Raw genomic sequence first — 72,089 nt, forward strand, 5'->3', positions numbered from 1 at the left:
TGTCTATTGAGTTGGTGATGCTATCCAACCATCTTATCCTCTGTCGTCCCCTTCTCCTCCTGCCTTCAATCTTTCCCAGCATCAGGGTCTTTTCCAATGAGTCAGTTCTTCACATCAGGCGGCCAAAGTATTGGAGTTTCAGCCTCAACATCAGTCCTTCCAATGAACACCCAGGACTGACCTCTTTTAGGATGGACTGGTTGGATTTCCTTGCAGTTCAAGGGACTATCAACAGTCTTCTCCAACACCACAGTTCCAGTACTCTTGCCTGGAAAATCCCATGGATGGAGGAGCCTGGTAGGTTGCAGTCCACAGGGTCGCTCAGAGTCGGGCATGATTGAGCGACTTCACTTTCACTTTTCCCTTTCATGCATTGGAGAAGGAAATGGCAACCCACTCCAGTATTCTTGCCTGGAGAATCCCAGGGACAGAGGAGCCTAGTGGGCTGCCGTCTATGGGGTCGCACAGAGTTGGACACGACTGAAGCGACTTAGCAGCAGCAGCAGCAGCAGCTTTCTTTAGTCCAACTCTCACATCCATACACAACTACTGGAAAAATCATAGCCTTGACTAGACAGACTTTTGTTGGCAAAGTAATGTCTCTGGTTTTTAACATGCTGTTTACACTGGTCATAACTTTTCTTCCAAGAAGTAAGCATCTTTTTATTTCATGGCTGCAGTTACCATCTGCAGTGATTCTGGAGCCCCCCAAAAAAAGTCTGACACTGTTTCCATTGTTTCCCCATCTATTTGCCATAAAGTGATGGGATCAGATGCCATGATCTTAGTTTTCTGAATGTTGAGCCTTAAGCCAACTTTTTCACTCTCCTCTTTCATCAAGAGGCTCTTTAGTTCTTCTTCACTTTCTGCCATAAGGGTGGTGTCATCTGCATATCTGAGCTCATTGATATTTCTCCCGGCAATCTTGATTCCAGCTTGTGCTTCTTCCAGCCCAGCATTTCTCATGATGTACTCTGCATATAAGTTAAATAAGCAGGGTGACAACATACAGCCTTGAGGTACTCCTTTTCCTATTTGGAACCAGTCTGTTGTTCCATGTCCAGTTCTAACTGTTGCTTCCTGACCTGCATATAGGTTTCTCAAGATGCAGGTCAGGTGGTCTGGTATTCCCATCTCTTGAAGAATTTTCCACAGTTTATTGTGATCCACACAATAGTAAAATTGTACACTTACAAATTGCACATAAATATTGGCAGTATTACCCTTTGTAGCTGCTTTTTTTTATTCAGAATTAAGGCAAAAGTAGCGGTTTTACTAAATGCCACTTTGCGTAGCTGAAAAGAACGGATGCAACACACATCAGAGGTACAACTTTCTAGAGAGGCTCTGTACACACAGCCACCTGAAGTCCCCCTGTCAGCAGCCCTGCTCTCTCTGACCCATTGCCCTTGAATGTATTAATTCTCTCCCCTTCCCTCCTTCCCACATGAAAAAGTCACCTGATGTACTCTCAATTTCTGCCTCAGTCTTTCTGGGGCAAAACATGCGAAGACATGGGCATTCATCCGAAGCAGAATAAATTGGGAGCTGGTAACTAGCTTCTGTAGATAGAGCTTCTCAAACTTTAATGCACTTGGAGGCACTTGGGGATCTTGTTGAAATGCAAATTCTGATTCAGTAGCACTGGGTGAGCCTGAGACCTCCTTGGTCTATGGAACTCCCTGATGTCTCGGTGCTGCTGGTCCCTGGGCCACATTTGGAGGAAAGAGGCCCTGGAAACCGAGTGATATATTCATCAAGGAGGGGGAGAGGAAAGGGCTGGTGGGGGCCTGCAACTACAATTCAGTGTTTTCCCTGTGTTCCTTGTCACACACACAAAACCTGCCACCCTGACCCCAGCAATAGCCATTGTGGCCTCTCGGACTCTGATTTTTATCACTTCCCTTGAAACTTATTTTCTATACTTGCAGGCTAAACCTAAGCATAATGTTGGGCTCTGTATCAAAGAGGGGACGGATGTTATCAGCAGAACATTTACAATATTAAACTCAGATTGTCAGAGGCTAGGTATTGTTTTCTGACATTTATGACCCTGCTTCTAAAAAGAGAAGAAATGAAAAGGTGAACATAATTGTATTAAGTACCATTTCCATTAGTAGTTTTGTGACAACTAACTGTCATTCATTTATAGACTAATTAAAATAATCAACAGTACTTGCTTCATCACTGTAGATTTGTTTTGTTTTTAATGGCCTTACTGCTTAGGAGAAAGCCAGACCCAGAAAAATGATTCACCTAGTGATTGAAGAATCCTCAGGGAACTTAATTCCTTCCCCATCCTCCTCATTTCTAATCCATTAAACTGCTATGACCTGAAGCTTCTGGCCATTTTTGTCTACTGAATGAAACTGCTGGGGTGACAGATTCTATTTCGCCCTAGAAGAGCTCTTAAACAATGACTGTTGTTTTATGTATGCGTAAACCCATATACAGAAACACTTAACATGGGCTGAACACCCCATTAATTCCTTTTAAAATGATTACTCCTCCTAATAATCCTAAAGTGTACATAATACTACGATCCCCGTTGTACAGATGAAAAAAACTAAGGCACAGAAGTGAGGAAACTCAACCAAGGTCACATGACTAGTGTCAGGCAGTGCTATTTCTAAAGTCCATATTCATACCCACTTCCATGGAATGAACTGTATTTCAGTTTGGGCTCCCTCAAAATTAGAGCCTGAGGCAAGTGCTTGAATGCAAGCTATTTATTCGGAGATGATTCCTAGTAATAAAATAAGAGAGAGAAGGGGGTAGGGGTAGTGAAATTGCAAAGGAAGACCCGATATAAATGCTGCTGCTGCTGCTAAGTCACTTCAGTCGTGTCCGACTCTGTGCGACCCCATAGACGGCAGCCCACCAGGCTCCCCCGTCCCTGGGATTCTCCAGGCAAGAACACCGGAGTGGGTTGCCATTTCCTTCTCCAATGCATGAAAGTGAAAAGCGAAAGTGAAGTCGCTCAGTCGTGTCTGACTCTTTGCGACCCCATGGACTGTAGCCCATCAGGCTCCTCCGTCTATGGGATTTTCCAGGCAAGAGTACTGGAGTGGGGTGCCATTGCCTTCTCCACGATATCAATGAGCATCATCCAAAGCCCTGAGAATCGCAGAGAAAGCCCCAGAAACATCCACCTGAAAGAGGGTAGGCTGCAACACAGACCCAGGGTCCACCTTCACATTGACTGAAGGTCAACCCCAGGGCAAACCCCTACTTCTGGGCTGCGTTTGCACAGTAAATGGCCTGGGAGAGGGTCATGAACAGACGTGGGAATACATGGGGGCACCAACGACCTCAAAGTGAGTCTGGTTTGGGCATGGCTGAAATCAGAGGTGGGCTGAGCTGATGCGACAGGGCTCCGGCAATACTGACACAGACAGCCCCTAGAAGCGGTGACAGGTGGTGGTGGAGGACTGTCCCTGGGAAATGCTGCTGAGCATGCAGGCTAGATGATCCCTTCATATAGGCAACTCTGTAATTGTCTAAATCAAAGTTCATAGGGACCTTCATACTTTGGCAATAATAAATATGGTATATCTTTGACATTATAATTATCAAGAGTCATGAGAAGTATAGGGACTTCCCCGGTAGTCCAGTGGCTAAGACTCCACGTTTCCAATGAAGCAGGCCTGAGTTCAAAACCTGGTCAGGGAACCAGATCCCAGATGCCACAACTAAGAGCTGGAAGTGAAGATCAAGATCCCATGTGCCAGAACTAAGACCCGGTGCAGACAAATAAATAAATAAAAATAGATATTAACAATGACAACAACAACAAAATGCAATGGAAGCATAATTTAAGGGAATACTGTCGATTGTAGCCAACTTCTTTTCATCCAAGTACTGTTTAGACGTGACCCCCTAATAGTAACACTTCCAATAGAAAAACAAGTCCTTTTGAAATATGTGTTAATGTACTCTAACTTTGGTAAGTTGGAGGGAGAAAACTTCCTGTAGACTCTCCACCAGAGGCCATTATGATTAAGAACATGAGATTTCCAATCTTCTAATGATCATTTCAGGTCAGGAATGTGTCACACAGGAATGTGCATATACGTTCTCTTGCTAAACAGAAACTCAGTTACCAAGGGAGGTTTTGAAAACTGGAAGTTGACTTCCTGTGCTCAGTGCAACACCATCCCTCCTACCCATATTATTGAATTCCTGAGTTCGTACGAAGGACTCTTGGTAAAGACTCGGTTTTGTCCACCGACTCACAGTTGTGCTTAAAGTTGAAGAAATTCTCTGTCTTCTGCCTCTGGGCCACAGGCTGTTTCTGAGTTCGGAGATTCTATTTGGTCACTTCAGGATGCTTCTGGGGAATCATGTGTTAGGACTGTGGGGAGTCGGGATCAGCTCAGGTCACATCAAAGTGCAGCTTAGCCCAGCCTATGCAGCTGGTCAGGGTTTGGCACCACTGGTGAAAGGATGGGCTGGAGGTCAGCTTTGCTGGTTTGACCCTTCAGTGGACCTGTCAGCTTGGGGCAATTCCCTGGCCACAGAGCCTAACCTCATTCCAAGCAGTGGTCTCCTTCAGGCCTCCCTCCTGGCTCATCCAGGAAACAAAAGAAAGGCTGTGGATGAGTCTCTGCACATTCATCATCTCTACTGGGTAAAACCACAAAACCTTTGGATGTTTTCCCAAAGGCCCACACAGAAAATTGGGAACCTGCGAAGGCAGCCAGCGCCTAGAGAGAGTGTCATTGTAGAACAAGACTGACACCATTTTCTCCGCACCCTTCCCTCTGTACGTTGACATCATCAATATGCATTTTCCCTTTGTTTTATTTTTGCTCACTAGTGAGTTTTTCCCTTTAGTGATATGATGATTATATTGTCTCCCTGCTCTTGACTGTCAACATACCCTTTCTTCTCAGGAAATGGAAGAGGAGGACATAACTAGACTTCAATGGGGGGACAGGCAGATAGAGTATAGAAGAATTATAGTCTCTAAGGGCAGCTGATTGTGTTGAGGGCTGGCCCTACTTTGCTATGCTGGAGTCTTGCTTCCTGTAGGAAGGGTCATTGAGAATACAAAAAGAAAAAAAGAGATAATTCTAGATTGCCACATGAGTCAGTCAAAAGAAAGCGTTGTGATTGTGAGGACTCGGGCCCTTGCAGAGGACGGAAACACAATTCAAATTAGCTTGAGCAAAAATGGGGATGTCTTTCTCACATCACTGAGAGTCAAAGGGTCAAACAGCTTTTGTGTTCAAGCGTGTGCAAGGACTTGAAAGAGGCTGACAGCATTCTTTCTCTTCATTCTGCTTGCATCCCACTGCCTTCCTTTTCAGAGAGACCCTCGCTTCATGTAGCACCAGGGCTGTAGGAAGTTTCAAGTTCAAAATATCTCAAAATGTACTATCGAGGCCAGAGAAAGTGAGAGGCAAAGTCTTTCCTGAGAGTTCTGAGAAGTCTCAGAACTCTTGTAGGATTGTGTATCAGTCAGCACAGGCTTGTGACTCTATGGTAATAATCAATCCCAAATCATAGGCTCAACGCCCAAGTTTATTTTTTATTCACACTACATATCCCATATGTGTCACTAGAGAATGGATACTCCACCATTTTGTAGCTGCACAACCTGGGATTAAAGATTTTTTATTGCAGCAGCAGAAGAAAAAGAACTAGAGATATGACGTGAGTTTTTCACTGCATCAGCTCAGAGGTAACCAACATCATGTCCTCTTCCTTTCTTTGGCCAGAAATATCCCCATGGTCCTGCCTAGGAAAGTGAGAGAGGACTTAGAATGTTCAACAAGCATCACTTCCCTACCACACCTAGCTTGGGTCATATACCTATTTTTAGGTCAAGACTGTGGTCAGAGAATTAAATGCTACCATTGCAGGGCCCATCCCAGGGACTGGTGAGGAGGCTCAGCACAAACCTTTGCAGAGATCCAGCAGCCCCAAGCCTAGGTCAGGGCTGGCACTTTAAACACTGATTGCTGTTAGCTGTTAACAATCAGCTAATGTTTAAAGCCCTAGAGAGCATATCTCAATCCATGTTTCCCCAAATTGAAATTTTCATCCAAGATAAAGTCTGGTGAACTGGTCACAAGATGATGGCTGAGAATAAAGAACTTATGTCATCTGAAAGAGAGAGAACACTGGGATCCCCAAAAGTTGATTCAGACTACGTGCCTGGGAAGACAGCCAAGGGAAGTGGATCACGAATGGTCACCAATGGCCAGGAGTGGGCAGTTCAGAGGGTGTGGCTGCTGGAAGCCCAGCCCCTGGCCAGGCCTACTTCTAGCAATGGCCCTGTGCACCCTCCACCTTGTAGAAAGAGAGACACATGGTTGGCAGAAAAATGCTCCCAAAGGTATCCTCAATCTTGTCCCCAGGTCCTAGGAATATGTAATGTTATGTGGTAAAGACGAATTAAGGTTGTAGATAAAATTAAGGTTGATGATCGGTTGACCTTGAGATGGGGAGATTCTCCTGCATTATCCAGGTGGGCACAACATAATCAGAAGGGTTTTTATAAACAGAAAGGGGAGATAGGGGAGAGAGAACTACAGAGATGGCAGCACGACCAGAGACTCGGCCAAACCTTGCTGGCTTTGAAGATGGAAGATGGGGACCATGAGCCAAGGAACATGGATGGCCTCCAGAAGCTGGAAAAACCAATGAAACAGATTCTTCCCTAGCACCTTCAGAAGGAAGGCAGCTTTGCCAAACCTTGATTTTAGCTCAGTGGACTTCTGATCTCCAGAACTGGAAAATGATATATTTGTGTTAGGTCATTAAGTTCATTTGAATCTGTCACAGCAGCAAGAGCCACACTGTGTCTCAGTGTTTAGCAGCCTCCCCCTAGAAAGTGCATAAGAGAGAGGAGTTTGGATATGACTGACACCGTCAGGTTCAGGACAGAGTAGGGTTACCTCCTAGGCTGGTCTCAGAAAGCGGTAAGGGTCACAGGCTGATGAGGAGGGCAGATACTATGGTTCCTATGATGGGGAAGTAGACCAAATTCAAAGAAGGTACCAGGGAACACGGCCCTTCTTGGTCCACCGTGTCCTTCCTGGTTTAAGGCAGTTCAGAGTTTGGCCATCATTTGACTACCATCTTTACCTGACATATGATCAAATTGGAATGTATAAAAATCAAACCCAAACAACTGGATATTTTTCCATCAAGATCAGGAGGGTGGAGCGCAGCAAGAACTCAAATTTTATAAGCCAGGAAGCTACAGCCAAACCCACAGACCTAGTAGTAAATGAGTCTGAGTTGACAGTCACAGACAACCTGGCCTTTGCTAATAATCCTCACATAAGTGTATCCTCACAGCATGCTCTACATCAGGGTCACACAGAAGGAGGTGATCGTGAAAGCAATATTCTTTTATGGTTACCTGGTGAGTTTGCACACATAGCCACACACACACAAGCACACAGAGAGAGCAAAAATTAGCTTGTCTGCCAAGAACTGAATGCTAGCAGGGAAGACTTGCCTCCTTTGAATCAATGGATTTTCCCCTCCTACCTTTGAGAATTGCTCCCGTGCGCAGGCAGGTAGACTTCAAGTAGGGCCAGAGGAACGAGGCTTCAACAGTGGGTAATGAGACTCAGGACTCATCGCTGCCCTGAGGGGAATACCAAGTGAGCCCTGCAATCATTTCACAGAGGCTCAGAGCCTGCATGCTGTGAGCTAATGGTCCCAGTCTTGTTCTTAGGCGAGAACGTGTTCGCATTAAGCTTGAACTTAAGTGCTCATCTATCAGTTAGCAGCATCCGAGTCATCCGGAGCAGACAAGCCACTCTAACATTTGGATCTCATTAGCACCCTTCCTGGCAATCACCCTTACACAGCAAAGGCAGGGAATCAAGCTGCTTACAGAAGCCAAAGTATTTTCAGAGTCCCCTTCCAGGAATGGCTCTGCTTCAGGACAGCCAAGGCCGAGAACTGTCGAGATACTCGGCCACCCGTAACGAGTACTCACTGTACCTGGTTTGGGGGCAGGAGAAGGCTTCTGAATTCTGGGCTTCAGTTACCAGATTTTATCAGGTAGACATTTGTCGATCTAACACGTGAGGGAGAGGAAATCAATGTCTCCAGAGCATTTCTTTGCCAGGCAGTCGTCTATAATCTCTTTTAATCGCCACAGCAACACCATGAAGCTAAGACTCTTATTCTCAATTCTGAACTTGGGGAACTAACAAGGTCAAGTAACTTGCCAAAGTAGCAGAGCCCAGGCCTTCTCGTGAGCTCCTTGGGCTGTCCTCGCCGCACACTAATAAAGTCTCCTTTGAAAAAAAATCCCACTCCGCTTGCTGAATTTCTGTATGATCTGAATAAACTTTCTTTCCATCCTGGGAATACAATTTCCTAATAAGTGATTATGAAAGAGAAGAGTGTGAGTATTTTCACTGAGCATTTCAGAGATGAATACATACATTTTAGAGTGGTCAAGGGGCATAATCTCTGAATTCGTTTTAGAAGGCAGGCACATGAGTCTGAGGGTAAACCATTTAATCGCACTAATCCTTATCAAAGCCATTTGTGAAGGGAAGAAAATAATATCTATCATCCATCACAGGACTGTTATGAGGATCAAATGAAATAATTGATATAAAACTCCTACTACTTGTGGGGTGTTTTGAGCTCACAGAAGAATATACACATTAAAGCTCTGTATTGTTATTTTCAAAATCAGGATGACCAGAAGTCTATACATACCTTTCATGTGATTTGGTTCATCCTCGGACACTCCATTAACCTGGGAAATGAGTTCTAGAGTAGTTATCATAATATTATCTACCATTTATTGAGATACCACTTTTACATTATTCCCATCCTCACAGCTCACTCCTTCAAGCAGATATTATTGTCCATAATTAAAATCTGAGAAGGACTTCCCTGGTGTTCAGTGGCTAAGACACCACACGTCTAATACAGAGGGCCTGGGTTTGATCCCTGGTCAGGGAACTAGACACCATATGCCACAACTAAGAGTTCACATGCCACAGCTAAAGATCCTGTGTGCCATCATGAAGACTGAAGATCCTGAGTGCCACAGTTAAGACCGGGCATGGCCAAATACGTTAATTAAAAATAAAATCTGAGAAACTAAGACCTAGAGGCTAAGTAACTCACTCAAACAGTGGCAGAAGCAGAATGGGCATTAGGTATGTCTAATACAAACTTGATGCTCTATGCCTTGAATTTTGTAGGGGAAACACTCCCATGATGTTATTAATTTATAATGCAATTTATTTATAAATTTACTAATTTACGTAGAATCCGTACATAGCTTGTGGGTCTGTCCTAAAGATTCTGCACTAATTCCTAATTCCTGGTGTATTTTCTGCTGACCCTTCATTTCTGCTTCCTCCCTTTTTTGACTTGAAGATGTGGACAAATGCTACACACAGGATAAAACAGGTCAGATTCTGCCAAAATCAACATATTCAACAAAACCAATAAACCAACATGAGGTGGTCTGAGCTCGTGTTCCCACTGCCCCTTGCCCTGGTTAGCCCTGGCAAGGGGCTGCCTGTGTTCCCTGAGGTCAGCCTGGTGAGCAGGGCAAAGGGCAAAGTTCATAGCAGATGGGCAAGCTCATCCAGCCCTGCACACAAATGCTCCAGCTCCCCTCCATCCCACTGGACTTCTTCCTTAGCTTTTATTTTAGTTCTTTGAAAGTAAATGTGCAAAGAAGCGGAAGATCGCAGCTATATCACAGGATGGAAGTGCAGTAACAGTGGGGGGTGGAATGTCTTTAAGTAGAAAGAAATCCCATGGATCTGCCTTGCTCCCCAATCCCAGACCTGTTTGATTTAGGAGGAGGATGGATGGTGTTGCTTGGATGGACTAGGTTGCTTGGAGGAACATTTCAACCCAGCCACTCTCGCGTTGGGTTGAGTCAAATGTCTGAACCTCTCTAGACCTGTTTTATCATCTCTACTGGGGGAATAACCCACAGCATTATTGTGAAGATTAACCCTACCCCCCTGAAAGGCCCAACACAGGGACTGACATGTAGGAAACAATAAATGGGTTGGGTGGGGAAGGAGGTGTGAATCTTCTCATGTAGACTGGAGAAAGCCTGGTGCATCTCCAGCTGTCCACTGTGACTCTGGGATGAACCAGAAGCATCATCTTCCCATAGAATGGTCCTAGTGTGACCCAGAAACGCCTTTCTGGATTGCCAGCTGCAGTGTGACCAGATTCCTTCAGAAACGGTACCAAATATCTGTTTAAAACAATGCTTTTTTCAAACTGTGGTGTGGGGACCATTTGAGTCACAGTTGTCTTGAGTGCCTTTCAAAATGCACATAACTGGGCTCCACCCAAATCTGTAGAACCAACACCTCTTGGGCAGGAATGGAGTAAGAATTTTCATCCTTGGTTCTCTCTCGGTCCAGAACCTGATGGAATAAGCCAAGCTGAGACTGGGCAAGAGGGGTGAGGGAGTAAGACTCCAAGAGGGGATAGAGCTAAACATTTCTCTGAGAAACCCTTCACCTCCCAAGCTCAGTAAAGCCCCTGTCACTGAATTCCCAAAGGGCAGAGTAGAGTCTGTGCTCTGCAAGTTTTCTTCTGTCTACCAAAGAGAATCCTGCAGGACATTTTATGATGGGAATTTCCAGGATTTTCCTAATGATTCTGGGTTATTCTAACTGTCATAATCAAATCCTTACTCTACAAGAAGCTCTGCTAGGAGCTGGAGCAATAGGAAAAATAAGACACATCCAGGGACTTCCTTGGTGGTCCGGGGCTAAGACTCTGTGCTCCCAAAGCAGGGGGCCTGTGGTTCAATCCCTGGTTAGGAACTGGATCCCACATGCCGCAACTAAGGATTCTGGGTGCCACAACGAAGACTGATGATCCCATGCGCTGCAAGTAAGATCTGGTGCAGCCAAATTTATATATATTTTTAAAGACACAACCTATACCTGGCATGCTGTGCACAGACAATCCATTGGCAAGACAAGGCAGACCTTGATGAAGTAATTTAGGAGAGAATAGATTGTGACAAAGTTGTGACTGGCTCAAAATGGCTCCAATGCAAGGTGTGACGCAGTCCCTCTCTTGTATGGCTCACCCTGCTACACACCAGGAATTCTGCTTCATTATCCCTGAAGCAAGGGAAGTGAATGTGGCTGCGCCAAGATGAAGTCCTGGGGTGACCAGGGGTATGTTAGGGGGAGAAATGCATTGTTAGAGGCCATGAGCTTAGCATAAATGGATTCTGGGCTTTTGGAGAATAGGGGGACGGTGGAAGAAAGAGGAAAGAGCATAGGGAAGGCTCACCATCAACCAGATGCATACACTCAGGACTCTCCTAGGAGAGGGGAAACAGATCTGAGAAAAGGCATCTCCCTTTCTTCTTTAACTCTAACGGGGCCAAAGTGGCACGGAGCACTGTGATGACAGACAAGACCCTGAAGTTTGAGTTTAACCCCAAATTCACTTCCAAACATGTACTTAATTTTGAAAAATGATCTCAGCCTTTCTGAGATCTTCATTTTTCTCATCTACAAAGTGCAGAAGATAATTTTTTACTACAGGTTGGCTGCAATAAATAACAAAATTTACATGATAGGGCTCTATAAATTTTAACGTGCCAGATATTTTTTTTCTATTATTTTTTTAGAATGCACAAGTCCTATGCCACGTCAGAGAGTACACATGGAGGTGTCACTTTCGCTGTTTCTCACAGCTCCTAACAGGATGTCATACCCAGAGCAGATCCTCAGAATATGTTACCAGCTGACATGGGTAATCCTCATGCTAACCCTTCGACAATGCAAAGAAACATCTCTGCTCTGGTAAATTCTTGGGTAGGAGCTTGGGGGTTAGGAATGCTTTGCCAAGAAGTAAACATTTCAGAATACCTGAAATCATTAAAAACAAGTCTTAATTGTCTACTTTTACTTTCTCCAGGCGACAGGAGCTCTATCTTGGAAGATGCAGGTCTGTGAGGCACAATGGTCAGAGCAGAGCAGAAGTGTGAGTATGGAGAGGGATATTTTCCTGCTAGTGACCCTGCCAGCTAAAAAAATCTCCCAAGGCCTCTAATTCAAACAGAGAAACCCACACTGGGACCCTAGTGATGAGGCCAGCCCTATGGTGCTTGGAGAGTGCAATTTTGCTGACTATGGGTCCTTAACCACTTGGCTAAACAGCCAAGCATCCCAGTGCAGTGGGTCTCCACCTGGCTTTGGACAGCCTCATACTCACCACTCATAGTCCTCAATGTGTGGGACCTAGAATAGAAGGCGTAGGGGCCTGTGACTGCTTCATCTAGGTCTCATGACCTCAGAAAGGCCATCCCGGGGCCGGGGGGATGGTGCAGGTCCATTGGACCACCTGATTGGTGGGTACAAGCTGCTCCTTTCTCAGATCCAGGACATCCTGGAGAAAAACCTTGCAGGGATGTTTCCCTTTATCAGGCAGCACCTAGTTGCCCAGCCTGAGCTAGAGATAACTTCTGGCAACAATGGAGGCTGATGAGTCACCAGAGAGGTTTCCAACCTATTCTTATACCATGAAGAGCAGTGGTTACTGATTTGCAACAGCATACCTCTATTTTGGGCAGGTCTTTCTCAGAGTTGGGTTTTCCTGCAATCTGCATTAAGCCCTCAGTCTCTCATGAGGTCCCCTCCTCCCAAATCTGGCATCTCCAGCCTGTTGAGTCACCTTGGCAACACAATGTCAGACAGAGGCGGGACTCACACACCAAGGTTTCCTGAATCACTTTCTTATTCAAGTTGCTCAGATTCTGATCAACTAAGATAATATAATTAGATGCTGGCAGCTTGGTCCCATGCTGAGGGCGTGATAGAGGCCTCAGCACTGGCAGTTCTACTTCCCTTCTCCTTTATGGAGGTGATGAGATGGGAAAATCCGTAAAGGCACATGTGTTTCTGTTCTCATATCTGTTGGCGGAAGCAGGCTGTTGTAAGATGGCATGCTCAGCTCTGATGAACAAAGCCCTTTGCTATTCAAGGTATGGACCATGCAACAGCACCGTCTCTTAGATGTGCAGAAATCATTAGCCCACCCCAGACTTCCTGAACCTGAATCTGCATTTTAACGAGATCTGGGTGATGTGTATGCATGTTACCTTTTGGGAAGCAGGAGTTAAACCACTATGCTGGGGATTGGGTGGAGTGATCACACAGCTCCAGAAAGAGTGACCTGGATTAGAGGGAGGAGTTATATCAGGTAAACTGGTAAAACGCTATCTCTCCAGGGTCCCACAGTGCAGGAAAGCAGGACCTCCCTCGGGCCACCTTCTCTCATTCATTAGCGACTTCAGACAAGTAATTTAATGCCGTATCACTTGACTGACAGCCTCTGCAAGTCTGTGGAATAAAATAATGACCCCCAGCCTTCTGCACGCAGTGGGCTGCCAGAGGAAGCAGATCGACAGCTCTTAGGCTAGAACTTGTCCTAAATCATCAGATGTCTAGCAGCCACGTTGTCATTTTCATGACACCTATGGAAACCACAGAGCTGTTTGAAACGGTATTCACTTGGCTCAGAAAATCTGAATGGGGGCCTAAGAAAGGATAAAGGGCGTGCATGGACCGGGAAGAAGGAAAACAGAAGAGGGTCTTAGGGGTGGCAGGCAAGATTGCCTCCCTGTTTTAAAAAGTAAAGATTCAATTTCCTTTTACATTTCAGTTTCCTTTCATTTGCAAGATATTTCTCCCATTTTCTCAATGGTTTTCCTAATTATCATTCAGCTCATAAGATGCTCGCTCACCCATGCACAGAAGCTTAGGGGCGTTGCGTGGGGGAGGGCGCAGACAGGCAGCCCTGCGGGGAAGGATGTGCTATTGTTCAGACACACTGAGACTCCCCAACTTCCTCTACCTGCCTACCTCATAAGAAACCCAAGAGCAGAGATTGTGTATCACGAAGCACTCTCTGCCCTCAGAAGAGAAGAGTGAAATATTAAAGAGTGTAACAATGTCATTGTAACAAGAGCAAGTCCTTTCTGGTAACCTAACTGTTGCCACATTATTCTGCCAACAAAGCTACATTTAGTCAAAGCTATGATTTTTCCAGCAGTCATGTATGGAGAGTTGGACTATAAAGAAAGCTGAGCACCGAAGAATTGATGCTTTTAAACTGTGGTGTTGGAGAAGACTCTTGAGAGTCCCCTGGACTGCAAGGAGATCCAACCAGTCCATCCTAAAGAAAATCAGTCCTGGATATTCTTTGGAAGGACTGATGCTGAAGCTGAAGCTCCAATACTTTGGCCACCTGCTGTGAAAAACTGACTCATTGGTAAAGACCCTGATACTAGGAAAGATTGAAGGTGGGAGGAGAAGGGGACGACCGAAGATGAGATGGTTGGATGGCATCATCAACTTGATGGAAATGAGTTTGAGTAAGCTACGGGAGTTCGTTGACGGACAGGAAAGTCTGGCATGCTGCAGTCCATGGGGTCACAAAGAGTTGGACATGAACTGTTGCCACAAGCATCCATCAGAGGCATCCAGGTGAGCCTCAGACTTCTGGCACACATGGTGAACTATAACTCATGCACACAGAGCAACAGCTTTGAGGGGTAGGGACAAAGAGGCCCCGATTCATCCTCCTGACCTTTATGAACAAAGGGGGAAATGCTCTTTTACAGGTGATTAGACAGGTTTACTGAATGACTTCCTCCTCTCATTATTATCATCATGACCATCATTGCCATCATGGACATCATGGACATGAGAGCTGACTGCGCAGATAGAATTTGCATCCTTGTGGAATTTATGTTACAGAGATCTGAATTAAAATCTTTCCTTGATTATTAAATCAGATTGGGCAAAATCCCCAAGGAAACAAATTCTGGTTTTTAAAAGATACAAAGTCTGTTCTCTGAGAATAGTTCGTGGCTGGGCCACTTTTGTTAATAACATTACAGATCTATTTGTATTCAGAGAGACCAAATTTTTGAGTTTTCTAAATTGGTCCAACTTGAGCAATGGGTCCTCTCCTGGCCCAATCCAACTACAGCCGGGGGGGGGGGTGGTGGAGTCACATAAAGAATGTGCCTGATCGAGGCTGGCTTCCCCCAAAAGAGTTATGTGGTAGGAAAGGGTGCAGCTGCCAAGAGATGGGAAATAGGAAGACACCCTAACTGCTACACAGAGACATCCAAGGGAAATGCTGCAAGGGGCTAGGATTGCCCTGTTCTTTTCTTTTTCTTCATGGTCAAACAACAGAACTTCACTATTCGCTACCTCCATTCTCTCATTTCTTTCTTTTTCTTTAAATCACAGACTTTGTTTTTAAGGCAGTTTTAGACTTACAGGAAAATTAGGCAGAAAGTAGAAAGTTTCCATAGATTCTTTATCCCCACCTCCAGACCCACTGCCCCTATTATTAACATCTTGCATTAGTGGGGCATACTTAGTGTAATTGATAAACCAGTATTGATACACTATTATTAACTAATGTCCATAGTTTATATTCGGAGAAGGCAATGGCACCCCACTCCAGTACTCTTGCCTGGAAAATCCCATGGACAGAGGAGCCTGGAGGGCTGCAGTCCATGGGGTTGCTAGGAGTCGGACACGACTGAGCGACTTCACTTTCACTTTTCACTTTCATGCCTTGGAGAAGGAAATGGCAACCCACTCCAGTGTTCTTGCCTGGAGAATCCCAGGAACGGGGGAACCTGGTGGGCTGCTGTCTCTGGGGTCGCACAGAGTCAGACACGACTGAAGCGACTTAGCAGCAGCAGCAGCAGCATAGTTTATATTAGGGCTTCCCTAGTGGCTCAGATAGTGAAGAATCTGCCTGCAATGCAGATGACCCGGGTTCGATCCCTGGGCTGGGAAGATCTCCTAGAGAAAGGAATGGCAATCGACTCCAGTGAAGACCGGCAAGCTACAGTCCATGGGGTTGAAAAGAGTCAGATATGACTGAGTGACTAAGCATGCACACACGTAATTTATATTAGGGTTCACACTTTGTGCTTTATTATTCTATGCCTCTGTGTCTGCTAAGTCACTTCAGTTGTGTCCAGCTCTTTGCGACCTTACAGACTGTAGCTGGCCAGGCTCCTCTGTCCATGGGATTCTCCAGGAAAGAATACTGCAGTGGGTTGTCATGCCCTCCTTCAGGGGATCTTCCCAACCCAGGGATTGAACTCGTACCTCCTGTGGATGGCTCCTGCATTGCAGGTGGATTCTTTACTACTGAGCCACCAGGAAAGCCTTTATTGTTCTATAGGTTTTGACCATTGTTTATCATGCCCCCATCATTATAGTATTATATTAAGTAGTTACATTGCCCTCAAGATACCCCTAAAGATTTCAGGGGCTCCCAAATCACTGCAGATGGTGACTGCAGCCATGAAATTAAAAGACTCTCACTCCTTGGAAGAAAAGCTATGACCAACCTATATAGCATATTAAAAAGCTGAGACATTACTTTGCCAATAAAGGTCCATCTAGTCAAGGCTATGGTTTTTTCCAGTAGCCATGTATGGACGTGAGAGTTGGACTGTGAAGAAAGCTGAGCACCGAAGAATTGATGCTTTTGAACTGTGGTTTTGGAAAAGACTCTTGAGAGTCCCTTGGACTGCAAGGTCAAACCAGTCAATCCTGAAGGAAATCAGTCCTGGATGTTCACTGGAAGGACTGATGCTGAAGCTCCAATACTTTGGCCACCTGATGCGAAGAGCTGACTCACTGGAAAAGACCCTGATGCTGACAAAGATTGAAGGCAGGAGGAGGAGGAGATGATAGAAGATGAGATGGTTGGATGGTATCACCGACTCAATAGACATGAGTTTGAGCATGCTCCAAGAGTTGGTGATGGACAGGGAGGCCTCAAGTGCTGCAGTCCATCGGGTCACAGAGAGTCAGACATGACTGAGCAACTAACCTGAAAGATCCCCCATGTTCCACCTATTCATTCTTTCTTGCCTCCAAATTCCTGGTAACCACTCATCTTTTCACTCTCTCTGTAATTTTGCCATTTCCAGAATGTCACAGAACTAGAAACATAGAGTATGTTTATAGAACAAACTACATACAGTAGCCTTTCCATAGTGACTTCTTTGACTTAGCAATATGAATTTAATATTCTTCCATGTCTTTTCTCAGCATGATAGCTCATTACTTTTTATTGCTAAGTAGTATTCCATTATATTGATATGCCAAACTTTGTTGAGCCATTCACTTATGGAAGGACACCATCATTTCCTTTCTACTTCTCTGTCCTTAGATTCCCACTTCATGTTTTTAATGGGTCACTATGAACTTCCTGCTCCTTGATATTAGCTCATGCAATTACTATGTCTCTATGAAAGTGACAGGACTTAGAGTGTCATTTTGGTTGGCAACTTGGGTACTGGTGGTATTTGAGTATGTACCTAAAGCCAGTGAAATGTGTGCTTAAGGTAGAATGCCAACATTTACACAATGAATTGGCTACTCAGGCTGCAAGTGACCTACTGGATATTCTAAAAAGCAGTGACACTTCAACAATTAGAATTTTAAGTTAGGAATTTTTAAGAATGAAGACACTATCTGTAAAATGGAAATAGGTCAAATAGTAACTAAGGAGGATATCGCCCAGCAACAAGCCAATGGTACTGGCTACACTGAGTTAGTGCCAAGAAAGGTTGAATAGGGTCAGTGATGTCAGGTTTAGGCAAAGTTAGACACACACACACACAGTTTATTTGATTTATCTTTAAATGTATAAAAATGGTTCTATTGAAGAATGGCATGAATATTATTTTGTTCCCTCATTCGCATGGCTGCTTCATGGGTATGTTTCAAACACAGTCTTCAGGTGAACCCATCCCCCTGGCTGCAGTTGTATTTGGTCCAAAAGAGGACATGGACTCTAGCTGGGCCAGCCGGGTACAAAGGAAAAACTCCATTTCTTTGAGTGTGGCTAGATTTCGAATAATTAGGCTTTCACGCTATTAGAGGTCATATTTTATGACTTGGACACTAAATTCTCTTTAGAATGAGAATGATACAGCTGTGTATGAGGAAGGATCACAGAATCTTGTTTTCTTTTTCCTTTTTGCTCCTGTTTCCAAAGACTTTTTTGAAAAAACCATTAAGGTTGTCTTAGTATGAGTTCTTCCTTCTTTTGTAACTGCCTCAGTCTTCACTTTGATATGCACAGCTACACCACATATACAGAGTCAAGTGCCTAGGCCTACGTTTATCACAATCCTAGTCTCTGGGCACAAGTGTTGGTCCAGAGTTTGAGGGGGCCACCACGTGGAGCCAACAAGACAGAAGAAGATAACTGTTGGGAGATTTAAGGAAAGAGGTTTCCTTACTCTTCTGGAAGAGACTTCCACGCCAGATGGGGGTGATGTTCTGGACTCAGTTTATGCGCCATCCCAGACGCACACACTTGCCTTGCTTACCGAGCAGCAAGACCCTAGCTACAGTCCACTGTTCCTGAGATGCTGGATCTGGGTCATTGTTAGAGGTGGAGAAGTCACATACCCAGGGCCATCTGGCAAAGAGAGATTGCTGGGTCTGTGCTCTAGCCCTACTGCGTCTGTGGGGACCATGGCTTTATCAGGAGCCACCTAGAGAAGCCTAGGGACAGAACTAGGAAGGGAGGGGGAGGTAGGTTCCATAAGAATGACTCTGATTGGTGGAAGATGTGGGCCAGGAAGCTGCTGATAAATTCTGCTCTCTTCCTGCACTCACACAGCTGGTCCTGAGATATGGCAGCTGCTGCATCCTTTCCGAAAATTTCCCTTCAAACCTGCTCTCTCCTCTTTCCCATCTCATCCCCGCTTTTCCTTCTCCTGCTTTCCCAAATCGCAGTCCAGTCTCAAATAAAGTGTCAACACATCAGTGTTTTCTGGGAACCCAGGCTAACACAGGAGGCTATAACCTCATGGACTGCTGGCAGTGCTGTTACGGGAACCAGTACATGGACTGAGGCCAGTAGTATGAAAGGCATGTGAGGAGCTGACAGAAACGTGATGACATCAATAACCAACCTGGAAGCTCTTCCTGTCTCTGGACCTCCAGTTACCTGAGTCAGGCAGAAGTCCATTATATCTAGTTTTCTGTGAAGAGCAGCTGAATACATTGTAACTGACAACCTTCTTTAGCTTCACCTATGGTGGGCTGCCGTCTATGGGGTCGCACAGAGTCAGACACGACTGAAGCGACTTAGCAGCAGCAGCAGCAGCAGCAGCAGCATATTTGCAGATTCTGGGAGGGCCTCCCTTGTATCATAGACTTACAATAAATTCCCCTTTTGATCTCAGTTAACATAAGCTGATTCTGGTACCTGCCAGCAATCAAATCCTGATATGCCTACCTCCCTTTTGATCCTGATGAAAAACTTTCAGAACTTTTAGAATTCCTTGTTGGAATTCTGGTCCTTTTCACCATTTAAGAAAGAAAAATCAGTTAAAATGTAAAGCACATCCATAGCCAGGCATAAAACACAGGTTCTTTCTGTTTTAATTAAAAACAAATCAGTTTTTTAAACAATTCTGGAAGTTCTCCCAAACAAAAGCAATCAATGCCCCCAAATAAGAATAGTTTAAGAATTAATCTCTGCCAAGTCAGCTTTCCCCCAGACGATGGATTTGTTAGTTAATCATTCTGAAGCCAGGATTAGAGCACAGTGAACAGTTTAATAAACCATTCATTTCCTACAGTGCCGAGTAGTTCCATGGGTTTTTTACTTGCATGCCATAAACAGGACTATAAATTGTATTAGTAATTGTTTTTGAAAAGGATGTGAGACTTCCGTTCTACGGTAAGATGGCGATTTGTGCAAGCATGTTTAACTACTCCCTTTCTTCCCCAGTTCCTATGGAAATAACCACAAACATATTTTAGAATATGGTTTAAAAGAAAAAACAACCAAGCATCTTTAGGCTGAAATACAATGAAAAGTGCTATGAACAGGTGGCCAACCCAGAGGAGTTGGGCAAAATAGCAGAGACAGAAACAGCTGAAGAACCAACTAGCCAGAGATTTGACCAAGAGCAAGGAAAAGCCCTCTTGCACTTGAGCAGGAATCTGGCAGAATCTCCTAGATTCGGATACTCCTGGAGTAGCCGGGGCAGGAAGTGGAGGCTGGGTATGGAGTACTTGGTGCCTGTAATGCAAGAACTTTGTTAAATTGGGCTCCCGACAGGGGTCATCTTATCCCTTAGAACGGAGATAATGGCCCAGCTAACCTCAGGTCACTACAACACACACAGGAAAAATAACAAAACAGGAAAAAGAAGAAAAGAACATCAGGACCTACAGAGACGCTGAGAGCCTGGCCTCTCAAACTGCATTCGTTTCTTGAGGTCAGTGTCAGAAACTGGAAAACACTTTCCAATCATGTGCCAGGGGCTGCTGGGCAATTTTCTTCCATCAGGAAGCAATTTGAGTTTTGCTGTTTATATGAAAAAAGCAGAGCCATACCGGATCTGAAAGTCATGGGAACAGAAAAGGTCCTTCTGCCATCCAAAGGTTAAGGTACTAGAAGCTAGGGAATGGATTGAAGTTTATTGATTTTCAATTGATGAAACATTGACAACAGCGTTGGGTGGTGAAATTACACCTCTCAGCTCAGAGAATATTGTTTCTCGACCCAGGCTGATTGTTGAAGTTGACAAGTAAATGGGTTTCTGGTAAACATTTATTCCATTTTTCAATCTAGACACCAAATTGATGTGTAGAATAATGTGAATGTAATTATAGGAATCTGAAGGACCTGAAGTCTTGCAAAAGCCTAAATGTTTTAGAAAGCAGGCTATTTCTTTTGCTATTGAGTTGGTATTAGATTGCTCAAGAGGAAAATGCACAGTGAAGAACTGCATTCAATTCCATTCAAAAACTACATATGCGGGTTTTCTGGGAGGCAAGGTACAGAGCTTAAGGTGGCACCGATGATGTTTTCTTTCTCATCCTCCTTCCATCCTCTCCTTTAAAGACCCTTTCATTAATTCTGTAAAATCCAGAGCGTTCTCTGTTCCCCAGGGCTTTCTCACCTTAGCTGAAAACAGCTCTTCACAGCAGATGATTAAATTTTATTTTCCCCTTGCTGAAGGAATTATTCCCGTAAACTAAGATTTCTCAACATTTCACATTGTCTTCCTCCTTCATATTCATGAGCCACTCTCCTCCCCCTTCATTTCTCATTAAGAATGTTCTACAGCAAAACTCTAACTAAAGTGTACCTTACTCAGGATGGGCTTCCCTGGTGGCTCAGATGGTAAAGAATCCACCTGCAATGCAGGAGATCATGGTTCAATCCCTGGCTTGGGAAGATCCCCTGGAGAAGGGAACGGCTACCCACTCCAGTATTCTGGCCTAGAGAAGTCTATGGACAGAGAAGCCTGGCCGGCTACAGTCCATGGGGTTGCAAAGAGTCGGACACGACTGAGCGACTTTCAAATAGTGACATGATTACAAAGGATAGTGAGGCTTAAACCTCTGAGGCCCAGTGTCCATATCTGTAGAATGGGGCTAATTAATTCATCCGTCATGCAATTCTGTGAAGAATTAATGAGATACTTTATATAAAAACATGTTCTAAAGCAAAAGTACCATAAGGGATACAGAGGTAGAGTGAAAATATAGGATGATTGAGAGCTCAGACCAGGAACCTGCCAGCCCCATTTAATGTGTGAATCTGAGTGAATTATTTAACCTTTCTGTTCCCTTAGCTTACCCATCTGTAAATGGGGATAGAAGTGCCCACGCCAGACAGTTTCTGTGAGAAGCAGTGAGTTACTGCTGGCAAGTTCTTAATGAATACAGTGGTGGTTTAGTCGCTAAGTCATGTCCGACTCTTGCCTGCCAGGCTCCTCTCTCCATGGGATTCTTCAGGCCAGAATAATGGAGTGGGTTGCCATTTCCTTCTCCAGGGGATCTCCCAACCCAGGGATCGAACTCAGATCTCCTGCACTGCAGGCAGATTCTTTACCAACTGAGCTACGAGGGAAGGCTAATACAAAAATAAAAGATATTGTTACAATTTCAGAATAGTCCTGTCATACTTAAGAGGTTTTCCATATCCTTCACAAAATAATTACTTTTCAAATATATATTCAATGGTCTGTCTGGGGTTGTGTGGTGTGTGGGAAAAAACAGATCTAGATGTAGAGTCAACCCTCTGCATTCAGCTGGGGTCTGAATTTTACATGGAGGTCAAGGGTACACTTCATGGAATGAAGGGGGAGGTATTTAAACAGGAGGATGGAAGTAACTGAGTCAGTGCACAGGCCCAAATCCATACAATGGAGAAGGGCAGGCCACTCACCTGCCCGTTCTGGGGCCTTTCCCGCCCTGAGCCCCTAGTGGTCCAAGTCCTCATCTCATATCTGGACAATTTTGGTGTCAAACTAAAATGGTGTTAACCCTAAACTGGGTTGAACTACTGAGATAACTACTAAAAGACTTTTAATTCTAGAGGTGTTGGCACCTCTTGACCAGGTTCTTAACCTGGTTCTTAACCAGGACTTCCTTGGTGGCCCAGGGGCTAAGACTCCTAGCTCCTAAGGCAGGGTCCTTGGTTCATTCCTTAGTCAGGGAGCTAGATCCCACATACTGCAACTCAGAGTTCACACGCACACCTAAAGATCCCATGGGCCATGACTAAGATCTGGCACAGTCAAATAAATACATATATTTTTTTAAGTTCTTAACCTTTCAAAGAGGGATCTGTATTTGTGGAATTTGAGGCACACGTATCATCCAAGGAGGCATTTTGCAGGAGATGGAGGGTGAAAGGTCCAGAAGAGCTGCAAAATTTCAGGGCCAGATCGACTGTCGGAGGCCCTAAACACTGATAACAGTTTGGTGATCATCGTATCCCATATAATTCACTAAACATTATACAAAATCATAAAACACAAATACCATGCCCACATGTACACTGAAAAAGAAACATGTTCATTCTAGATTTCCTGAGTTCAAAATTCTGGGTAAGTTCATCCAAGCTGAATCCATACGATCTCTTTTCTCTCTTTCTCTGGTCCTGCTTTCTTGCCATATCCTTAGGCTGCCTGTCGGGCACTCGTGCACTGCCATCTCCACATCCTTCTGCCGTGATCACCAGCCAGGCCACCTCCTTCAGCTCTCCAAGGAGGCTCCTCAGGAGTTCTTGCCAGGCTCTGCCACCAGGGCCATCCTATCCCCTCCCCATCACACAGAGTTTCCATGAAAGATTCTCCATTTTGCCTGTGAAGTTCACCTCCCTGCACTCTCACTTCAGAGAGCTGTGACCACCAACACCTTGTCATGTCTGGAGTGTCTTCTGTATTGGGGAAAACGAGTAGAAAGTGGGTTCCCAGGAATGGCTTTCCTGCCTCTTTGGGGACTGAGCCGGGGCCTCTTCCCACGGTAGGGGATATATAATCCCTGCAACACCAGTTTCTACAACAAAGATGGCGGACAGAACTGCATGTAGCGAAGAGCTTGGGCATTTAAATGAGTATGATGAGAGAGTTTGTTAAGAGTACTTACAATAATGTAAACTGGTGCCATGCCTGGCTCAGAGCAAGTGTGTAATACACGGGAGTTTTACTTACAGCAAGACCGGGTCCTATGACTCAGAGATGGTGGCAACTTGTCCTTTACATGTACCTATGATTCTCCTGTTCCTCTGGGTGAATCCTCTGGAGAAGCAGACTGGAGACTTGCTTCCACCATCAGAAAGGGCACCTCACACTCCACTTTATCGACCCTTTATTCATAACTTGTCACCAAGTCAAGGCTACTTTAGAAGACACACTTGGTCTAGGGATTAGGAGGAAATACCATCCCCAAGCTCCCAAAGACCACTTAGCTTTTTAGGGCCAGATAGTGGAAGAAAGAAAAACATCCTTAAGGCTTTCAAGCAGGATGTCTAAAGTGAATCCATTATGTATAAAGAATTGCCTGAACATTGAGAAAGGCTAATTTGATGGGCTGAGAGTAAAAATAAGGCTTCTGACAGTTTTCGTTCTGGGACTTTTAATAATTTTTTTTTAAGTATAAAACTCAGAGGAATTCCCTGGCAGTCTAGTGGCTAAGACTCCATACTCCCAATGCAGGGGGTCTGGATTTGAACCCAGGCCCAAGGGGTCAGGGAACTAGATCCTGCCTGCTGCAACTAAGGCCAGGTGCAGCAAAATAAATACATAAAATTTTTTTAAGTATAAAACTCAGGTAACTCTCATCAGCATTTAGATTTCCTTGCTTATAAAGTATGAGCTCTACAGTCAAGTGACTGCTTAAGGAATCTGTTAAAATGGATTCTAGAACACTCTGCCTCCCACCTAGGGACTAGTCTGGGTCTCACTTATTTTTTCCCTTGGGATCAAGGACACCACAACCTGACAAGCCCCAGTCAGGACCTGCTTCCTGGGCTCATGGCCTTGCAGTTTCACGGGGCCCAGTGCTTAGAACGGTCCTATAATTGGTTTGATGCTCTGCTGTCAGAACATCAAATTCTTAACAATTATTATTCAATTCTTAACAGTTTTTGAACAGGGAACCCTGCATTTTCTTTCTTTTTTTTTATTTTATTTTTTAACTTAATAATATTGTATTGGGTCGCCAATACAATATGAAATGAGTCGCCAGTCCAGGTTCGAGGAAGCCTGCATTTTCATTTTGCCCTGGGCTCTGCAAATTACGTAGCAGGTTCTGGCTGTGGTACCCAGCCAACTGTCTGTTGTGTAATAGATGCTTTTTCACTATCTGAAGAAAATTAATGATCAATAATGTAACATCTTCTCTAATTCTTCATTAGAGTATATTCAAGCTAAGGTCCATAGGCATTTGAAATCCTCCTATTTGTTATAACCTGCACAAAGGCCTCATTAAATCTAAAAATTATACTTGAAACTTAGAAACCTAATGTGATACATGAAATGCCAACTACCGTATGTTCCCTGCCAAACAGGAACAACCTACAAATCTCGCATTTTCCTGGTAGTGACAGCTTCTGTTATTGAAAATCTCAAAGGAATAATAGGTCAAAGTGCTGGCTATAGACTTCTGCCAATTCAATGTGCTAACGCTATGGAGGTGATGCTATTAAGTACCAAGAAGCAAATATTCAGATCTCAGTCAAACCAAGTTCTCAAGGGGAATTGTCCTTTATATAACAATTGATTTTTCTAAAGTAAATTACCAGTTATAGGACATTTACTCCAGTTTGTTGTTTAGGGACTTGGGGATGTGTCTGAATGACATTTAAGGAAAGAGAGCTGAAAAGCAGGGAAGAATTGTAATCAGGAGGTAGATGATAAAATCATTTAAAGAAAAAAGCAGAAGCCAGTCAAAAGACACAATCAAAAAACTGAGAAGTGAAATCCCCAAAGCATGACCATGGTGGGATTCTGAAGTTGAGAATGATGTAATACATTGAATTTCATCTTCCATTCCCAAGGATTCAATTTGCAAGGGCACCATCAGTGTAGGTTAAATAAAACACTCTTACTTGGAAACAAGTGGTGGTGAGCGAGGAGAGCTGTAACACCTTATAACAAAGTATAATGGGAACAGCATGTAACCTTCCTTCTCCACATCTCCTCTTGTGTCTCTCTATGGACCTTTATTGATATGTCTGAGCATTCTCTCTTAGACCCAGGCAGTCACTGAAGTTTCAGAGCAAGGGCAACAGCACAGGGAGTAATTACAGCATAAATACAACCAGCCACAGAGAAGGCCAAGTAGGAAAGGAAATGAGAGCACCAAGAGGCTAGATTTTACTAGCTAATTCAGGAATCATTTTGGAATACAGTGTGCCCTGTGCTCACAAGCCCTACATGAAGGGTTGTAGCCAGGAGAATATTTGATTGTGCTACACCAGAAGTATATAGCATATGTAACTCCTGAATGAGTCTTTTCCCACACGGATTTAACTTGGAGGCGGTTCTCAACCTCCCAAGCCAAAAGCCAAAGCACAGGATATAATTCCTCTCAGATGGAGAATGAACACCAGGAAGAGGAAAGAGCAAGAGGCAATTTCATACACAGGCAACATACTGCAATTTATGGAGCTTCAACTGTTGTGGATGGAAAGACAGTGTTCTCTATAATTGGGGTTAAAGCCTTACAACAAGGAAATTCCACACGACCAGAAAGAAAAAAAAGGGGACAGAAAAGAGGATCGGGTAATGAGAAAGAAGAAAGGAAAGGATGCAGGCCAGACAGGAACTGAGACAGTTTTTGAAGCCACAGCTCGCTTGTGGGCCTCACCAATTCCATGGTTAAGAGAGAGTGAGAGTTAACATCAGAAGCACATTATTTTATTTGTAGTTTACTGGTGGTACTCAGATTAACAGTTGAATAAACTATGTGTGTTTCTCAGTCCAGTATAGAAAACAACATAAAAATTATTATTAGACTTTGGTGTCTTAAAGTTCCTTGGCCACCCCTAGCACAGGCAAATTTACACTGCCAACTGCTTCCCTGCCCCCTGCCCCTCCTGCTCTCAAGTAGCTGACTTGACTCTCCCTTGACCCCCCGAATCCATCCACTCTTCCTATATTCATTTAAACCCCCTCCTACTGCTATGAGAGCTGCTAAAGGCCCAGTCCCACATTCCCTTGCTTTTTAAAGCAGTGGGACAGAACATGTCTTTGTGTAAATGTCTTCTATCTAGGTGATGCTGGGGGAAAGCCACAACTTTCAAAGTGCCACAAGCCCTTTCAAGTGCTTTTCTAAACCAAGGGTGAAGTCTTACTCTAAAAGGCATCCTACCCTGCTCTTTGACCAACAGTTCAAATTTCAAGGGGCTCTTTAAAAATAATTTCTCCTTTTTTCTTTACAAATTGCAATGTCACTAAATAGTCCTCTAAAATATTATTTTTAAATAGTGGCATACCATTCAGCCCATAGATGTGACACTTATAAAATACAATGCCTTGCTGTTGGATGTTTTAATTTATTTAAGTTGTTTAATATTGTGGCCAATATTTTGCTATTATACATAGGGCTAAAATAGTTCCTATGTGTATACTGTCATGCATACATGATTATTTCCTTATTGTAAATACATCAAAGTAGAATCATTACAAAATATCATAAATTTTCAGCAAATTATTCTATACTTTCTTTTATGTATTTTAAATGACATGCTGAAGGCTTTACAAATGTATAAAAGGCCTACATTATTGCACCCTTAGCCACTTAGAGAATAAATTTTAAAAAAGTTTAGAGCATTAGAATCATGAATGATTATCATAAAAATAAGTAAATTGCCAGGTAGTCAATAGTCATAAATAGTATCTGCTGCTTGAGGTTTAAAGAAATAAGAAAAATTAAAACTAGACAAAAGGAGTTTCAAAAAGCTTTTATGAATAATAAATCACTCCAGATTCACTTCTTGCTATTGATAACTATGACTGACATCCACCTCAAGGTAACTGTGATTTGACATATTTTATGAGTTAGATATAATAATCCAAAAGCTTTAAGAAGCAAAGGCTTTTAAAGGGTTTTATCATCAGAAAAGCTTCAGTTGAGCCAATAGTCCTATTCATTTGCATTAAGGCAAGATTATTTTGAAGAATTATGAGTCAATATTGCAAACATGTATTGGCATATACTATATTTTAAAAACATATTTTCCCTACTGCTTCCCTATATTTACTTTCAGCTCCAGTCAAGTTGGTCAGATCATGTTTACAAAATGTTTCCTTAATTTTACAAGAAATATATGAATACTTTCTTTTAGAGATAATAAATGTGACAGAAATCTTTCATTTCCAGTTATAAAGCAGCATATATCAGATTAAACCTATACTTAAGATCAATCTACTCTTCTAGAACATTTCAAGTATACAATACAGAACATTTAGTAAAATTGACTAATTTCTAGGGCACAATGCAAGCCTCAACAAATTTCAAAGGACTGAGGGGAAAAAAAGTATTTTCTGACTTTAGCAAAGTTAAGCTAGAAATTGATCATATATACAGAAATTTTAAAAAATCACTAAAAATGTTTTCAATGTTTGAAATTAAGTAATAAACTATTAAATATTTCATTGATCTAATTAATAAATCACAATGGAAATTATAAAATGTTTTAAACTAAATGATAATCATATCAACACTACTGGGTCAGGTTAGAACTTGTTTTAGCTAGCTTTTGACATGTAACAAACCCTCCCAAAATTCAGTGGCTTACAAACAACCACCATTTTATTTACGTCAAGATTCTATGGTTTGGTTGGGTGGTTCTTCTATTCCGGCTTAGCTGATATGTTGGACTGTCTTGAATCTATGATAAGATAAAGTCTGGGGAAGACGAAAGATCTAGAGTGACCTCTCTCACACGTCTGGAAGCTAGCAGGCTTTCAGACAGAACACCTTAGTTCTTCTCCATGTGACCTCTTTCCCTCCAGCAAGCTAGCCTGCTTTCATTCATGGAGTGTTTTCAAGGACAATAAGAAAAAAAAAGTTTTCCAAATCTCTGTTTTATATTTGCTAACATCTGCTGATTAAAATAAGTTACATAGCCAAATCTAGACTCAAGAGCAGAGACATTTGATGGAAAAAACTGAAAAATTATATTACAGTGGTCATGCAGACAGAGATAGAAACAAACCTGTGGTCACTTTCAGTCTACACACAGCTTATATAGTGCTGAGGGAAATTTATATCTTTAAATACAGATATGAGAAATTGAGAAAAATTTGAGTTTTTAATCTCAAGAAGTTACCAAAGGAAAAACAAACTAAATCCAAAGAAAACAGAATAAAGAATTGGTTTATAAAGAATAAAAACCAATGATAAAAAAAAAACCAATAGAGAAATTCAACAAAGCCAAAAGATTGTTCCCTAAAAATACTGATAAAATTGATCAATAGGAAAAAGTAAGAGAGAAAACACAAATTATCAATAAAAAGAATAAAATAGTAGCCATTATGACCGATTGTTCAGGTGTTACAAAGATGAGAATTCATAAACAATTATTTACCAATACATTTTAAAATTTAGGTAAAATGGAAAACTTGTTGGAAAATACAAGTTATCAAAATGGACACCATAAGAAATAGAAAACCTTATATTTATTACAGTAATTGTATTAAAAAAATCTTTCTGCAAAGAAAACTCAGGCCCACAAAAAGGATACTACAGGGAAGGAAAATTATGAGCCAATCTCTCTTATAAACACAAAAGCAAAAATTCTAAATAAAATATTAGCAAATTGAACCCATAAACCATTTAAGATCATTTAAGTTTAGAAAATGTAGGAAATCAATCAATAAAATCAGCCATGTTAATAAAATAAAGGAGGAAAACCATGTGATCATTATTTTGCCAAATGCAAAAAAAAAAAGAGAGAGAGATTTTGATAGAATTTAATAACCATTCATTTTTTTAAAAAAACTTTTCAGGGTGGGGAGCAACCCAGCAATAGCAGCGACTTCCATAATGTCCATAAAGGATGTATTTTTTTAAAGCCAACATAAAACTATATATAATGATAAAATTATTTAAAAGGCCTCCAGAGATTAGGAATAAGGCAAAAGGGATAATTTTTACTACTTATATTCAATGTTGTACTTGATGTTTGTCAGTGTAATAATTTTTTTAAAAATTGATAGGTATAAGTACTTAAAAGGAAGAAATAAAACTATTATTCACAATGATATAATTACGTATGTAGAAAATTCAAAGGATTAAATATCAGAATAAATAAGTGAATTTAGTAAGGTCCTGGATATAAGATCAATATAGAAAAGCTAATTATATTTCTGTATCTTAACAAGATATAATTAGAAGATAAAAATTTTAAATTACATAGTATAAAACAGCATAAAAACTTTAAACACCAAGGAATAAATCAAATAAAAAACGTGTACAACATCACCAAAGAAAACTACAAAACATTACTGAAAGAAATAAAAGAAGATCTGAATAAAAAGATACACCAGTTTTTGTACTGGACTACTGAACACTGTAAAATTGTTCATTTTTCCTAATAAATCTTTAAGTTCAACAAAATCCCAGTTGAAAACGCCAGAAGCCTTGTGTGTATGTGTGTGTAAATTGACAAGTAGATATTAAAATTTAAAATGGAAACACAAACGGCCAACGATAACAAAAGACAAACTTCGTTAAATAACAAGGTAGAGGATTTAAGCTACCAAATATCAACTTATTACAAAGCTGCAGTTATTAAAACAAGAACAAAACAAGCAAAACAATGATGTGACATTGTTTTACAATTCAAAACAATGTGAAAAATAAAGGAAGGAGCAGAGTCCCAAAATGGACTTACACATTTTACAATAAAGAAGTCACAACACTGTGGTAGGGACAAGGGGGTCATTTTCTCTTAAGTGATCCTTGATCAATTACATGTCTATACAGAAAGAGATGAATGTTGACCCCTCCCACACACAAAACTCAATTCCAGAAAGATTATAGATCTAAATGTGCAAGGTAAAATGATAAAACAGCTAGAAGGTAACACAGCAGTGTATCTTCATGACCTTGGCAGTAGAAATCAGACCACTTTTATTTAAGTATCTTTCTCAAATGTCTATGATATATCCAGTCTGCTCTATCCATTCTTTTCCATTCATTCTGGTTCACTCCGATTACCCTCTTTTCAGAGCTTCTATTTCCCTCTCTCAGTTTCTATCATATTATAAATTATCCCAACTTTTGTCATGTGCGTTGGTCTTGCAAACTTTACGATGGCAGAACTCATCATTCTCTTCTGTTTTCAATAGTGTGAGTTAGTGCCAGACTCTCAATTAATAACTTAGAAGTCCAGGTGGTCCCCAATCTCTCTGAATCTCTGCTCTGTTCTCTGCCCTTTCCAGACACAGTGCTAGAACCCCTTCAATCATCTAGACACTCTAGAAATCTGACCAAGAGTCACCTGAAAGCAAAACATTCTACCAGGCATTAAGCAGGCTGTAAAATTGTACAGTCTCATCTTATGCTCTCAACAAGTTTATCATCTCTTCGGGAAGATATGGGACAGAATCATTATTTTATATTTCAAGGAAGTATGGGATGAGTACCTGGAGAAAAGGAAGGAGAGGAGAGAAGAAGGAATTATTTTGCCCCGGCTAATTCTTTGGCCACCTCATGAGAAGAGTTGACTCATTGGAAAAGACTCTGATGCTGGGAGGGATTGGGGGCAGGAGGAGAAGGGGATGACAGAGGATGAAATGGCTGGATGGCATCACTGACTCGATGGACGTGAGTCTGAGTGAACTCCAGGAGTTGGTGATGGACAGGGAGGCCTGGTGTGCTGCAGTTCATGGGGTCGCAGAATCGGACAAGACTGAGCAACTGAACTGAATCAGGAAGAGCATTTTGAGTAAGCAGCATCTGAGGTGGGCCCTAAAGTTTATAAAAAATCTATTCTAGGCAGAGCCAAACCCTAATGAATATTATTTGAATTGATGCACTATGTCTCCTGGGTAACTGTCTGAGTAGATTTCTCCTGGAATACTTAGATTGACTTTCTGTAACTACAGAAGAGCATTGTTCAGGCTATAAAGCAAGTGCCCCTGGAAGAAGAGAACAGACAAAATGCTTGCTTCTGTGTGAATTCTATGGCTTTTAAATCTGAGCTGTCAGAGGATTGTGTTAGCAGAGGCTCTTATCTTTCATATACATAGATGGCTCTTTTCTGCTGGTTCCTTCCAGCTCAGGAGAAGAAGCTACCGCAACATGTCTGCTTTGGAACTTTTAGTAAGTCTTCCCTAGCCTTTGTGAAATTGAATGAAGAGATTGCATTATGTTTTTAAGAGCTGAAAGAAGTCAGAACAGTAAGTCCAGAGGAGCTTCAAGATTCATGTCAGAGATTAGTGAGAATTTAGGAGCACATGCGAGGGTCCCTCGGTGTTAGAATAACACAGTGCCTCGGTTGCAAACTCAAATGCCTACAGGAGACATGGAGGTAAAAGGAGTGGGTGGGTGGGCTGAATATAAAAATAGCAACAGCACAAATGTGATGAGAAATAGCCGCTCACACTTGGTTGTGAGGCAAAGTCTCAGGCCCTACCCAGGTTTACTGAATCAGAAGCTCTGGGTGGGGCCCAGCCATCTCCAGATGGTTCTGATGTATAGTCACATCTGAGAAATACTGAAATACAGAAAGTGGAGAGAGAGGCAAACTGGGGTGTTCACACCCCATGGAAAGGCCAGACATTTCTCTGTTCTGTGTGACTTTTGCTTTTTAGGACATAGAACCGATGTCACCAGATCTTCCAATTTTGTAAAGAGAAGTCACACATCTGAATTTTTACATGATATGTCTTGACTTTTTAAAGTACAGTAATGGTCATCACTAAAAAATAAAAAAAGGAAAACAGCTGCTGGCCAAATATAGTCATGGTCAATATTTTATCACTGACTACTGGCTTCCAATCTCTAGCATAGAGATTAAAAGCATAAGCTCCAGGTTCAGATAGTTGTTGAATTCAAACTCTAGCTCTTATTTCGTGGGTACTTGAGGCAAATTGTTTAACTTCTCCAAGCCTCATTTCCTCCTGTGTGAAATGGGCATAACGATAATGCCTGCTTTACAGGGTCCTTGTGAAGGTGGAGTAGGGTAAAGCCTATTCTAGGGTCTGGCACATAGTAAATGCTCCCTAAAGGATACCTGTATAATTACTCTGCTCAAGCACAGGACGTGCTGGGTCTGTAGGGAAAGGAAGGCATCTGAGATAGGAGACTAGGGAACTCATTGACTTCTCTGGGCTGGGCTGGGAGTTCCTACACAGTGTCCAGAGTATGTGGCAGCCTCACTGAGGGAACAGGGTATGCTCAAGCAAGAAGGGGATGTGTTGGATGGGTCTGACGCAGAAGGAGAAGATTCCCATAATCTCCCATGTCATTTTGGGCAATCAGCTTATATATGGCCAGAACTCAGTCTGGGTTGGAAGTAAGGACCTTGGCAAGTCTTAAATTTCTGGGAGCCCAAATAAGCAGGTTATATTCAGAGCTTAAAAGTAAGAATATCCACGTAGCCTGAAGCAGCAGCTCAGACCCACACTTGGGGCTGTATATGTGAGGGGGTAGGGAAAGGGGAAGTAGAAAAAAGATAAAAAGTGGTGTGCCCTGGAGGCTAAGTTGGCATCAAGGGCATATGCTAGGTAGAGCTGATACCAGGTCTGTGGGCAGCCATGATTAACTCCAGGCCCCATGTCTGGAGGGGCTGAGGCAGCTGATATACTTCCTGTCTTAATCTAGACCAGCTCAGCATCTAGGCATGAATGAGCCTGAAGGTGGAAGGCTTTGGGGACTCTTCCATCTATGACTAGGAAAAATGAAGCTTGATAGATATAGATGCTGGCTTAGGCAATGGGGTATCAGGCATTTTTTTAGGAGGCAAGAAATTATAGTGCTAATTAAAAGCATAGATTTTGAGTCAGTATAAAGAAAAGATGCACTGGATGAGGAGTCAGGGAAAAAGGAAGACTATGGCCCTTTTGTTGGCCAGAATCTCAGCATTTTGACCACTCTTCTCAGTTATACTCAGGACAGACATCTTTATCGATTAAAATATCCTTTCCTGCTGATATCCCTGACAAGGGATCAACATCTTTTCAAAACCCTGCTCTATCTAGACTTACCGTATGATGCGTCAATCTCACTCCTGGCCATAGATCCAGAGAAAACTCTTGGATAAAACTCTAATTTGAAAAGATACACGCACCCCAGTGTTCATAGTAGCACTATTTACAACAACAAAGGTGTGGAAGTAGCCTAAATGTCCATCAACAGATGAACAGATAAAGATGTGGTATAAATACAATGGAATATTACTCAGCCATAAAAAGAATGAAACAATGTCTTTGCAGTGACGTGGATGGATCTAGAGATTATCATACTAAGCGACATAAATCAGAGAAAGACAAAAGTCACGTGATATCCATGGTGTTGCAAAAAGATGGACACCAGTGAGCAACTGAGCACACACACACATGCACATATATATGATTTATTTGTGGAATCTAAAAATATGAGTTATCTTATTCTAATTCACTGGTCTTTAATTTCCTGGTCTGGGTATCCACTGCTATAGGGTGATGACAATGGGGGTGGAAGAAATGTACTTACCTACAAAACAGACTCACAGACATAGAAAACAAACCAACTGTTGCTAAAGGGGAAGGGGGGTGAATAAATTAGGAGCTTGGGATTAGCAGACACACACTGCTATGTATAAAACAGGCAAACCACAAGGACAGACTGTGTAGCACAGGGAAGTATATTCAATATCTTATAATAACCTATAATGTAAGATCACGGCATCTGGTCCCATCACTTCATGGCAAATAGATGGGGGAACCGTGGAAACAGTGACAGACTTTATTTTGGGGGGGCTCTAAAATCACTGTGCATGGTGACTGCAGCCATGAAATTAAAAGACACTTGCTCCTTGGAAGAAAAGCTATGACCGACCTAGACAGCATATTGAAAGGCAGACATTACTTTGCCAACAAGGGTCCATCTAGTCAAGGCTATGGTTTTTCCAGTGGTCATGTATGGATATGAGAACTGGACTATAAAGAAAGCTGAGCCCCAAAGAATTGATGACTTTGAACTGTGGTGTTGGAGAAGACTCTTGAGAGTCCCTTGGACTGCAAGGAGATCCAACCAGTCCATCCTAAAGGAGATCAGTCCTGGGTGTTCATTGGAAGGACTGATATTGAAGCTGAAACTCCAATACTTTGGCCACCTGATGCAAAGAGCTGACTCATTTGAAAAGACCCTCATGCTGGGAAAGATCGAGGTCAGGAGGAGAAGGGGACGACAGAGGATGAGATGGCTGGATGGCATCACTGACTCGATGGACATGGGTTTGGGTGAACTCCGGGAGTTGGTGATGGACAGGGAGGCCTGGTGTGCTGCAGTCCATGGGGTCACAAAGAGTCGGTCACGACTGAGTGACTGAACTGAACTGATATATAGATATAGATGTATATGAATAAGGGAATCACTTTGCTGCACACTTGAAACGAACACAACACTGTAAACTAACTATACTTCAATAAAACAAAATAACTTTGCTCTATTGAGACAGCTACTCCAACAGATGGAAATGAGCACTTTAATTTCCTAATTTGGGTATCCATTGCTATAGAGTGATGACAATGGGGGCAGAAGAAAGGAGTTATTCAGAATATGTTGTGAAATGTCATCAATAGCAGTCAGTGCTTAAATTTTTGATGAGGGTTGAAAAGCAAAATGGGACCAGCACAAAGAATCCCAGGTGAAAGATCACAATAGGGTTTCAAGTCTAAGAGTAACAGACTGTTTGATGCTGTTAAGAAAAGTACTTCCCCTCCAATAAAAAAACAAACAAAATATATAAACAATCACCCATCAAGGAATTCAGAAAAATGAGCAGGTTGGTGCAGAAAAGAGGATAAGTTCTGCTTTTGACGTCCTGGAGATGTCATTAGAGCAGCTTGAAATGCTGTGTTCTTCTCAAATCCTAATAGCTGACACACGTGACTAACAAGGACTGGTATAACCAAAGCAATCAAACAGAAATCTCACACATATTTAGGAAGAGGGGTGAGTGGAGAAACAAGGCAAGTCATGGAAGCTGAAGGTGGATCTCAAAGAAATTCTGAGCATGAACAGAACACTGGGGCCAAAAGATGATCTGAATTATTCCATGGACATGCATAATTATCTAGGAAGGACACATGCATGGCCTGAGAATCCCCAAACTATTACTGATGCCATCATCATACAATATTTACTTACTAAAAGCATCAGCATATTAGCATTATGTTAGTGGTCAAAAACTCTTTGCCCTTGAGGAACTCATAGACCGGTAGGTGAGAGATATGTACCAAGGTGTTGCAATATACCATGAGAAGTGCTAAGATATCTGTACACACGGAGAGTTACAGGTTCGTGATACCTGCATACACAGGGCGATACAGACACATGTAGCAGGGTCTAAAGCAGCCCGAGAGGAGCAGGGCAGGTGCCACAGAGGATAAAGATGGAGATGCACTGAAAGCAAACTAGAAAGACTGATTCATCTACCCATGCTTGTCCATTTGCATGCTGAGTTTCCCAGCCTTTCTGGGCAACACCAAGCAGGACCAGAGAAGTGTGTAGGTGTGGAGTGGGACTCGGGGTGGGCTCTTGAATGCAGTTTCTCAAGCTTGTTCTTGGGAAAAGGCCAGAGAGTTTTAAATTACCTTTTATTTATTTAGTCATTCATTTTTTTTTTTTCTTTTTTTAGGGAAGCAAAACAGCATTTGTAGCTTAACTATTGTAATTCTTCTATGCTGGCTGGCTTCCAGAATAAGCTGACTAAATAGACTCATCATCTTTTGGGACAGATACTCCAAGGCATCCTTCTTATATACTGATCTTCCCAAAGTCTTCTCTATTAACACTAGCAAAATGAAAGGAAAATTGATCTCAGAAAGTTGTTAAGACAAGAGGATTTTTTGGTTATTATTGTTTGCTTTATTGTTAGGTCTCCATTTTTTTAAAGTTAAATTTTATTTTTCTATCATTTTTATAATGTTTAATCTTGAAAAAAGGAAAAAACACAGCAAAGTTTACTATCTCAACCATTTTTAAAAGTACAGTTCAGTAGTGTTAAGTATATTCACATTGTTGGTTAACTGATCTCCAAAAGTTTTTAATCTTGCAAAACTAAAACTCTTTGCCCATTTTAAATAACAACTCTCCATTTCCTCCTCTCCTAGTCCCTGGAGACCACCATTCTACTCTCTGTTTCTATAAATGCTATAATTTAACTACTTTAGATACCTCATATAAGTGAGATTTGTCTCACTCATATAAGTGAGTGTTTGTCTTTTTGTGACTGGCTTATTTGATCTCAGGATTCATCCATGTTGTACCACGTGTCAGAACAGCCTTCCTTTTCAGGGCTGAATGCTATTTCATTGCATGTATATACCACATATCCTTTATCCATTCACTGGTGGCTTGCCTCTACATCTTGGTTACTGTGAATAATGATGCTATGAACATAAATATACAAATATCTCTTCAATATTCAATTTTCAATTCTTTCAGATATAATCCTAGGAATGGGACTGCTGGATAATATAGTAATTCTACTTTTAATTTTGTAAGGAACCACCATACTGTTTTCCATAGTAGCTGCATCATTTCACATTTAAGTCTCCCATTTTTTGAGGAGGAATTTATAACCTCTGATATCAGGAGGACTTCCAGGACTCCTGAACCCCCTCTACCTCCTGACCAAATCAAGGCCCTAAACTTCCACTTGTTCTTTGTGGAGAAGGAGGCAGCTGTCTTCAAATACAAACCAAAACTACAATGAGGACTTCTGGTTCAAGAAGGCAGAGTAGAAGGACATACACTCATCTTCTCCTGAAAGAGCTCCAAAATTGCAACTAACTGTTGAACAACCATCGACAGGAGGCTGCTGTAATCCACAAAAAAAGATAATCTATGTCCAAAGACAAAGAAGAAGCTGCAGCAAGATGGTAGGAGAGGACGCAATCATGATAAAATCAAATCCCATACCCACTGGGTGGGTGAACCACAGACTGGAGAACAATAATACCAAAAAAGTTCTTGCACTATTGTGAAGGTTCTGAATACCATGTCAGGCTTCCCAGCCTGGGGAACTGACAAAGGGACTGGGATTCCCCAGGGAATCTGGCTTTGAGGGCCAGGGAGACTTGTTATAGGCCTTTCAGAGAACTGGGAGAAACAGAGACTCCAGTCTTCGACGGCACAAACAAAATGTTATGCTCACCAAGACCCACAGGAGGGACCAAAACTACCTGCCAGTGTTGGAGGGCCTCCTGCAGAGATGTGGGTCAGCAGAGGCTCACCACAGGGACAGGGGCGTTGGAAGGTCCCCCTTGGTGTAAGCCCTCTTGGAGGGCACAATGGTGGAAATCACTGTTACAGAACAGAATATAGAAAAAAGAATGAAAAGAAATGAAGACAGCCTAAGAGACCTCTAGCACAACATTAAACACACCAACATTCACATTATAGGGGTCCCAGAAGGAGGAGAGAGAGAGAAAGGACCTGAGAAAATATCTGCAGAGATAGTAGCTGAAAACTTCCCAAATATAGGAAAGGAAACAGTCAACCAGGTCCAGGAAGCACAGAGAGTCCCAGGAAGGATAAACCCAAGGAGGAACACACTGAGACATTGTAATCAAACTGACAAAAATTAAGGACAGAGATAAAATGTTAAAAGCAACAAAGGAAAAATGACAAATAATATACAGGGGAAGTCCCACCATTCTATCAGCTGATTTCTCAACAGAAACTCTATAAGTCAGAAGGGAATGGCATGATATATTTCAAGTGATGAAAGGGAAGAACAGACAACCAAGAATACTCTACCCAGCAAGACTCTCCTTCAGATTTGACGGGGAAATCAAAAGCTTTCCAGACAAAACTGGAGCCTATTATACAGAGTGAAGTAAGCCAGAAAGAAAAACATCAATACGGTATACTAACGCATATATATGGAATTTAGAAAGATGGTAACAATAACCCTGTATACAAGACAGCAAAAGAGACACTGATGTATAGAACAGTCTTTTGGACTCTGTGGGAGAGGCAGAGGGTGGGATGATTTGGGAGAATGGCATTGAAACATGTATAATATCATATATGAAAAGAGTCGCCAGTCCAGGTTCGATGCACAATACTGGATGCTTAGGGCTGGTGCACTGGGACGACCCAGAGGGATGGTATGGGGAGGGAGGAGGGAGGGGGGTTCAGGATGGGGAACACATGTATACCTGTGGCGGATTCACGTTGATATATGGCAAAACCAATACAATATTGTAAAGTTAAAAAACAAAATAAAAAAAGAGAATTCAGCATCATCAAACCAACTTTATAACAAATGTTAAAGGAACTTCTCTAGGCAGGAAACACAAGAGAAGGAAAAGACCTACAGAAAATAAACACAAAACAACTAAGAAAATGGTAACAAGATCATCAGTTCAGTCGCTCAGTCATGTCTGACTCTTTGTGACCCCATGGATTTCAGCACCCTAGGCTTCCCTGTCCATCACCAACTCCTGGAGCTTACTCAAACTCATGTCCATCGAGTTGGTGATGCCATCCAACTATCTCATCCTCTGTCATCCCCTTCTCCTCCCACCTTCAATCTTTCCTAGTATCAGGGTCTTTTCCAATGAGTCACTTCTTTGCATCAGGTGGCCAAAGTATTGGAATTTCAGCTTCAGCATCAGTCCTTCCAATGAATATTCAGGACTGATTTTCTTTAGGACTGACTGATTGGATCTCCTTGTAGTCCAAGGGACTCTCAAGAGTCTTCTCCAACACAACAGTTCAAAAGCATCAATTTTTTGGCACTCAGCTTTCTTTATAGTTCAAGTCTCACATCCATACATTACTACTGGAAAAACCATAGCTTTAACTAGATGGACCTTTGTCAGCAAAGTAATGCTTTTTAATAAGCTTTTTAATATGTTGTCTCGGTTGGTCATAGCTTTTCTTCCAAGGAGCAAGTGTCTTTTAATTTCATGGCTGCAGTAACCATGTGCAGTGATTTTGGAGCCCAAGAAAATATATTGATAATTACCTAAAATGTAAATGGATTAAATGCACCAACCAAAAGACATAGACTGGCTGGGTGGATGAAAACATGTACATGTATGCACTTCCACTTACCACATCACTCTGCTTGACCCTCCCCCCCAAATTGTATCTAATTATTTTATATTGTTAAGTTAATCATGTTCCCATTATGGCATGCAATTGTAATTATCTTTTTTTTTTTTTTTGGTCTGGCTTTCGATTGTGAAAACTGATAAACATCTTTTACTATTGTGATTATGTAGCTATTACTCACTTAATACCAATGTATCATGATTGATCAACAGAAAAAGAATAGAAATCTATATCACCAAAGCTAGAATCTAATAGAAAAACCTGTAATAACTTTTTAAAATCCAGATGTGTATCAGAATTATCTTGAAATTTTTTGAAAAATACAAATGGTCAGGTATTGTTTTTTTTCCTCCAGAGCTCCAGTTATGTTTCTAATGAGCAGTCATGTTTAAAAACAACTGGACTATATGATGATCTTTTACTTTTATTGAGTTTGTTTCACTTTTTCTATTTCATATTCACTGCTTTGATTTCATTTAATTTATGTTCTCCAATTTCTCCATTTCTTTCTTTATTTTGATGTTCCTTCTCAAGTCTTTATCTAGTAGAAAAGCTTTGGTATACATATATAAATAAATATGCATAATATTAAATGTATGTATTTTTGCCTCATTAAAAAAATCGTGACATTTTGATTCCATTTGTTTGACTTAGTATAAATAGAATCCTAGATTTCTAATTAAAAAATAGATATGCAATAAGTAACAAAGGTTTCAGTTCAGTTCAGTCACTCAGTCGTGTCCGACTCTTTGTGGCCCCATGAATCACAGCACTCCAGGCATCCCTGTCCACCACCAACTCCCAGAGTTCACTCAAACTCACATCCATCAAGTCAGTGATGCCATCCAGCCATCTCATCCTCTGTCGTCCCCTTCTCCTCCTGCCCCCAATCCCTCCCAGCATCAGAGTCTTTTCCAATGAGTCAACTCTTTGCATCAGGTGGCCAAAGTATTGGAGTTTCAGCTTTAGCATCATTCCTTCCAAAGAAATCCCAGGGCTTATCTCCTTTAGAATGAACTGGTTGGATCTCCTTGCAGTCCAAAGGACTCTCAAGAGTCTTCTCCAACACCACAGTTCAAAAGCATCAATTCTTCGGCGCTCAGCTTTCTTCACAGTCCAACTCTCACATCCACACATGACTACTGGAAAAACCGTAGCCTTAACTAGACGGACCTTTGCTGGCAAAGTAATGTCTCTGCTTTTGAATATGCTATCTAGGTTGGACATAACTTTCCTTCCAAGGAGTAAGCGTCTTTTAATTTCATGGCTGCAGTCACCATCTGCAATGATTTTGGAGCCCCAAAAAATAAAGTCTGACACTGTTTCCACTGTTTCCACATCTATTTCCCATGAAGTGATGGGATCAGATGTCATGATCTTCGTTTTCTGAATGTTGAGCTTTAAGCCAACCTTTTCACTCTCCTCTTTCACTTTCATCAAGAGGCTCTTTAGTTCCTCTTCACTTTCTGCCATAAGGTTGGTGTCATCTGCATATCTGAGCTCATTGATATTTCTCCCGGCAATCTTGATTCCAGCTTTTGCTTCTTCCAGCCCAGTTTCTCATGATGTACTCTGCATGTAAGTTAAATAAGCAGGGTGACAATATACAGCCTTGACGTACTCCTTTTCCTATTTGGAACCAGGCTGTTGTTCCATGTCCAGTTCTAACTGTTGCTTCCTGACCTGCATACAGGTTTCTCAAGAGGCAGGTCAGGTGGTCTGGTATTCCCATCTCTTGAAGAATTTTCCACAGTTTATTGTGATCCACACAGTCAAAGGCTTTGGTATAGTCAATAAAGCAGAAATAGTTGTTTTTCTAGAACTCTCCTGCTTTTTCAATGATCCAGTGGATGTTGGCAATTTGATCTCTGGTTCCTCTGCCTTTTCTAAAACCAGCTTGAACATCTGGAAGTTAACGGTTCACATATTGCTGAAGCCTTGCTTGGAGAATTTTGAGCATTACTTTACTAGCATGTGAGATGAGTGCAATTGTGCAGTAGTTTGAGCATTCTTTGGTTTACTGTATAGCATAGGGAACTATATTCAATATCTTATAATAACCTATGATGGAAAATTATTTCTAAAATAATGTGTGTATTTGCATAATTGAATCATCTTGTTGTGTACCTGTAACATTGTAAATCAGTTATGCTTCAATAAAATATACAATTAAATAACTACAATAACTACAATGAGGTATCACCTCACACTAGTCAGAAATGCCATCATCATCAAACAGTCTATAAACAATAAATTCTGGAGAGGATGTGAAGAAAAGGGAACCCCCCCTACACTGTTGGTGGGGCTGTAAATTCATACAACCACTATGGAGAACAGTATGAAGGTTCTTTAAAAAACTAAAAATAGAACTACCATATGACCCAGAAATCCCACTACTGTGCATATCCCCCAAGGAAACCATAAGTGAGAAGGACACATGCACCCCAGTGTCCACTGAAGCACTATCTATAATAGCCAGGACAGGAGACAACCTAGATGTCCATCAACAGCTGAGTGAATCAAGAAGATGTGGTAATACATACATAATGAAGTATTACTCAGCCATTAAAAGGGATGAGATTGGGTCATTTGTAGAGATGTGGACGGACCTTCAGACTGACACACAGAATGAAGTTAAGTCCGGAAGAGAAAAACAAATATCATGTATTGATGCATATGTGTGGAATCTAGAAAAATGGCATAATGACCTTTTTCAGGGCAAGAATAGAGATACAGATGTAGGAAACAGATGTGTGGACATCTGTTTGTGGGGTTGTGGGGAAAGGGGGATGGGATGAATTGGGAGATTGGGATTGACATACCCAGCCTACCATGTGTAAAATAGATAGCTAGTGGGAACCTGCTATAAAGCAAAGATGCTCAGTTTGCTGCTCTGTGATGACCTTGATGTGTGGGAGAGGGGGTGGCATGGGATTGAGGTCTGAGAGGGAAGAGATATACGCATACATATAGCTGATGCGACAAGGTTGTATACTGTCATCCTGCTTCTTTATCTTATATGCAGTGTACATCATGCAAACTGCTGGGTTGGATGAATCACAAGCTGGAATCAAGATTGCTAGGAGAAATATCAATAAACTCAGATCTGCAGATACTACTCTAAATGCAAGTGAAGAAGAATAAAGAGCCTCTTAATGAAGGTGAAAGAGAGTGAAAAAGCTGGCTTGAAACTCAACACTCAAAAAACTAAGATCATGACATCTGGTTCCATCACTGGATGACAAATGGAAGGGGAAAAAATTGAAGCAGCGACATTTTCTTGGGCTCCAAATCACTGCAGATGGTAACTGCTGCCATGAAATTAAAAGACGATTGCTACTTGGAAGGAAAGCTATGACAAATCTAGACAGTGTATTAAAAAGCACATACAACACTTTGCTGACAAAGCTCCATATAGTCAAAGCTACCGTTTTTCCCAGTAGTCATGTATGGATATGAAAGTTGGACCATAAAGAAGACTGAGCATCGAAGAATTGATGCTTTTGAATTGTGGTGCTAGAGCAGACTGTTGAAAGTCCCTTGGACAGTAAGGAGAACAAACCAGTCAATCCTAAAGGAAATCAACCCTGAATATTCACCAGAAGTGAAACAGGAGGGAAAGGGGCAGGGCACAACTTTTGAAAGAATGATATAGCCCGAGGATACAATAGAAACTGACTAGAATCAGGCAATGGCACCCCACTCCAGTACTCTTGCCTGGAAAATCCCATAGACGGAGGAGCCTGGTGGACTGCAGTCCATAGGGTCGCTAAGAGTCAGACAGGACTGAGCGACTTCACTTTCACTTTTCACTTTTATGCATTGGAGAAGGAAATGGCAACCCATTCCAGTGTTCTTGCCTGGAGAGTTCCAGGGACGGGGCATCCTGGTGGGCTGCCGTCTGTGGGGTCGCACAGAGTCGGACACGACTGAAGTGACTCAGCCAGCAGCAGAATCAAATGAGTCTAAGAGGGTAGACAAGTCAACTTTGCTTCTCAATCAGCAAGCAAAACGACATGACAGTTCTAAGCACCCTCAGAAGACCAAAAATTGCGTGATGGCCCAACTCTTGGAAATCTCCACCCCTTCCCCAAAACAGTTGGAATAACCCTCCCACTCATTAGCCTATGAAAATATCCAGCCCATAAAAGCTAAGCATGCCACATTTTTGAGGTTGTCAGACTCACCCTCTGTGATAGCCCACACTCTGTCTGTGGAGTCTGTTTCTCTCTGAATAAATCCACTTTTCACCTATTACTTTGTCTCTCACTGAATTCTTTCTGCAATAAGACATCAAGAACTTGAGTTTCATTGAGTCCTGAAGCCAGGTATTGTGGGTTTTGGCTGAGTTAGAGTCCTGGCTATGTGGGTTAGAGTCCCAAACTGGGTTTTGGCCAGGTTTGAGTCCCAGGCACATGGGTTCAAGTCCCAATCTAAGGTACACGGTTTCAGAAGGACAGATGTTGATGGTGAAGCTGAAGCTCCAATACTTTGGCCACCTGATGCAAATAACTGATTAACTGGAAAAGACCCTGATGCTGGGAAAGAGAAAGGCAAAAGGAGAGGGGGGCAGCAGAAGATGAGCTGGTTAGACAGCATCACTGACTCAATGGTGAATTTGAGCAAATTCCAGGAGATAGTGGAGGACAGAGAAGGCTGGCAGGCTATGGTCCATGGGACAAAGAGTTGGACATGACTTAGTGACTGAACAACAATAGCTGATTCATTCTGTTGTACAGCAGAAACTGACAATACTGGAAAGCAACTGTACCCCAGTTTTTAAAAAAATGGACAAAGAAGTTAGGACACCATCAATGGGTGAGGTGGCAATACTGCAGAGCAATTGGATCACAATCTGAGGCCCAAATAGAGGATGAATTCACTCAGTATCTTCACCTGCTGAACTGCTAACTGATCTCTGCTTCTGCCAGACAGCAATCCATTCATGTGGCTGGGGCCCCTGCTTCCTTTGGGAACAAGCTTCAGCTGAGTTGATGCCTTTAGCATTTGATGATGCCTTGACCCTTGATTTCCAGTGGGATAAGCGACATTGTGATTTATAAGAAATAAATATTTGGACATTGAGATGACCAAAATATCTTTTTCATATGTGGTTCCTGGCTTATAGCCCCTAAAACCCTTGGAATTTCCTAAGTGAAAAGAGCAATACAGATGTCTTTTGTTATGTTAATGAGGTGACTTTTCAAAAACACATAAGGATGGGGTTTGGTTGCCAGAGGGATACACCAGGTGATCCGATGGTTGGAACTTTCAATCCTATCCTGACCTCCAGGGAAGAATGCTCTAGTTTTTAAGACACCTAATGTCAGTCTCTGGCGTGGAGCCCTCCTAAGGGGAGGTCTATGTAATTTCCATATGACTTCTCCCTGCTGATTAGAACTTATGCCCAATGTTTGATGCAATTCTGCTGAAATCAGCTGGATGACTCTAGAGTGTTATTGTCTTCCTGATGCTCAAGTTTTCTCAAGTGTCTATGGAAAGTTAGACCAGAAGATCTGGAATATTCCTTCAATCTTCAGTCATTCAACCAGAGTAGGAGGAGCTGTACAAAATATCTGTCTTGGGGAAAAAGCAGAAGAGTTTCTGTCCTTTCTTGTATTAATGCTCTCATTGCATCTACCTGCTAGAGAAACAAGAGCTGCTGCTGCTGCTGCTGCTAAGTCGCTTCAGTCATGTCCGACTCTGTGCGACCCCACAGACGGCAGCCCACCAGGCTCTCCCGTCCCTGGGATTCTCCAGGCAAGAACACTGGAGTGGGTTGCCATTGCCTTCTCCAATGCATGAAAGTGAAAATGGAAAGTGAAGTCGCTCAGTCGTGTCCGACCCTTAGCAACCCCATGGACCGAAGCCTTCCAGGCTCCTCCATCCATGGGATTTTCCAGGCAAGAGTACTGGAGTGGGGTGCCATTGCCTTCTTAGGAAACAAGAGCTAGGAGTCCCAAATGAGAACCCACACTAAATAGCTTCACATGGTGGTGTCCAGTGGTCCTCCAACATCTGCTTGACAGTTACTGAGACAGCATCTCATTATAAGATTGCTCACGGTTCTTCTTGATGAAATGGAGGACACTGTGGGGTCCCCCAGGGTAAAAATCCTTTCACTGTCCCCCATTTTTTATTTATAGGAAACAGGCTTCATTCAGCCTCCTGTGAACATTGACATTTTAAGAATTAGTGAACTAAAATGAGGAGGCAAGAATACACAGAAGAAATATACAAAAAAGATCTTAATGACCCAGATAACCACAATGGTGTGATCACTCACCTAGAGCCAGACACCTTGGAGTATGAAGTCAAGTGGGCATTATGAAGCATCACTATGAACAAAGCTAGTGGAGGTGATGAAATTCCAGCTGAGGTATTTCAAATCCTAAAAGATGATGCTGTGAAAGTGCTGCACTCAATGTGCCAGCAAATTTGGGAAATTCAGCAGTAGCCACAGGACTGGAAAATGTCAGTTTTCATTCCAATCACAAATAAAGGCAATGTCAAAAAATGTTCAAACTATTGCACAATTGTACTCATTTCATATGCTAGCAAAGTAATGCTCAAAATTCTCCAAGCTAGACTTCAACAGTACATGAACCAAGAACTCCCAGATGTTCAAGTTGGATTTAGAAAAGGCAGAGGAACCAGAGATCAAATTGCCAACATCTGTTGGATATAGAAAAAGCTAGAGAATTCCAGAATAACATCTACTTCTACTTCATTGACTATACTAAAGCCTTTGACTGTGTGGATCACAACAAACTGTGGAAAACTCTTCAAGAGATAGGAATACCAGACCACCTTACCTGTGAGAAATCTGTATGCAAGTCAAGAAGCAACAGTTAGAACCAGAAATGGAACAAAGGACTGGTTTCAAATTGGAAAAGGGGTATGTCAAGGTTGTATATTGTCACGTTGCTTATTTAACTTATATGCAGAGTACATTGTGAGAAATGCTAGGCTGGATGAAGCACAAGCTTGAATAAAGACTACTGGGAGAAATATCAATAACCTCAAATATGCAGATGATACCATCCTAATGGCAGAAAGCAAAGAGAAACTGAAGAGACTCCTGATGAAGATGAAAGAGGAGAGTGAAAAGCTGACTTAAAACTCAACACAAAAAAATGAAGATCATGGTATCTGGTCCCATCACTTCATGGCAAATAGGTGGGGAAACAATGGAAACAGTGACAGACTTTATTTTCTTGGGCTCCAAAATCACTGCAGATGGTGACTGCAGCCATGAAATTTGGACTCTTCCTCCTCGGATAAAAGCTATGACCAACCTAGATAGCATGTTAAAAAGCAGAGACATTACTTTACCGACCAAGCTCTGTCTAGTCAAAGCTATGGTTTTTCCAGTAGTCATGTATGGATGTGAGAGTTGGACCGTAATGAAGGCTGATTGCAGAAGAATTGATGCTTTTGAACTGTGGTGTTGGAGAAGACTATTCAGAGTCCCTTGGACTTCAGAGAGATCAGATCAGTCAGTCCTAAAGGAAATCAGTCCTGAATATTCATTGGAAGGACTGATGCTGAAGCTGAAACTCCAATGCTTTGGTCACCTGATGTGAAGGGCACAGTCATTAGAAAAGACCTTGATGCTGGGAAAGATTGAAGGCAGGAAGAGAAGGGGATGACAGAGGATGAGATGGTTGGATGGTATCACAGGCTCAATGGACATGAGTTTGAGCAAGCTCTGGACATGGTGAAGAACAGGGAAGCCTGCCTGACATGCTACAGTCCATGGGGTTGCGAAGAGTCAGACAAGACTGAGCAACTGAACAACAGCCTCCTTGACCTTCCCTGAGTTCCAAAAGGAGATTCAAACAGTGGCTTATCAGAGAAAGAAGGAAATACAGAAACAAAGGAGGAGCAATCAATCAAGAAACAATAGTGCGATGATTAAACAGGATCCCGGTTCCTCTTTGAGGAATCTACATAATAATTATCTTTCAGTTTTCTGCAGGAACTAGGGCCCCTGCCCAGGTGGAAGATGGTAACTTCACGCTGAGCACTAGATTCCTGAACACTGCTTTACCTCAGTTCAGTTCAGTCACTCAGTCCTGTCCAACTTTTTGTGACCCCTTGAATTGCAGCACGCCAGGCCTCCCTGTCCATCACCAACTCCCAGAGTTCACCCAAACTCATGTGCATCGAGTAGATAATGCCATCCAGCCATCTCATCTTCTGTCGTCCCCTTTTCTTCCTGCCCCCAATCCCTCCCAGCATCAGGGTCCTTTCCAATGAGTCAATTCTTCGCATAAGGTGGCCAACATTGGAGTTTCAGCCTCAGCATCGGTCCTTCTGTTAGGGGAAGCACACTGATTGAAACCGACCACCCTGGCCAGGCACCATAGTAACCATTTGCATGAGTTGTTTTATGACAGGAGATCCTGATAAGGAATAGGAAACTAACAAGCCACCACCAACCAGAAGAGTTCTGGAAAGGTCAAAAGGAGACACCGCGTGTCCCTCCACTTCCCAAATCCCCTCTCGCTAGCATCCATCTTGGCTGAGTGATGCGTGTGCCACCAGGAAAGACTCTGAATTAGAATGATTGGCCAAAGACCACCTGCAAACTAATCCCATCACCATAAAACCAGAGACTGCCAGCCATGTGGCAGAGCTGTTCTCCTGGGTTCTCTTACCCTACTGCTCTCCACCCGGGTGCCCTTTCCCAATAAAATCTCTTGCTTTGTCAGCACATGTGTCTCCTCGGACAATTCATTTCCAAGTGTTAGACAAGGGCCCAGTTTTGGGCCCTGGAAGGGGTCCCCCTTCCTGCAACACTTCCAATGAACACCCAGGACTGGTCTCCTTTAGGATGGACTGGTTGGATCTCCTTGCAGTTCAAGGGACTCGCAAGAGTCTTCTCCAGCACCACAGTTCAAAAGCATCAAATCTTTGGCGCTCAGCTTTCTTCACAGTCCAACTCTCACATCCATACACGATCACTGGATAAACCATTGCCTTGACTAGACAGACCTTTGTCGGCAAAGTAATATCTCTGCTTTTGAATATGCTATCTAGGTCAGTTATAATTTTCCTTCCAAGGAGTGTCTTTTAATTTCATGGCTGCAATCACCATCTGCAGTGATTTTGGAGCCCCCCAAAATAAAGTCTGACCCTGTTTTCACTGTTTTCCCATCTATTTCCCATGAAGTGAAGGGACCAGATGCCATGATCTCAGTTTTCTGAATGTTGAGCTTTAAGCCACCTTTTTCACTCTCCTCTTTCACTTTCATCAAGAGGCTTTTTAGTTCCTTTTCACTTTCTGCCATAAGGGTGGTGTCATCTGCATATCTGAGGTTATTGATATTTCTCCTGGCAATCTTGATTCCAGCTTGTGCTTCTTCCAGCCCAGCGTTTCTCATGATGTACTCTGCATAGAAGTTAAATAAGCAGGGTGACAATATGCAGCCCTGACATACTCCTTTCCTGATTTGGAACCAGTCTGTTGTTCCATGTCCAGTTCTAACTGTTGCTTCCTGACCTGCATATAGGTTTCTCAAGAGGCAGGTCAGGTGGTCTGGTATGCCCATCTCTTTCGGAATTTTCCACAGTTTATTGTGATCCACACAGTCAAAGGCTTTGGCATAGTCCATAAAGCAGAAATAGATGTTTTTCTGGAACTCTCTTGCTTTTTCGATGATCCAGCAGATGTTGGCAATTTGATCTCTGGTTCCTCTGCCTTTTCTAAAACCAGCTTGAACATCTGGAATTTCATGGTTCACGTATTGCTGAAGCCTGGCTTGGACAATTTTAAGCATTACTTTACTAGTGTGTGAGATGAAGGCAATTGTGCAGTAGTTTGAGCATTCTTTGGCATTGCCTTTCTTTGGGATTGGAATGAAAACTGACCATTTCTAGTTCTGTGGCCACTGCTGAATTTTCCAAATTTGCTGGCATATTGAGTGCAGCATCACCTTTCAGGATTTGAAATAACTCAACTGGAATTCCATCACCTCCACTAGCTTTGTTCACAGTGATGCTTTCTAAGGCCCACTTGACTTCATATTCCAGGATGTCTGGCTCTAGGTGAGTGATCACACCATCATGATTATCTTGGTTGTGAAGATCTTTTTTGTACAGTTCTTCTGTGTATTCTTGCCACCTCTTCTTAATATCTTCTGCTTCTGTTAGGTCCATACCATTTCTGTATTGAGCCCATCTTTGCATGAAATGTTCCTTTGGTAACTCTGATTTTCTTGAAGAGATCTCTAGTCTTTCCCATTCTGTTGTTTTCCTCTACTTCTTTGCATTGATTGCTGCGGAAGGCTTTCTTATCTCTCATTGCTATTCTTTGGAGCTCTGCATTCAGATGCTTATACTTTCCTTTTCTCCTTTGCTTTTCCTTCTCTTCTTTTCAGAGCTATTTGTAAGGCCTCCTCAGACAGCCATTTTGCTTTTTTGCATTTTTTGCCCATGGGGATGGTCTTGATCCCTGTCTCCTGTACAACGTCACGAACCTCTGTCCATAGTTCATCAGGCAGTCTATCAGATCTAGTCCCTTAAGTCTATTTCTTACTTCCACTGTATAATTTTAAGGGATTTGATTTAGGTCATACCTGAATGGTCTAGTGGTTTTCCCTACTTTCTTCAATTTAAGTCTGAATTTGGCAATAAGGAGTTCATGGTCTGAGCCACAGTCAGCTCCCAGTCTTGTTTTTGCCGACTGTATAGAGCGTCTCCATCTTTGGCTGCAAAGAATATAGTCAATCTGATTTCTGTGTTAACCATCTGGTGATGTCCATGTGTAGAGTCTTCTCTTGTGTTGTTGGAAGAGGGTGTTTGCTATGACCAGTGTGTTCTCTTGCAAAACTCTATCAGTCTTTGCCCTGTGTCATTCCATACTCCAAGGCCAAATTTGCCTATTACTCTAGGTGTTTCTTGACTTCCTACTTTTGCATTCCAGTCCCCTATAATGAAAAGGACATCTTTTCTCTGTGTTTGTTTAAAAGGTCTTGTAGGTCTTCATAGAACCATTCAACTTCAGCTTTTTCAGCGTTACTGGTTGGAGCATAGGCTTGGATCACCATGATAGTGAATGGTTTGCCCTGGAAACAAACAGAGATCATTCTGTCGTTTTTGAGATTGCATCCAAGTAGTGCATTTCAGACTCTTTTGTTGACCATAATGGCTACTCCATTTCTCCTAAGGGATTCCTGCCCGCAGTAGTAGATATAATGGTCATCTGAGTTAAATTCACCCATTCCAATCCATTTTAGTTCGCTGATTCCTAGAATGTTGATGTTCACTCTTGCCATCTCCTGTTTGACCACTTCCAATTTGCCTTGATTCATGGACCTGACATTCCAGGTTCCTATGCAATATTGCTCTTTACAGCATCTGACCTTGCTTCTATCACCAGTCACATCCACAACTGGGTGTTGTTTTTCCCTTGGCTCCATCCCTTCATTCTTTCTGGAGTTATTTCTCCACTGATCTCCAGTAGCCTATTGGGCCCCTACTAACCTGGGGAGTTCCTCTTTCAGTATCCTATCATTTGCCTTTTCGTACTGTTCATGGGGTTCTCAAGGCAAGAAAACTGAAGTGGTTTGCCATTCCCTTCTCCAGTGGACCACATTCTGTCAGATCTCTCCACCATGACCCGCCCATCTTGGGTGGCCCCACACGGCATGGCTTAGTTTCATTGAGTTAGACAAGGCTGTGGTCCATGTGAACAGATCGGCTAATTTTCTGTGATTATGGTTTCAGTGTGTCTGCCCTCTGATGCCCTCTCACAATACCTACTGTCTTACTTGGGTTTCTCTTACCTTGGACGTGGGGGATCTCTTCACGGCTGCTCCAGCAAAGCGCAGCCGCTGCTCCTTACCTTGGACAAGGTACCCCATATCCGAGGTCAGGGGCAGTGGCTGAGAGGAGCTACCCCATGCCCAAAGTCAGGGGCTGTGGCTGAGAGGAGCAACTCCACATCCAAGGAGCGGCGGCTGCACGGGCACAGGAGGGCCGAGAGGAGCTTTACCCCACTACCAACCAATCGAAAGAAAGTCTGCAGACAATGGAAGATAAGAGAACTCTGAGCCACTTCCCAAATGATTCTCCCTTTAAAAATTTCATCTTTGAGGAGAATCTTCACAGCTGGATTTCTAGCACAAGTCTACCATCTCCCCAGGTTGCTGGTCTCCTGAATAAAGCAATCTTTCCATTCCTACCAACACTTCTCTCTTGAATATTGGCTTTCAAGTAGCAAGGAGCCAAACCCGAGTTGAGTAACACTTAGAAAAAGTCTTCTTGACATTAATGTTGATTTGCCTTGCTGTACTTTTCATCTATCAATTCAAATTCTACGACTAGGATTACACAGAACAAAGCCTCTTGGTGTAATTTGCATCTTGGTGGTGTTACTGGAGTCCAAGCTCTCTCTGCTTGCCACACAATAAGCCAATAATCCAAGAGATGAGGTGTTGAGTCAAGGAATACTTTATCCAGAAAGCCAGCAGACCGAGAAGAAGGCAGATTAATGTCTCAAAATAACCATCTTGTCAGGGTTTGGATGCAGGTTCTCGTATAGAACAGGGAGAGGGAGAAGGTGAGGAAGTAAGGTAAAAAGGCCACAAGTCTTGCAATATCTCATGGAATGGCCAGCTTCTGGGAGGGGATGTTTTAATTTCTTATTTTTTGCGGCCACTCACAGGTAGGCCGGGTCAGATTGTCTCTCTGAGAGCTGAACAAAGGTACTTTAACAGTCAGGCAGAGGGGTAGAGTTCTCTGAGGCAGGCAGTATGTATGATTATAATAACAAAAGCAATGAAAAGCAAAGGTTAAAGTCAAAGAGACACATCCAACATGGAGTCAGAATTGGCTCTGCCCTGTAACTGTGGTGTGTGTTTTGGTGATGTGTGTATACACACAATAACACCTTTATACTGGCTCCTTAAGAGTTGTGTGTGGTCATTGTAGGATGGGTCTTGATGCCCTAGTGTGTTTTATAACACTAGAAAGGCCAGGATTCTGAGTTCGATCCAATTTAGTGAACTATGATTTACAGAATCAATTTGCAGGTTAAGTGGTGGAATAACAAAGATGATTAATGAAGGCAAGCTGTCCATTGATACAGTCCTCTTGTTCAACTGACTTGTAAACAACACTACATTTATTGCAAAAGCCCAGTTCCTTTATTGAAGAAAAATTTCCCTTCAACTTTCTCCCTCTCTTCTTATTTTCCCCAGGCCTCTGTTCCTGTCTCCAGGTCAGGTTTAAGCTCAAAGGTAGATTTGGCCCTTCTACAAACTAGTTGTGTGACCCTACATTCATTTCTAAACCTCTCTACTCCTTGGTGTTTCTGCGAAGGCAGACTAATGGCCTGGAAGCTGTGCCTATGTTAGGTTACATGATGAAGGAATATTAAGTTTGCAGATGGTAGTATGCTTGCTACTTAGCTGAGCTTGAGATGGGAAGATTATCCTGGATTGTCCATACAGGCGCAATGTAATCACATAGGAAGAGGAAGACAGAAAGGGTCAGAGTGACAAGATGTGTTAAAAATTCAACCCAGCCTCTGTTGGCTATGAAAATGGAGAAAGGCAGGCATGAATCAAGAAATGTGAGTGGCTTTTAGAAGGCAGAACTGAAGGAAAAAAAAAAAGATTTTTCCCTATAGATTCCAGAAAGGACTACAGCCCTTCTGCCACCTTGATTTCAGCCCAGTGAAAACACTGTCGGACTTATCAGAACTATAAGATTATAAATTTGTGTAGTGTTAAGCCACTAGGTATGTGGAATTTGCCACAGCAGCAATAGAAAATATACCATCTATAAAATGCAGTTAATAATGGTATTTGTCTTAAAATGATTACTGAGACAAAAATTAAAAAAAAAACAAAAACAAAACATTCACTGCCTGATACACATGGAGTACTCAGAAAATAAATGCTATTATTTTTAATCCTCCTCCCAACTTTCTTCCCCCTTCTTCTCCCAAAGCCCACAGTCATGGTACACTGGAGGCTGCACCACACCTATGAATGGGCCTGCCAGCAGCCACTCTCCCAGAGGTCAGCTGACAGTGCTTTCAAATCCATTTGACCAGGGTTGAAAGTCTGCCAGTATTCTAAAGGAATTTTCTTTTTTACATTAAAGTGACAGATCTTTATGACAATAGGAGCAGCTGCTGGCCAAAGAGCCACCTTTGCTCCTTTTACATATTCATTCCTATTTTAACTTGTATGTTATAAGAAGAAGCCAAGGATATCTCAGCTTTAAAGCAATGTCCTATCTGTAAGCTTTTAATTCCTTACTTGGGGAGCACAACAGCTCGTATCATGGATGAATTCAATGAAAAGAGATGGTATTTCCTGCTGGGTGGAGGACAGATCCAACAGTTTCTGGGAAACTTCTCTCTTGGCACCTTGCCTAACCACCAGGCTCTTCAGTGCCCCCGCCCCCTTTACAGTTACCCCAATAGTCCAAGAAATTGCCCAATTCTTTCAAAAGCTTAAAGTCTGGTTCCATATGTCTTAGGTATAGGCAACAAAAGTCCTTAGAGGACGACTTGACTCCCTTGGGTTATGCAAAAAAATGTTAATGTAACATTTATGGTTGAGACTTTACATGCATAAAAGTCAGGAAAGCTTTATTTATGGCTTGCACAGCTGTTGTAAGGTACTTGCCTCCTTCTGATTGCGTGGGGATTATCATATAGGCCGTTAACCTTAATGCTATGTTAGCCCTTATTTGGAATCCTCTCAGCCCAGTTCTATCTCACCATTTGCATTTGTTGTCTTTGGCAGAGAAAATAAAAAGAGAAAGAGAACCATTGTTGATTGCATATTCAAATAAACACAGCGTTCACACAGACTGGGGTGTGGTGGCAGATGTAAATCAAGAAGTCTGGTTTGATGAATGAGTTGAGGGTAGGGAGGGGTGGGCTGCTGCCTGATCTAAGTAGGGGGTTTCTTTCTTTCTTTTTGAGGGGGCAGTAGATGGGTCAAATGTTTCAATTCCTTTCATGCTGTTGATACATGCATGTGCTTGTTCATGCAAGATCAGCAGTTCAAAGAATGGTAGGATTTTCCTATTTCTCTTTTCTTTCAATAAGGAGAAGCAATGAAAGAGTCTCTTGAGAGCATCTGATTCTTCTCCCCACCAGCAGCCTACTTACAGTGCTGTGAGCAATACAGGATCTCCTCATCTCTAGTCCCAGGCAGGCCAGTCTTTATCTGCTTACCCTGCTCCGTATCTGGGCCCCACAGAGACAATGGGACACAGCCAACTAGGATGAGCCAGGGAAGCAGATAGCACAAGTGAGGAAAGATTTTGGAAGTGAGCCATACCTGGAAGGAATGTGGGAATGGGACGTAATTGTATGGAAAAGAGAAGGGCTTTGTGAAGAGGGCCTAATTACAGAGAAAAGAGGGAGCCAGTGTTCAGGGCGCATTGTCTGAATGACAGAACCCACCCATGCCTTCCTACAGCAGGAAGGAGAAGACGCAAGTCGTGGGAAGATGGATGAGGTTGACACACAAAGACCTTCTGACCATAAGGATGGGGAAGGATGGTTTTGTTTCTTTTCCCAGATAATCTGTTTGTATTTCATATGGGCGCTTTCCTTTCTGTTCTGTCACAACTGCAATTCCATCTAGGTAGGAAGGATGGATTAGGATTTCTCAAGAACTCTTCCAAACTTCTCAGCCAGAAGCCTGAATTCCATATGAAGTTCCACCTTTAATAATATTTAAGTTTTGTTTTGTTTTTTTTTTTTTAACTAAAGGAAAGTAAGACATTTTACCAACACAGCATGCTGGAAGAGTTTATTACCTTCATTTTTGAATAGAGGGAAGCTGACACCTAAAAAGCATTAGTATTCTTTTCCTTCCCATATAAATAGAAAGTTCTCTAGGCATATGATTTCCAATTTCCTGTCATTGACTCTGGATTTGGCTTTTGAATGTGGAGCAAACATAAAATATCACTGATGTTTTAAAATTGCTATGCCTGCATCTTTCTTGGTTATACTCACCTCCATTTAAATGCTTTTACTAGGAATGAATAATATTTCAGGCAGTCTTACAGATAACCATTTCCTCTTTACCAAGGCAAAACCACAATACCTGAGTGACACAATAGTGTTTATTTCAATCATGGTACTGACTACAGAGGGATGCAGGATGGAGGGACAAATTCTGAGATGGTGGAAAGAAAAACTTCCTGGTAAAAATCAGAGTGGTCAGAAAAAAGCTGTGCTTACTGAAAGATCCTGGAAAGGGTTTGTTGGAAAAAGTGGCTGCACTTATTATCATCAAGGCTTCAGAATCCAGTCCCATTTACTTATTAAGTCCCTATTATTTATCTTTAAAAGGAAACCAATACTGTGGCTATCAGAAAGCCCAGCCTGCGAAACAACTGGAGAGCAAATCAAGACAGGATTCCATCCTCCCCCCTTCCCCACACTTCAACTGCAGTGTTTCAACACTATAGATGTACCCACCCCCCGTGAAAACTGGAATGCAGTGGACCTTTGCTTCCAAAATAAATAGGAGTTTAATTTCCCAGCATTTCCCGTCTTTTCCAGGTTCATTCCAGGAGCTTGGTTTTAAACAAGATTAAACATGCACACAGCTGAAATCAAACTGGGTGCTATGGAAATGTTGAAAGAGTGGACTTAAATCTTAGCTCCTCAAGACAGTCTAGAGTCATCCCACAGCAAATGTTCCTTGCAGCTGCTGCTCTTCTGGTAAACAGAAGAGAGAAGGGCAAAAAAAGTTATTATCTGCCTGTTGAAACTATCCCAAACTTAGGTAGCATACTCATCATGTAGCATAAATGTATCTTTTCTTTTCAGTTTTAGTCGACCAGAACTGCTGCCTGTTGGAGACCTCTATGAAGAGAAAAATAATTTCACTTATTAAAAACTTGATTTTGCTCCTCCTTGGACATCTCTATAGCAGATTTATGGCTGGATTCAGTCTGTTTCCCGAATCTGAATTCACCATTTATTCAGGTTCTCCATCTTGTTGGCAGCTATGATACAGAAGAACTATTTTTATATTTAGCAAGAGCTGTTTGTCTTATCTTTTAAGGATAATATTGACTTAAGAGAGAAGACAACCAGGCAATGTATATTTGGAAAATGATCATTACCCTTGAAGTCCTGGGTGTCTAAGGCCAAGGAAGATAACTGATTATCTGATCTCAACACAAAATACACAGTCACGTCAAGGGGAAGACACCTCAGAAACCGGCAACCTCTAGCCTCTTCACTTACTATAAATGAGGAAGCTGAGCCCTAGAGGAGACATCATGTCCTTCCAGCATCTTCCTAGGGCGAATTTACTTTGGCTTCCCTCGTTGTGACAAACAAATCAAGAAATTCTGCAAACAGACGTGCCCAGGTAAGAATTCCATAAATACCATGGCTGCTTGGTATTTATCGGCTACACAGGGCACTGAGCCAGATTGAAGGTGGTCTGGGTGGTCATTGGCCAATTCAGGTAAGGGTCAAAACAGGAGGATCTTGGCACAGATTGCCTCAGAAAGGTGACATAGCCTCAAAATAAAAATTCCCTAGTCCCCTGTGGACTGTTTCTAAGGGTTCATGCTTTAGAAAGGGGCACAAAGTGGTAAGTGTTCCCATTTAAGATGTCCCCAGGCATTAGTGGTGGTTTATCCCTGATCTCCAAACCCTGGGTTCTAGACTGAGTCTCCTAAGCAAAGAAATCTGGTTTTCCTGTGTGTGTGAACCACTCTTTCACCGCCACTGGTTATATCTATTGTTATTGTGGTGCCTGGAATTTAGGCACCTAACCTGGAAGTTAGGGCCCAGACTGACCAAGGAGGAGTGGAAAAGAAAGTTAGTCCTGGCTGTTTGGGATTAATCGATACACACACTATGGACAAAACAGAAGAGCCACAGGACTCACTGTATAACACAGGAAGCTATACTCAATATGCTATAATAACCTAAAATGGAAAAGAATATATATATGAACTGAATCACTTTACTGTATACCTGGAACATTGTAAATCAACTATACTTCAATAAAACTAAGTAAATAAATAAATAAGGGGGAAAACGTTAAAAAAAGAGTTTGGGCCCTGTTGGAAGAAAGCCTTGAGGCAGTGAGTGAGGTCTGATTTGGCCTTGCAACTCAAAGGGTCCCCTACTGGGGACATCAGCCTTTTCTGGGAACTTGTTAAAAAAGCAGAACCCGCAGGGTCACAAGATCTTCAGGTGATGTTCACGTGCATTAAACTTGGAGAGTAGTACCTGGTCCTACTTCCAGAGATTCTGACTAAATTGGTTGACTTTGTGGTCTGGGCATGGACACATTGACAGACTCGCCCAGGTGATTCTAAAGTGTAGCCAGACTTGACAACTACTGCCCTAGAGGGCTGGGCTGTGACCACATGCCCAGGACAAGAGGGCACTGGGCAAGTACCCTTGACCCAAGGAAGTGTAGCTCATTCTTGCTGTTGTTAGTTTTCCATGCAAAAATCTTCATGGAAGTTTAGAGAAAGGATTCCCCCCCACAACCCCCACCCCTCTGCCCCAAGCATTCTTTTTTTTTTTTTTCTTATTGAAGGATAATTGTTTTACACATTGTGTTGGTTTCTGCCATACATCAGCATGGATCAGCCATAGGTATACATACGTTCCCTCCCTCTTGAATCTCTCTCCTACCTCACCCCACCCCTCTAGGTTATCACAGAGCAGGGTTTGAGCTCCCTGAGTCACAGAGCAAATTCCCACTGGCTATCTGTTTTCTATAAGGTAATTTTTATGTTTCCATGCTACTCTCTCCATTCATCCAGCTCTCCCCACCACCCCCCTCCACCCCACCTGGTCCCCAAGTCTGTTTAGAGAAAGGATTTTTTTTAAGAGGAAAATAATGGGGAGAAGGCAAACCTATGGTTGGTCAGGGAAAGATGGCTGTTCCTGTTTAGTCAACTTGGCCCAGTAATTGGGATGAAATGAATTAATATAAGCAAAGCACTTAGAACAGATATGATCTAAGTGATCAGAGCTTTACTGATCATTAACATGTGATCAGAGCTTTAGACATGTCTGTTATTGTTACTACTATTGTTATTCATAGAGACTGTGGACTTGAATAAAGAGGTTACTACAATGGCTACCTTTCATTTAGTATCTAAGCATCCAGCCTTCTATATTCATTATCCCATATACTCCTCATAATAGCTTTCAAAAAGATATTACTACCCCATTTGGAGGAGAAGAAACGGAGGCTAAGAGAGATGTCTTAGACTGCTTGGCAGATATCACAAAATATTATAGACCAGGTGGCTGAAACCACAAACACTCCTTCTCACCCTTCTGGAGGCTGGAAAGTCCAAGGTCAAGATTCCTACTGAGAGCCATCTTTCTGGTTTGCAAACTGCTCTGTCCTCCCATGGTGGAGAAAACAGGACTCTGGTCTTCTTTCTATAAGGGCACTAACCCCATCATGGGAGCCCTACCCTCATGAGGTCCCACTCAGATATACTTGACCCTAAAGCACCATTTCAGCCAGGATGAAGATTATATCATTGTATGTCCTGGGAGTGCAGAAGATGGAGGTAGGTAAGTAGAGGCTGAGAAAAGTGAAAGGTGAAACTGGAATGAACTTGATAAATTCCAAAAGTTATCAGTTTATTAGGCCCTGCCTCCTCTCAGTTCCCAGACCCTCACTCGGCCTGCTGCCCAAAGTGCAGAAATAATGCAACACTTGGTCATTCTAGAAAAGCTCATCTCTGCGATCAAGAGAGATGTCTTGCCCCCGGCTTAGCACACCAGGGCTGGGTTCCACCTAACGAACCTCCTCTTAGCCAATTACAAAGGAGGGTGGAAAGGCTAAGAATTAGAAAGGAGTGAGTGCCAAGCCCAACACATTTTATTACCAAACTGTTAGAATTAGAAGAGGGCGTCTATCAGATCGGCTAAGAAAACACTAGCAACCACTTGGACTGTGGAACTCCAAAAGGATTTGCAGTAACAGAGTCTGATAAGATGTAGCCAGTGTGGATTTGTGAGGGCAGGCCTAGCTTGAAAGAACTCGTTGGGTTTGTTTTGATTTTATTTTTTTAAGAGGAATTACAGTTATAGGAGACAAAAGAAAAAAGAAAAGTCTAGGATTCTATTTACCTAAAATTTCAAAAAGCATTTGATAAGGTTGCACATTAAAGCCAATTGCCCCAGGTGAGAAATCATGGTAGGGGGTAAAAGAGCACACTGTGAAGACAAGGTTCTGCCCAAACAGGAAACCAAAAAAGGGTAGTAAGAGGTAATATCTCTAGCTGGAAAGGGGTTATTCATGGGGCTGGTTTGATCTTTTCTCATTTATACAATTTAATCAGAAGACAAAAACTCTGGTGGTTTTTCACTGTCTTTTTTTCAGGTGGAAAAGAAATTGAACAAGGGTATTGACATCGTGTGTGTGTGTGTTAGTCGCTCAGTCATGTCTGACTCTTTTGAGACCCTATGGACTGTAGCCTGCCAGGCTCCTCTGTCCATGGAATTCTCCAGGCAAGAATACTGGAGTGAGTTGCCATTCCCTTCTCCAGGGGAACTTCCCGACTCAGGGCTCGAACCTGGGTCTCCTGCATTGCACGCAGATTATTTACCATCTGAGCTACCAGGGAATTCTACTGACAACCTTGCAGCATCAAAATCTACCCTCAAGTCCTCTCCTCCCCAGTTCTTCCTTCAATAACAATTCATGGGATGTTTCTGCAATGAGAGGGACTGCTGTAGACCCTTGGGATAATCAGTGAACCAAAAAGACAGAAACCCCTGCCCTCCTGGAGTTTGCAGTTGTAGCAAACAGACAATAAACAATATATACCACGCTGTTCCCTAAACACCTATGTTACAAATGAAATTGAATCCCAGGAACGTTGCCATGGTTCAGCTAAGACGAGTCAAAACGAAATGACTACAAACATTGAGTGATTTGTTAGAACTGCGACCTATCCCACCAGGGCTACATAGCAAGACTTTTGGAATCCCTTCATTTCCAGGTTAGGATTAAGGGGCACTTAAAAGTCTTTAGTTCTTAATGTGAGTATATTCCTGCACCCTTGCCCCAGCACAACTTGAAAGTCCTAGAGGGCAAGAATCACTGCACCTCTTCTATTTCCTACATCTCTACCTGGCTCATGGGAAACAGTGAATTCTCAACCCTACAAATGTCAATGACTTTGTTACCAGTTTCCATAAACTAGAGGAGGAGACTGCAGAAAGAGTTACAGTTGCATCTCTAAACCCACAAAAGATTATTACTGTTAAGCCTATGGCAAACAGTTCTCCAACTCTGCAGAAGCCAGGAAACAAAACAAAACAAAGTAGCAGAGGAAGTGAAGGTTGCTGGTTTGCCAGACAGGTCGATAAAGACATCAACAGAACTTTTTTCCCCTGCTGCTGCTAAGTTGCTTCAGTCGTGTCCAACTCTGTGCGACCCCATAGACGGCAGCCCACCAGGCTCCGCCGTCCCTGGGATTCTCCAGGCAAGAACACTGGAGTGGGTTGGCATTTCCTTCTCCAATGCATGAAAGTGAAAAGTGAAAGTGAAGTCGCTCAATCGTGCCTGACTCTTAGCGACCCCATGGACTGCAGCCTACCAGGCTCCTCCATCCATGGGATTTTCCAGAACAGGTTGATAAAGACATCAACAGAACTTTTTTCCAGAGACACTTAAAACAGAAAAGATTCTCAAGGGCCTAACGAAGTTTGGTGATGGAGGTTTCTAAAAAACAGACAGTGGTAATAATTGCTTATGTCAATTCTAATTTGTGATAACAATCTAAAAAGCATGAGGCTAGCACTGGAGAGTTGAGTTCACAGTTGGAGATTTAAGGATTGAGTCTCCCTCCCAAAAGGATCTTTGCCAATGGGGAAGGCACAAGGTCTCTCTGGGAGATAGAGCCATGGCATATTATAAACTCAACACTTGAGCCAGATGATTCAGTGGATTGAGTGGGCTGTGATCAAGTATGGAGCCTCTGAAGCTTTAACTGGCCACTGTAGGATGGCAACCATAACAGGAGACTAAAGCACTCAAGATCAGTCCTGGAAGAAGTCTTCACCTTTGAAGAAGAATGTTCAAAAGAATGTGGTCGTGATCCATCATTGCTCTAGCAAAGTAGGCAACAGCCACGGTGTGTCAACTTAAACAAGGAGATGAGTGCTCCCTAAACAGGGAGGATTTCCACCCACTGTTTTTGTGGGTTGTGATGGCATAAGACTTGATCACACAAGGCTTCAAATGATGCCAAGAGCCAAGGTAGAACTCCTTGGTCAAAGGCATGGTAGTCAAGAATTGGTCTTCCCCCTCTCCTCTCACACCTGCTGTCCTCCGTGTCCTACTAAACACATACGCACACTCAGATGAACAGTAGAGTCCTTGAGACTCTGATGTTTCTTTGTTCAGTACATTTAGGCAGGTTTTCTGACCACTATGACTTCCTGATATCCATTTGTATCACACTTCAAAACAGCAAGTCTGTCCAAAACGATCTCATCTTTAAAACTGTCAGATTTATCTTTGACCTTACAATTTTTTTTTGTGGCAGAAAGTCTTCTTTTCTGAAGACTGCAAACTTCCTACAGCAGGGTGTATAATCCAAAAGAAATCTGCTATAAGAAGCACATCACAGTTTTGACTGATGACTTTGCTTGGATTCCAAGTATAGAGAGTACTTCGAAAAGTCTCTCTTCTGAGTGTCTGATGTGTCATGTCTTTCGCGTCATCAGAAGAGGGAATTGGAGCGCAAGACTTTCAGAATTCAATAGGCAGTGTTCTTTCTTCCATATCATAGTGTTTTGAAAATTAGCAACATTCTCCTGACATATCTTGCTAAACCAAAGTGCATTTCTTAATCACTTCTTTATGACTCTAACTTTCTCCTTCACCTACAATTTTTTTTTTTCAATCTTATATTCTCAAGCCACCTCTGCCTTCAACCTCCAAGTCCTAGCATCCCATGGATTTGGCTTCCAAAGGACCTTCCTTGTGCTATTCTTCCAGACCAGGAACAACTATTTCTCTGGACCTTTCTGTTTGTAAAGTCATGAACCATATGGACTGGCAAGGCCCTGAGACATCACCTTCTCAAATGCCCACATTTTACAGGAGGTAGAAATTGAGTGTAAGGGAGCCCTCAGTCATACTGGGTTCATGACTCACAACCTACATCCTTTCTACTTTATTAGGCCATCCTTAACAAGCTCAGCATCAACTCAGAACTGTCCAGAGCACTTTCTCCAGGCCCCTTATTCTCTGCAGGTTATGACAGAACTAAAGTACTCAGAGAAAAATTCTAATTGGTGTGCTTTCTCAGCAATAGATTGCCATTCTGAGGTATTAGTGTCTTAACTCCGTAAACTGTGCTATTTTACAGATGACCATGTTGTGATCTGAAATAAATGGTAGGGATTTGAGGCTTTGAGGCAGAAGGGAGAGAGACTATAGATTGAATAGTTTTGTCAGACTCATGGATCACTCCTTTAGAACTTGTGGAATGTTGAAAGAGGGCCCCTAAACCAGAGGTCCCCATGCTATTTCTTTCTAAATGTAGATAAAGCCTGATACCCTGAGAAATGGCAATTAGTCAAGGAACCAAGGAGCCAGCTTCTCCTTCACTGCACATTTTCTGTGAATTTTAGATATATTTAAATCTATCTATTTGGGACTAGTTTCCTGGACTAGTTAATCCTAGGGACACCCCCAATTTAAGAATTCCATGGACCCTGAGGAGCCTGGTGGGCTACAGTCCATAGTGTCGCAAAGAATCAGACACAACTAAAGTGACTGAGTGTGCATGCATGTCCCCAGTTTAAAATGTTATGCTTTATGGTAACAGTGAAGTAACCTCTAGTTTAGGATTTGCAAACTCAGATATCTAGTGGGGCAGGAAGTTCACATAAGGAAGTAGGATGTTTGTATATTAAGCATTTTATTTGCTACTAATTGTGAACGGCATGCTGGGCATCTCTCTTGGAGATTTAGAATGTATAACATTATATTCAAGGATTTGAGATGTACTATAGTACCACCAGGGGCTTCCCTGGTGGCTCAGACAGTAAAGCGTCTGCCTGCAGTGACGGAGACCCTGGGTTCGATCCCTGGGTTGGGAAGATCCCTTGGAGAAGGAAATGGCAACCCACTCCAGTACTCTTGCCTGGAAAATTCCATGGACTGAGGAGTCTGGTAGGCTACAGTCCATGGGATCGCAAAGAATCAGACACGACTGAGAGACTTCAGTTTCAGTTTCAGTATAGTACCTGCTGCTGCTGCTAAGTCGCTTCAGTTGTGTCGACTGTGCGACCCCATAGACGGCAGCCCACCAGGCTCCCCTGTCCCTGGGATTCTCCAGGCAAGAACACTGGAGTGGGTTGCCATTTCCTCCTCCAATGCATGAAAGTGAAGAGAAAGTGAAGTTGCTCAGTCGTGTCCGACTCTTAGTGACCCCATGGACTGCAGCCCACCAGGCTCCTCCGTCCATGGAATTTTCCAGGCAAGAGTACTGGAGTGGGGTGCCATGGCCTTCTCCAAGTATAGTACCTAAAGTCATTTAATTGTTTAACATAGAACCCTGTTTCCTAGCACTCTTCGAAACCTACAGGGGAACAGTGTTTCATGAATGTCAGTTTGGTAAAGGGTTTATTTAACGAGTTTTATACATTGTTTGGAAATACTTAATTTAGAATGACAAGTTTACTCTATGAAAAAATAAAAATAAAAAAAACTTGTAAGGGCAACTATTCTGTCTACAATGAACTATGATGGTCCAGTGTTGCTAGAGTCTCTGAGTTTTATCAAGGAAAGCCCCAAATCCAAACTTACATGCGAAGCCTTGATTTTTCAATGCTGGCAATTCAAATTTGAACAATGGAATTTGTAAGAGCACAAAGCAACTCCCATCCTCAGGCTGTAGGAAGCACTGATTGGCCCCCCAGGAGATCACAACGTAACCAAGGCAGCCTAGAGTCCTATGTCCAAGGGATGCTGACTGGTACTTGGAAGTGTTATAAAGAAAGTCTACTGCACCTTGGAAGTGCATTTCTGTGCAGGAACAAAGAATTACTATACCTCGATTCCTCCTGCAGAGGCTGGGCACTCACAGGAGGGCTCAGAGATGTGGAGTTCCCTACCTGGGTGGTCCAAAGAGCTCAGACCAGTTGGGCTCTGCTGTGTGCCCCCAGGCTCTTAGCCTTCACAGTTCAAGGGGCACTTACTGTTAGATTACAGCTCTGCTTTGAGGAATGTGAAGGTGCCTAGAGGTTACCACTTAACAACCCAGAGAAGGGAAGAGGATGCCATTCCCTCACTGTTTTGTTGGGGAGAAGCTGGCCAGGGTCCAATCGTGAAACCAGGGCATAGAGAGAAGGCTATTTCGAGAGGCAGAAAGACATTGATGGGGTGAGACCCACAGATGATTAAGTCACCAAGGACCATGCTCGATAATAACGATACTAATCACAATTACTACGTAGTGACCTCTGGCTCTAAGTGAGAAGCACTTTATAAGCAAGATTGCATTTAATTTCTACAACAACACGACAAAGATTAAGTCAGTTACCCAAGGTCACCCAGGAAGTGGGAAAGTCCGGACGCAAAAATCAAGCTCAGGCAAAATTTCTGAGTTGGGTTTTAACTCACAGAACAAAACTTCTGCTTAGAAGGTTCGAGAGAAATTTAATGCGGTTTATTGTTCCTTAACACATTTGCCCTGACCTTCTTGGAACTACTGGGCTTCCCAGGTGGCACTAATGGTAAAGAACCCACCTGCCAATGCAAGAGACATAGAGACATGGGTTCAGTCCCTGGGTTGGGAAGATCCCCTGGAGGAGGACATGGTAACCCACTCCAGTATTCTTGCCGGGAGGATCCCATGGACAGAAGAGCCTGGTGAGCTATAGTCCACAGGGTCACAAAGAGTCAGGCATGACTGAAGCTACTTTGCATGCATGCTTGGAACTGTTTTTGATTTTCTTTCTGGGTGTCATCAACTTCTCCATGATTTTACCAGAAGTTGTCTTTGCAATTTGTCATATTTAATTCAAATTCTGTTCTCTGTATTTTAAAGGAATAGGATGTTTGTAAATAAAGGCATGGTTTTTATCTTGTCCAAAGCCAAAAAAGCTCAGGTAAAAAGCTGGTGGCCAGTGTGATCTTAAGCGACAGTGATGGGTCATGGTCAATGACTGGTCTCTCAATGAGGGGAGCAGGCCATGTATGTTCCCATGAGAAAATTAATTTTCCATTTTTTCCACAGAGGAGACCCCTATAGCTTCAACTTCCTGCCTGGCCAAGCTAAAGCTGCTCTCTTCCTAAAGCTCCCCCATTTCTGTTGTCTCAAGAAAGTATACTTTAATGAAAAAATTTAAAACCCAACTTACTTGTCACCTCCCCAGATCTACAAGGTGGTCTCTTCTTATGGATGTAGCTTGTCACATGATTCCACTCATAATAAAAGAACCATGGACCATAGAATGACCTGGTTTTTCTGAAAAGTTTTTGCTGATACAGTAACTAATTTTATTTTCCTATTAACAATTAAACTAGAAGGCTCTTTTTAGCAGCTTGCTGCATTGACAACCACCACCTCAGTCCCACTCAACAGCCGTATCATTCAGAGGAAACAGCACCAATAAGGACTACAAATGAACCCCGTGGACAGGTCTGGCATATTACATTATTTGACATTCTTGAGGTCACTGCTGTCTGCCAAGTAACCAATCTTACTTTTAATCAGAAAAGGCATAAAGGGTCACAAGTTCATTTGAGACAATGGTTAAGAGGGCAAAGGAAGAGATGGGTCGGATGATTTATTGTAATGTGCATCTATTTGATGGACATTTCCATTTATCTTATTATCCATACGCAGAGTAGACAGAGGGAGGGGAGACTTTGAAGGGGGAAAAGGGAATGAAGTGAGCAGGGACTCATCTGGGAGTGATGGCTTTGCCATGGAGGGCAATGAAATAACACAGTGAACTCAGGAACATCAATCATCAATCTCCCAGTTAATCTCCAGGGTTTGGGCTTTGGTTACTTATATATGGACCCTGGGATTCTAGTAGAACTTATCCACAATCAGGGCACCTTAATCTTGAGTTTGGATGGGCCTATGCTGAGAGTCTTTGACTTGGCTGATTCATTGGAAGGAACATCCTCACCATAGTCAATGCTGCGAAAACTAAGTCAGCACTAAGCCAGTGCTTAGTGATCACTTAGGATGAGTCTAGGCTCTGCTTGGCACAAGAGTTAGAGGAAGAGAAATTACCAAAGCATTATATCTGATCCCTGCCCTCAAGGGGTTTATACTCGGAGAAGAAATAGTGATACACAGAGCATCTGGAGAGACCTGAGGATATGGACCAAAGAAGAGTATTTAAACAGAAAATGCTGCCAGGAGAGGAAGAAGAATGAGATGGGTGTGGGCCTGATTAGCCCTACAGTACTATCAGTTCAAGAACTTAACGTTTAATAAAAGGTTCCTAATTCCAATGTTCTTGTTTATTTCCCCCAGCCTACAATTAGCCATTATAGTATGTGCAGTGGTAGCTCAGCTAGTAAAGAATCTGCCTGCAATTCGGGAGAGCTGGGTTTGATCCTTGGGTTGGGAAGATCCCCTGGAGGAGGGCATGGCAGCCCAGTCCAGGATTCTTGCCTGGGGAATCCCCATGGACAGAGGAGCCTGGCGGGCTACAGTCCCTGGGCTCACAAAGAGTCGGTCATGACTGAGCAACTAAGCACAGCACAGGAGAAGCTTAAAACAGAAAAGGCCATTGTGAATTAAGAAGCCAGGAGTTAGTTATCTGTTGCTGCTTGTACTCTCACTTACTACTTGCAGAAAAGAACAAAAATGTGGGATCCAGACAATACATGATTATTTGGGTCGTCTACCTACCATCACTCTAAAAAGACTTTATTAAACTGACACAGCCACGATGGAGAACAGTATGGAGGTTTCTTAAAAACTTAAAGTTACCATATGATCCTGCAATCCTACTCCTGGGTATATACCAAAAAAAAAAACCAAAAAAAACATAATTCAAAAAGATGCATGCACCCTACTGTTCATTGTAACACTATTTATGATACCCAAGACATGGATGCAACCTAAATGTCTATCTACAGGTGAATGGATAAAGAAAATGTGGTGTATAAATATACATATATGTACATACACACACATAATGGAACTCAGTCACAAAAAATAATAAAATAATGCCGTTTGCAGCAACGTGGGTAGACATAGAGAGTGTCACACTAGGTGAAGTAAATCAAAGACAAATAGCACGTGATACCACTTATATGTGGAATTTTTACAAAATGATAGAAAGTAAGTTATACACAAAACAGAAATAGACCCACAGACACAGAAAACAAGCTATGGTTACCAAAGGGGAAGGAGGGCAAGGGATAAATTAAGAACGTGGGATTAACATAAACATACTGCTATATAAAAGATAACCAACAAGGACCTACTCTATAGCACAGGGAACCATACTCCATATTGATAACCCATAAGGGGAAAAGAATTTGAGGAAAAAAAAATATATATATATACACATATGAAAAAAGTGGAAGTGTTAGTCACTCACCCACCCAACTTTTTGCAACCCCATGGACTATAGTCCACTAGTCTCCTCTGTCCAAGAAATTGTCCAGGTAAGAACATTGGAGTGGGTAGACTTTCCCTTCTCCAGGGGATCTTCCTGACCCAGGGATCAAACCATGGCCTCCTGCATTGCAGGCAGATTCTTGACTGTCTGAGCCACCAGGGAAGCAAAATAATTCAGATATACTTTGCTGTACACCTGAAACTAACACAACATTATAAATCAACTATATTCAGTTTAAAAAATTAAAAAGTCTTCAAATGTAAGTTCTGCTTCATCAGACAAGAGTTTGACATCACTCTTTATATAGAACATATAACTCAGGAGTTGTGCATCTAGGAGTCAGTTAATGTGAGTGAGTCACGGGGTAGAGGCAAGTAGAACAGGTGGGAATTCGGGGGCCCTGGAGGGGAAGGCAGACTCTATCAAAGCAGTATTACCCGGCAATACCTCTGCTGCCGTGTGCAGACATGGTCCTGTATAGCCCACGTATGCAGTTTTCCAGAAGATAAAGTGGTAGTTTGCGGCCCAGTCCAGTATTCCTGTCTGGAGAATCTCATGGACAGTGGAGCCTGGTGGGCTGCAGTTCATGGGGTAGCAGAGTCAGATACGACTGAGCGACTAAGCACACATGTGAAATTTAGTCACGTCTAAGTCACTATTTAACCCACAGCAAAACAAAACTCACATGTGGATCTGCTCCATGGATTTCTGATTTATGGATCTTTCTGATTTATAATGCCTGATTTAGAGCAATCTGTTCATTTTACAGATGAAGAAATAAGATCCATAAAAAAGCAAGATGAGTTTCTCAAGGTCATACAACTAACTCAAGAGCCAAAGCTCAAGATTCAGTTTTCCTGAATCTTAAATCTCAGTTGCTTTCATTATATCATATTGTCTTATAAGAAATCAGCCTCAGAGATTATAGAAAGATTCAAACTATAGAACACCTGAGAGGGACTTTCATTCTTCCTTACCCCTCCATCCTCAGTTTTCAGGATTAACCACAGTCATTGTGAAAGGTCTGAGACTTCCAAGTAGCTCCATCTCAAGCCCTTCTCAGCTGAGTGTTCCTTTAAGATTCGTCTCAACAACGGGAAAATGGGAGTGATGGAGCCATCTACAAAGGCAAAAAGCACTGGGCCTTGACTGCTCACTGGGGAGTCTCAAAGGAGAATTCTCCAGAGCTTAGGTTTGCAGAATGCGATAGGCTGTGTTTCAGCACCCGTAGCCCAGGACCAGCGAACTCTTCTCAGTTTATAATTTGGAGTGAGAACCAGCAATGGACAACAACTCCTAGTTTCATTTCCTACCAGGAATACACAAAGCCTCCCCAAGAAAATCATCCCTCCATGGCTGATAAAAATAGAACTGCAATTTATGCTTCCATCTACTCCCTCTGTCTTCAGGCTCTTAAGGCGTACTTCCCTTTGTAATGGCTGATTTAGATGGATTCCTGAGGTACTGCATCACTGCTGATGACATTAATGGTCTTGGGCTCCCTGAATTTTGATTGATTGGTGTAATCTGCAAAACTATTTCAGGACATAGATTTATTATTATTAAGCCTATAAAATGGTGTCAGGGTCAAAGCAAGCGGATGATGTGTGTTGTGATGCAAACACGGCCAAGGGGCAGAAGCTACCATTTAATAGACGTGAGTGGCAGGAGCAGACCACGCTTCATCCTCTGCTCGTGACCTGCCTCTAGGCCTTCTCCCAAAGGCACAGTGGATTTAGGCCCCGGTTGTACTGGGCGAAGGGTTGGGGGTGGGGAAGAAGGAAGATAAAGTGTATACCACTAATTACCCTGCTAAATTGCTTAATTCCTTACAGAGGCTTTGGAGATTTTTCTTTTCAGCTCATTTGGAAGGGATTAAAGATTTCCTCCAATTTTTTGTCTTGCAAATATTTTCTAGCTCAAACCTGTTGTTTTTGGAATCAAAGAAATACTGATGCTATCTCATTTAACCTCTATGAAGGCAAGAAGATAAGACTAAGACTAAACAAGGAATTATACAACTAGCCCTTTTATCCTTCCTTCCCTCCTTCAGAAAGCTTAGCTGCAGTACCAAGAGCAAAGAAATGGACCTCATGTTCATTATGGAACCTTATGGGTTCCAGAAAGATATTCTCAAGAATGCCTTTGCAAATTCCTTTTTGGAAAGGATGGGATAGTCCATAAAATAATAACCTATACTTTCCATTTATATATGGAATACAGAAAGGTGAAAAGAGCTTCACTCTCTTACAACAGCAAAACCTGGACTTGTGTATTCACAACTTTCCATAAATTTATCAAAGAGCTGAGGTTACTAGGCAACCAACTAGCTAACCAACCAAAACTAATTCGAAAGAAGACAAGATGATTGAAAGCAGAGATGGGATGTGAGTACTTTTTTTCCTTGGACTGATGCAGCTGGACATCCAGAATGAGAGGGATTCAGTTAAAATTATGAATGAATTGATTGGCAGTGGTCGAGTGTGGGCTGATGAGACAGTATAGAATCCTGGGAGCCATGGATATAATGGAATTCATGCTGATTCTTCTCCACTGGCTTCAGAGGGCTCTCACAGAAAAGACTGGTGAGAGTCCTGGGAAAAAATCCCTGCAGGTACACACTGGCAGAGAAGAGCAGCCACCACAAGAAAGGTGTGACACTTTTCCTACATTCTCCCCTGTGCTCCTCTCTACAGAACAAAAGTGTTAACCTACTGTGGAGAAAGGGCAACAGCCCACTGCAACTGGGCTGAGAAGAAAATCCTCTGACCCCTGGATAAAGAAGAATACTGCATGCTGATAAAGGGGTTAGTTATCCAAAAGACAAAAGATGGAATTTCAGTTGAGCTATTTCAAATCCCAAAAGATGATGCTGTTAAAGTGCTGCACTCAATATGCCAGCAAATTGGGAAAACTCAGCAGTGGCCACAGGACTGGAAAAGGTCAGCTTTCATTCCAATCCCAAAGAAAGGCAATGCCAAAGAATGTTCAAACTACCCCACAATTGCACTCATCTCACACGCTAGCAAAGTAATGCTCAAAATTCTCCAAGCCAGGCTTCAACAGTACATGAACCGTGAACTTCCAGATTTTGAAGCTGGATTGAGAAAAGGGAGAGGAAGCAAAGATCAAATTGCCAACATCCACTGGATCATCAAAACAGCAAGAGAGTTCCAGAAAAGCATCTAATTCTGTTTTATTGACTATGCCAAAGCCTTTGACTGTGTGGATCACAATAAACTGTGGGAAATTCTGAAAGAGATGGGAATATCAGACCACCTGACCTGTCTCTTGAGAAATCTGTATACAGGTCAAGAAGCAACAGTTAGAACTGGACATGGAACAATGGACTGGTTCCAAATCAGGAAAGGAGTATGTCAAGGCTGTATATTGTCACCCTGCTTATTTAACTTAAATGCAGAGCCCATCATGCGAAGTGCCAGGCTGGATGAAGCACAAGCTGGAATCAAGATTGCCTGGAGAAATATCAAGAACCTCAGATATGCAGATGACACCATCCTAATGGCAGAAAGCAAAGAGAAACTAAAGAGCCTCTTGATGGAGGTGAAAGAGGAGAGTGAAAAGGCTGGCCTAAAACTCAACATTCAGATAACTAAGATCAAAGCATCTGGTCCCATCAATTCATGGCAAATAGACGGGGAAACAATGGAAACAGTGTCAGACTTTACTTTTCTGGGCTCCAAAATCATTGCAGATGGTGATTGCAGCCACGAAATTAAAAGACGGTTGCTTCTTGGAAGAAAAGCTATGGCCAACCTAGACAGTATATTAAAAAGCAGAGATGTTATTTTGCCAACAAAGGTCCATCTAGTCAAAACTATGGTTTTTCCAGTAGTCATATATGGATGTGAGAGTTGGACTGTGAAGAA

This window comes from Bos mutus, chromosome 20, assembly GCF_027580195.1.
Source record: "Bos mutus isolate GX-2022 chromosome 20, NWIPB_WYAK_1.1, whole genome shotgun sequence".
NCBI lineage: Eukaryota > Metazoa > Chordata > Mammalia > Artiodactyla > Bovidae > Bos > Bos mutus.